We start from the raw sequence: 72,089 nt of genomic DNA on the forward strand, positions 1-72,089 counted from the left end.
AATACTATTCTCTGACGTTCAGACTTGATTCAAATTTGCTAATTGTCCCACTAATGTCTTTTGTAGAAAATATAAATGCAGGGTCCAATCCAGTATCACTCATTGCACTGCATTTAGTTATTGTGTCTCATTAGTCTTCTTTAATCTGAAATAGTTACTCAGTCTTTGTTTGCCTTTCATGATCTTGATATTTCAAAGCATATAGTCCAATTGTTTTATAGAATGTCCCTGAATTTGAATTTGCCTGATGTTTCTTTTTTTATTTATTTTATTGATTAAGGTATTACAAATGTGTGGTTATCCCCCCATTGCTCCCCACCCGCCCAATCCTACCCTCACTCTCACCCTCTGTTGTCTATGTCCATTGGTTATGCTATATGCATGCATACAAGTCTCTTGGTTGACCTCTCCCCCACCCTCCCCTACTTTTCCTCTGAGATTTGAGCATCTGATCGATGTTTCTCTGTCTTTGGATCTGTTTTTGTTCATCGGTTTATGTTGTTCATTATAATCCACAAATGAGTGAGAACATGTGATATTTATCTTTCTCTGACTGACTTATTTCACTTACCATAATGCTCTCCAGCTCCATCCATGCTGTTGCAAATGGTAGGAGTTCCTTCCTTTTTACAGCAGCATAGTATTCCATTGTGTAGATGTACCACAGTTTTTTAATCCACTCATCTGATGGGCATTTAGGCTGTTTCCAAATCTTAGCTATGGTAAATTGTGCTGCTATGAACACAGAGGTGCATATATCCTTTCTGATTGGTGTTTCTAGTTTCTTGGGATATATTCCTAGGAGTGGAATTGATGGGTCAAATGGGAGTTCCATTTTTAGTTTTTTGAGGAAACTCCATACTGCTCTCCACAGTGGCTGCACCAGTCTGCATTCCCACCAGCAGTGCACGAAGGTTCCTTTTTCTCTGAATTCTCGCAAGCACTTGTCATTTGTTGATTTGTTGATAATAGCTATTCTGACAGGTGTGAGATGGTACCTCATTGTCGTTTTGATTTGCATTTCTCGGATGATTAGTGATTTTGAGCATGTTTTCATATGTCCCTTCGCATTCCTTATGGCCTCTTTCGAAAAGTGTCTATTTAGGTCCATTGCTCATTTTTTGATTGGATTGTTTATCTTCCTTTTGTTGAGTTGTATGACTTCCCTGTAAATGTTGGAGATTAAACCCTTATCGGTGATAACATTGGCAAATATGTTCTCCCATTCAGTGGGCTTTCTTGTTGTTTTGTTGATGGTTTCTTTTGTTGTACAAAAGCTTTTTATTTTGATGTAGTCTAATTTGTTTATTTTCTCTTTAGTTTCCATTGCCCTAGGAGCTGTATCAGTGAAGAAATTGCTTCGGCATATGTCTGAGATTTTGTTGCCTGTGGATTCCTTTAGTATTTTTATGGTTTTCCATCTTATGTTCAATTCCTTTATCCATTTTAGTTTATTTTTGTGTATGGTGAAAGTTGGTGATCTAGTTTCATTTTTTTGCATGTATCTGTGCAATTTTCCCAACACTATTTGTTGAAGAGACTGTCTTGACTCCATTGTATGTTCATGCCTCCTTTGTCAAATATTAATTGAGCATAGTGGTTTGGGTTGATTTCTCGGTTCTGTATTCTATTCCATTGGTCTATATGTCTGTTCTTGTGTCACAGTACCAGGCTGTTTTGAGAACAGTGGCTTCGTAATACAGCTTGATATCTGGTACTGAGATCCCACCTACTTTGTTCTTCTTTTTTAGGATTGCTGCAGCTATTTGGGATCTTTTTTTTTTTTCCAGATGAATTTTTGGAGAGTTCGTTCTAGGTCTGTGAAATATGCTGTTGGTATTTTAATGGGGAGTGCATTAAATTTATAGATTTCTTTGGGTAGTATGGACATTTTAATGATGTTGATTCTACCAATCCATGAACACGGTATGTTCTTCCATCTGCTTATGTCTTTCTCTATCTCTTTTTTCAACATCCTGTAGTTTTCTGAGTAGAGGTCTTTTACCACCTTAGTTAAGTTTATTCCTAGGTATCTTAATTATTTTGTGCAATGGTAAATGGGATTGTTTTTTTAATCTGTCTTTCTGTAAGTTCACTGTTGGTATATAAAAATGCCATAGATTTCTTGGCATTAATTTTGTATCCTGCTACATTGTCGAATTCATTTATGAAGTCTAATAATTTTTTGATGGAGTCTTTAGGGTTTTCTATGTATAGTATCATGTCATCCGTGAATAATGACAATTTTACTTCTTTTCCAATTTGGATGCCTGTTATTTCTTCTTCTTGTTTGATTGCATTGGCTAGCACTTCCAATACCATGTTGAACAGGAGTGGTGAAAGCGGGCATCCCTGTCTTGTTTCTGTTCTTAAGGGAAATGGTTTTAGTTTTTTCCCATTGAGTATGATCTTGGCTGTAGGTTTGTCATATAAGGCTTTTATTATGTTGAGGTATGATCCTTCTATTCCCACTTTGCTGAGCGTTTTTATCAGAAAAGGGTGTTGGACTTTGTCAAATTCCTCTTCTGCATCAATTGATATGATTCTGTGATTTTTGTCTCTCAATTTGTTTATGTGATGTATCACATTTATTGATTTGCAGATATTGTACCAGCCTTGCATCCCTGGAATAAATCTCACTTGGTCATGGTGTATGATCTTTCTAATGTAATGGTGGATCTGGTTTGCTAGAATTTTGTTGAGGATTTTACTATCTATGTTCATCAGGGCTGTTGGCCTGTAATTCTCTTTCTTTGTGGTGTCTTTATCTGGTTTTGGGATTAGGGTAGTGCTGGCTTCATAGAAAGAGCTTGGAAGTGTGCCTTCCTCTTGAATTTTTTGGAATAGTCTGAGAAGGATTGGTTTTAGTTCTTCTTTGAATGTTCGGTAAAACTTCCCTGTGAAGCCATCCTTACCAGGGTTTTTGTTTGCTGGAAGCATTTTGATTACTGTTTCAATTTCATCAGTAGTTATTGGCCTATTCAGGTTTTCTGATTCTTCTTGATTGAGTTTTAGAAGCTTGTATTTTTCGAGGAATGTGTCCATTTCATCAAGGTTGTCCATTTTGTTGGAGTAGAGGTGTTCATAGTATTTTTTTTACAATCCTTTGTATTTCAGTGGGGTCAGTTGTTACTTCACCTCTTTCATTTTTGATTTTATTTATTTGGGTCCTCTCTCTTTGTTTCGTGGTGAGCCTGGCTAGAGGTTCATCCATCTTGTTTATCCTGTCAAAGAACCAACTCTTGGTTTTGTTGATCTTTTGTATTGTATTTTTGGTCTCTGTGTCATTTATTTCTACTCTTATCTTTATTATCTCCTTCCTTCTGGATATTGTGGGCTTTTCTTGTTGCTCTGTCTAATTCTTTAAGTTTTAGGGCTAGATAATTTATTACGATTTTTCTTGTTTTTTGAGGTAGGCCTGTAGAGCTATGAACTTCCCTCTCAGGACTGCTTTCATTGTGTCCCATAGATTTTGGATTGTTGTATTTTCATTGTCATTTGTTTCCAGGGTGCTTTTTCTTTTTTCTTTTATCTCTTTGCTAACCCAATCATTGTTTAATAGCTTGTTATTTAGCCTGCAATGTTTGATTTTTTGATTGTTTTTATTGTAGTTGATTTCTAGTTTTATGCCATTGTGATCTGAGAAGATGCTTGTTATGATTTATATCCTCTTGAATTTGCCTGTGTCCTAATATGTGGTTTATCTTTGAAAATGTCCCATGTGCACTAGAGTAGAATGTATATTCTGTGGCTTTGGGGTGAAATATTCTGAAGATGTCAATTAAGTTCATCTGATCTAGTGAGTCATTTAGGATTGCTGTTTCTTTGCTGATTTTTTGTTTAGAGGATTTATCCAGTGGTGTCAATGGTTATTAAAGTCCCCTACTATGACTGTATTACTATCGATCTCTCCCTTGATATTTTCCAGAAGTTGTTTTATGTATTATCATGCTTCTGTATTGGGTGCATATATGTTTACCAGAGTTATATCTTCTTGTTGAATTGCTCCCTTTAGTATTATGTACTGGCCTTCCTTATCTCTTGTTATGGCCTTTACTTTGAGGTCTATTTTGTCAGATATAAGTATTGCAACCTGATATTTTTTCTCATTACCATTTGCCTGAAAAACCCTTTCCATCCCTTCACCATCAGTCTGTGTGAATCCTTTGTTCTGAGGTGTGTCTCTTGCAGACAGCTAACATATAGGTCGTGTTTTCTTACCCATTCAGCTACCCTATGTCTTTTGATTGGGGCATTTAATCCATTTATGTTTAATGTTGTTATTGATAAGTACTTGTTTCTTGTCATTTTTATTCTTAATATTTGTGTTTCTCCTTGCCTTTCTGTTTCTTCTTTTTATAGCAGTCCCTTTAGCATTTCTTGCATTGCTGGCTTGGTGGTAATAAACTCTATTAGCCCTTTTTTGTCTTTGAAGTTCCTGATTCCACCTTCAATTTTGAATGATAGCCTTGCTGGGTATAGTATTCTTGGATTCAGTCCCTTGGTTTGTATCACTTTGTATATTTCATTCCATTCCCTTCTGGCATGGAGTGTTTCTGTTGAGAAATCAGTCGATATTCTAATGGGAGATCCCTTGTATGTAACTTTCTGTCTCTCTCTGGCAGCTTTTAAGATTTTTACTTTGCCATTGATGTTTGCCAACTTAATTATGATGTGTCTTGGTGTTAGTCTTTTTGGGTTCATCTTGTTTGAGACTCTGTGCTTCTTGGACTTGCATAGTTTTTTTCTTGCCAATATCGGGGAAGTTTTCTGTTATTATTTCTTCAAACAGGTTTTCTATTCCTTGCTTCTCTTCCTCTTCTTCTAGTACCCCTATTATGTGGATGTTGTTTCATTTTGTGTTTTCCCAAAGCTTCCTTATGCTCTCCTCTTGTTTTTTAAATTTTCTTTTTGAGTTGTGTGTATTTGTCATTGAGTTGCATGTATTTGTCATCCAGCCATTTGAGCATCCTTATAACCATTACTCTGAATTCTTTCTTTGAGATGTTACTTGCCTCCTTTTCATTTAACACCCTTTCTGGTGATTCCTCTTTTTCTTTCCTTTAGGGATTGCTTTTTTGTCCCCCCATGTTTTGCTGTAACATTTGAATTGTTTCTGTGTCCTAGATCTGACTGTTTTGCTACCCAGGTTCTTTTGGGGTGGTGCTGCTGTTGTGTTCTCTCGGGTGTCCTGGGCTTGGTAATCTAGCGTAGCTCTCTACTTGAGCTATTTGGGTTTTCTTGATGTAGGCCTGTGAGCTAGAAAGGTGAAACTGCAGTGTCCAGATGTCAGCAGCCAGGGAGGGGGATGTCCAAATTTTTGCTGTCTTGTGTCCTTGGTTGAAATTGCACATGCCCAGCAGGGGCTCACAGAGGTACCCAGGAGCCGTCTGTCAGGGTGGTGGGGCTCAGATGGCCTGTGCTCTGGAAAGGCAAGACTGTGGTGTCCAGAGTTCTGTAGCTATAGGGTGGGAAGACTCAGTTTTTGCTGCTGCCTCCTTGGTTGGATACACGTGCACCCAGTGGCGGCTCACAGGGGCACCCGCAGTTTGTTTGCCAGCATGGCACACTGACGCACTCTGAAGGGCCCTGGCTGAAGCCAAGCGATCAAGGTGTCCTTGGGCAGGTATCCAGGACAAGGGTATTCAGAATTTCTATTGCTGTGGCAGTGCACCTTTGTTTGGATAAGAGTGTTTCCAGCGGGGGCTCACAGTGGCACCCAAGAGCTGCCTGTGAAGCTGTGGGCTCAGGAGACCCGTGTGCTGGAAAAGCGCAACTGTAGTGTCCAGAGTTCTGCAGCTGTGGGGTGGGAAGACTCAGTTTTTGCTGTTGTTCCCCACAGGGGTACCTGTGGTGTGTTTGTGGCGCTGAGCTCTGATGCACCCTGAGGGGCCCTGGTGCTATAGTTGTGCGACAGTGTCTGTGGGCAGTTATTCAGGAAGAGTGAATTCAGAATTTCTACTACAGGGAAGTGTGCCCACGTTTGCACAATATCACACCCAGCGGGGGCTCGCAGTGGCTCCCAAGAGCTGCCTGTGGGGTGGTGGGCCCCAGAGGCCTGTGCTCTGGAAACATGTGGCAGTGTTGTCCCGAGGTCTGCCACTGGGGAGGGGGAAAGTTGCACTTACTGCTGTGGGAGTGGTGCACCCTTGGAGATGGAGGTACTAGGGTCTGTGGGTCTGCGGGTGGGGCAGCAGGATTTTGGCTGGAGTGGCTGCTGGGTCGTGGGCAGTGTCCAAGGGCTGTCTGGGTGGTGGTGTTGATGAGTTCCTAGATGAGGCTGCTCTCCCCTTCAAGATGGCGTGGGCTCTGTGCCTGAGTCCTGCACCGGGGGAGTGTCTGTGGTGATGGTAGGTGCTCCCTGTCCAAGAGAGTCTGGTCTGCCAGCCCCTGCTACTCCTGTTGGATTTAACTGTCCCTCACTCACTCACACACACACCACACACATCCACACACTCTCCTTTCACCCTCTTACTCACTCACATCCTCTCCCCCACCTCCATCCTGTGAGCCGCCATCTTTCTCTCATCTGATGTTTCTTTATGATGAAGTCCAGGTTATGCATTTAGGGTGTGCATATCATAGAAGTGATGTTATGTTCTTCTCAATGTACATGATGTCCTTTTGTTTTGACACACAGATATCAGAATAATTAATGTCGAAAACCACATATGCAAATAAGGTCAGGTTTCTTGTAGGCTCATGGGAATTTTATTTGTGGACAAAAGCAAGGAACCTTGAAAAACCTTTCCCTTTCATTTGCTCAATTAAGAATGCCTTATGGAAGTGGTGGAATTTCAGGAACATTAGGCTGAGATAAACTGGCATTTTTCCAGGGAATATTTTTTAAAAATACATTTTTATAGATTTCAGAGAGAAGGGAGAGGGAGAGAGAGCTAGAAACATCAATAATGAGAGAGAATCATTGATTGGCTGCCTTCTGCACATCTCCTGGGGATCCAGCCTACACTCTGGGTATGTGCCCTGACCAGGAATCAAATCATGCATGGCCTCCTGGTGTATAGGTTGACACTCAACCACTGAGCCACACCAGCCGGGTTCGGGTAATATTTTGATATGTGAGACTCTTGATTATTGAGTGCCCAGGGCTTCCCACCCCCCAAAATCTTCTCTTGAGAATCAGAAGGCAGGGCAACTGGGTTTTAGTCTTAGCAGGAGTTCAGACTGGGGAACAACCCTTTCCTGGTTGCCGAATCTTTGAAATGATGATCACTCACATGGGAAGACAGTGCTTTGAAAACTTTGGCTAAGAAAGGTCTGGAGAACATGAGTCAATGAAGCAGATTCCTGTGGCAACTAATGGAACTCCTTGTTGTTTTTTTAGGGCCTTTTTGTCTACTACAGTCAGACTTAACACTTTTCCATATAGTTCTTGACTTTGGACCAGGGACTTAAAAGTACTGAAGAGCACAAAGTCATTTATAATAAAAATGTAGATTTAAAACCAATCACTGAATATCAGCCATTGATAACTGAGCTTTAATCTTTAATTGGGTAATTATAGAAGGACTATATTACTAGATATTTATAGTTAGAATTGCAAAGAGATTGTTTTTAAAATAAAATTATTTTCTAGACTCTGGCAGGTGGCTGAATGTGACACTTTTTTCCCTTTCTTGTTGAATTTTGTTGGCTGTTTGGGATCCTGTAAGTTTGAACTCCATTAGAATTACTTCTATAGTATTTTATGAGCTGTGACTGGTTCTATAGAGCTGCATTCACTATTACCTAAAGATGTCTAGTGTTTTTGGCCACTGATCTTTCAAATGGTATAACAACCTGATTGAGTATTTGATTTCTTATAAATGTGCTCCATGGCACTATATTTATAATCTTGAACTTGTAGTTTTCTGATATTGTGCAATGTTTAATCAGGTGTGACCATCATAATGAGGCAATGTAATTTTCTAGTCTTTGCACAAATGTTTTCATGGTTTAAATAGATAATCTTATGATACCAACCTAGAAAGGAAAATTTTGCATCAAAGACCAGAATAAAATCACAGCATACTAGAAGATATTTCTATGGAATGGGCAATGAATAATCCTATATAATAAAAGCCTAATATGCAAATTGTCCCCTCGACTGGGAATTCAACCAGGAGTTCAGTCGCTCACTATGATGTGCACTGACCACCAGGGGGTGGTGCAGAATATGGCAGGTGTTGGCGACGTGGCACTGGCAGCAGGTGGCAATGGAGGTGCTGCTGGCCCTGATGGGCCCTGACAAGAGCGGGACCATGGCAGGATGTTGGACCAGGTGAGTGGGTGGTGCCAGGCCAAGGCAGGTGTGAGTGGGGGCCCAATTGCCCCACCGATAATCCTGCAGATGGCAACTGGCAGCTGCTCTGACACTTCCATTACAGAGAAAGGGCAAGTAGCAATATTAAAATATTTCTTCTAATTATTTTCCTTTCAATGTGCACAAATCCGTGCACTGGGCCACTAATATCTTGACAAAGAACTTGGTTTATATGTTTAGAAAGTGTATTTCATAATAATAAATATTATTAATATTTAGCACATTTATTTTTTAATATATTTATTGAGTATCTGTTTTGTCCCAAGCATTGTGCCATGCCATGGGTTCTGATATCATGTGATAAGATACAGATAAGACAGACAAGTGAATGAATATTTATAATACAGTGTGTGTAGCAATAAGGTAAACATGGGGTATAGTGATACTTAATTTAATATTAAGGGGGTCCAGGGAATACTTTGTGGAGGAAGTGATGTCCAATCTATCCTATCCATCACCAGATTCTATCTATTCCACTTCCTTCCAAAATACATCCCAAATCCAATCACTTCTCTATATATCCACTGTCTCACTTCCAGTGTAAGTCTTCATCATCTGCAACAGCTACATAACGGATCCCCACTAGACTGCAAGCTCCAAGAGGACAAAAATTTTTGTTTGTTTTGCTAGCGGAGAGATTGAAAAAGGTACCAATGAAGCCCTAGCTGGTTTGGCTCAAAGGATAGAGCGTTGGCCTGCAGACTGAAGGGTCCCAGGTTTGATTCCAGCCAAGGACACATGCCTGGGTTGTGGACTCGATTCCCAGTAGGGGGCGTGCAGGAGGTAGCTAATCAATGATTCTCTCTCATCATTGATGTTTCTATCTCTCTCTACCTCTTTCTTCCTCTCTAAAATCAATAAAATATATTTTAAAAAAAGAAAAAGAAAAAGGTACTAGTGAGTGATCAATACATATTCTTGAACAAATAAGTGGTCTCTCATCTTACACTGTTGGCCCATGGCCCACTACAATTCTATAAATAAGTGATATATTTTTAAAATGCAATATTTTTGTCACTCCCTGTTACCCTCCTTCTATTTTTTCCAGCAGTTCTGAAGTAACTAGAGGCCTGGTGCATTACATTTGTGCACAGGGGGGTGGGGAGGGGTCCCTCAGCCTGGCCTGCATCCTCTCGCAGTCCAGGACCCCTTGTGAGATATCCCACTGCTGGCTTAGGCCCTTGGGGAGTGGCGAGCGGGCCTAAGCCGGCAGTGGGACATCCCCGAGGGATCCTTAGCACGGTTGCAGAGGTGGGAGAGGCTCCCGCCACTGCTGCTGTGCTCGCCAGCCATGAGCCTGGCTTCTGACTGAGTAGTTCTCCCCCTGTGGGAGTGCACTGACCACCAGGGGGAAGCTCCCGTTTTGAGCATCTGCCCCCTACTGGTCAGTGTGTGTCATAGCGACCAGTTGTTCCACCGTTTGGTCGATTTGCATATTAGCCTTTTATTATATAGGATTGTTTTATCAGTTCTTGGCACATTCCCCTTTCTCATGTGTACATTAAACAAGCTCCTTTTAATCCTAAAGTACAGTTCAAATACTCTTGCCTAGTGATGTCAGAGGAATGGCAGCATAAGGGCATGTCTATCATCTCCCCCTAACATCTCAACAAAATAACCAACAAACAAGTCCCTGCTAAACATGGATGCACACCTGAGACACCTGCACACTGGAACAATTAAGGTGGGCTCCTTGGAATAAGCAGGGAAACAAGAAGGGAGGGAAGCCAAACAGAGCTACAGTGCAGCTGTGTGTCTGCAGCACAGCTGGGAACTGGCAGCAGCAGTTACAGGCACTTCCCTCAGCTGGTCAGGACAAACAGAGAGCTAACCTAGCAAGTGGATAGCTGTCAGAGTTGCCACTGGAGTAGCAGCATTGTGTGGCTGCACACACAAGGAGTGAGAGTGTGTCTGAATTGTGGGGGCGCATTGTGAATGGTGTCTGAGTTGCATGCCTGAGCTGCGAGTCAGCAGACACCCTCCCTACAGAGCTACTCCACACAGCTGGGCCTGGTTGCAGGTTTTCAGGCAAAGAAAGGAAACTGCAGAGCTCTGTCACTGATTAGACTCCCAAATCTTGCTTGCCGTTGCTCTTGGAGTTGGCTCCAGGAGTGTATTATCTGTAGGCCAAGAGCTGTTGCAGTAGAAACACAGTTTCCCTCTGTGACTGAACTCCAGAAGGAGTGCTTCAGCTGGACCTGTGAAGGTCAGGGGTCGCCATTACTGTGAGGGAAAAACAAACCTCACCCCCAAGCAACAGAGGTGGTACAGCCCTATGGAAGCTGCAGAGGCTCAAAACAACTATGAAGCCAGAGAATAAAAATCTTGCAATTGAGTGCCATCTACTGGAACAGAATAGAAAGACCTCCTCAGAGATAAATGGGAAAACAAAGAACAGTGAATGCCATGAACAACCACCACAACAACAATGATAACTAGAAAGAAAATGAAAAATCCCCAGAAAATAGGCTGGAACACTTGGAATTATGTGCATTGAATGACAGAGATTTCAAGATTGCAGTTCTGAAAATACTAAATGAGGTGCGAGAAAATGCAGGCAATTCAGTGCACTCAGAAAATAAATCAATGAACAAAATGAGTATTTCTCCAAAGAAATTGAAATTTTAAAAAATACTCAAGCAGAAATCCTGGAAATGAAGCAGGCAATTTGAAAAATTAAGAGTGAGCTGATAAGCATAGAAAATAGAACCAATCAGTTAGAGGAAAGAACTAATGATATTGAAGATAGGAATCAAGAAATGATGTAGACAGAAGAAGAGAGAGACCCAAGAATAAAGAAATATGAAATCGCCGTACGAGACCTCTCTAGATCCATAAAAAACAACAATATCAGAATCATAGGCATAGCAGAGGAGGAAGAGAGAGTATGGAATGGAGAGTCTTTAAAACAAATTAGTGGATGAGAAATTCCCAAATCTGTGGAAAGAACTAAAACCTCAAATCCAAGAAGCAAACACAACATCTATTTTCCTGAATCCAAAGAAGCCCTCTCCAAGGCACTTGGTAATGAAGCTGTCAAAAATTAGTGACAAAGAAAAAATCCTCAAAGCATCCAGGGAAAAGAAGGAAGGAAGTAAAGTACAAAGGAAAAACCATCAGAATTTTACCCAACTTCTCAGGAGAAACTCTACAAGCCAGAAGAGAGTGGAACCAAATATTCAAATGTCTGAAAGAGAGAAATTACCAGCCACCCATATTATATACACCAAAATTATCCTTTAATTATGAAGGAAAATTAAGAACATTCCCAAACATACAGAAGCTGAGGGATTTTACCACTAGAAAACCTCCATTGCAGTAAATACTCAAGGGAGTTATTCTACCTGAAACAAAGAACATAAGGTCATAACACTACCAGTAGGATTGCCAAAAAAATTGTAGCATAAATGGAGACAATTTGTGACAATAAAAACATACAAGGGGAAGAGGGACATGTATGAATAGGTAAAGGAAGATGAAGATCAGATGGACTCAAAAGGGAAAAAATTATGGTATATATGCAACTTCACTTTTTATAAAACTAATGGCAACCACACACACAAAATTCCCCAAACAAGACATATAGCTTAAAAAAAGAAGAAACAGAGGAAAGATGTATGGAATATCACATTAAAAACAAACAAACAAAAAAACAACAGAAAGAAGCATAAAGGAAAAGAAGCAAGGGAGGCACAGAGTTACCAGAAAACAAAAGATAAAATGGCTAAAGGAAATCCTTATACATCAATAATTACTCTAAATGTAAATAGTCTAAATTCACCAATAAAGAGGCACAGAGTAGCAGAGTGGCTCAAAAAACAAAAGCCAACCATATTCTGCCTACAAGAGACACATCTAAACAGCAGAGACAATGGTAGATTCAAAGTAAAATGTTGGAAAATGATAAGCAAATAACATCCACAAAAAAGCAGGTGTAGCCATACTTAACTGACAAAATAGATCTCAAGATAACAAAGATAACAAGAGACAAAGATGGATACTTTGTAATGATAATAGGGACACTACATCAAGAAAACATAACACTTCTTAATATATATGTGTCCAACCAGGGAGCACTGAAATATATTAAACAGCTACTCACAGAATTAAAGGGAGAAACAGATCAAAACACAATTATAGGGGGGAGTCAATATGGTGACTGGCAGGATGGCAGTGAGGGAGAGAGTGTGAGTGAGGGAGCCAAAGGGGAGTGTGTGGATGTGTATGACGTGTGTGTGTGTGTGTGTGTGTGTGTGTGTGTGTGTGTGTGTGTACGTGAGGGATGGTTAGATCCTGCAGGACTTTTGGGGCTAGCAGACCGGGCTCTCTTAGACAGGGAGTCCCCACTACTGCTGCAAGCACTCTTGGGTGGCCAATGCTGGCACAGAAACCATACCATCTTGAAGGGGAAAGCTGCTGTGACTAGGATCCCAGCCTCACCACCACCCAGACTGGCTGCAGATACCACCTGGAAACCTACAGCCACTGCGGCCAAAGTTCTGCTACCGCAGCTGCAGACACATGGATACAAGGATTCCAGGCTTCCTGGCTGCAGGCTCCTTTGAGTCCTGGAGTGAACAACCACCCCGATGACCTGCCACCACAGCCAGAGGCCCTGTGTGTCTTGGCAACTGCACTCTCTGGTGACTCTCAGGGTGCGTGACCTACCTGCCGACCCGCTGAGGTTACCATGGGCCCCATGCATCCCAGTGCCTGGGCCCTCTGGTGACTCTTGTGGTGTGCGACCCGCCCACTATGCCCTCCACTTCAGCCACAGGCCCTGTGCATCTTGGTGCCTGGACCCTTTGGTGATAGCAAAAATAGGGAGACAAAGAACCCCAAAAGGAAAGAAAAGGAGGAAGCGCCAGAAAAGGAATTAAATGAAACAGAGGCATGCAATATGTCAGAAAAAGAATTCAGAGCAATGGTCATACAGTTCATAAACCAGATGGATGAGAAAATCAACAACTTATGTAAGAATCAAGAGGAAATAAAAACGATATAGATACAATAAAAAACACAATGGAAGGTTTCAATAGTAGACTAGAAGAAGCAGAGGATGGAATTAGTGAGTTAGAGGACCAGGCAGCAGAACACACCCAATCTGAACAACAATTGGAGAAAAAAAAATTAGAAAGCAGGAGGAAAGCCTAAGGGAGCTTTGGGACAACATGAAATGAGGTAACATATGTATAATAGTGGCGCCAGAAGGACAAGAAGAGGAACAAGGATTAGAAAATCAATTTGAAAAAATAGTGACAGAAAACTTCCCTTATTTGGGGAAGAAAGAAGTCACACAAGCACAGAGAGTCCCAAACAAGAAGAACCCAAAGGGACCCACACCAAGACACGTCATAATTACGATGGCAAACATTAAAGACAAAGAGAGAATCTTAAAGGCTGCAAGAGACAGAGAGATACCTACAAAGGATCTCCCTTTAGATTATCAAATGATTTCTCAACAGAAACACATCAGGCCAGAAGGGAATGGAATGAAGTATGCAAAGTGATGCAAAGTAAAGGACTGAATCCAAGAATACTCTATCCAGCAAAGCTATATGTTTAAGAAGATATAACTCTGGTAAATATATATGCACCCAATGTAGAAGCACCCAAATACTGTCCTCATCCGTAGGTGTACGATTTTTGTCCAGTCTCTTCCTGCATCCCCCACACCCCCTCCCCCCCAAAAAAAACTGAAGGAGAAATCAAGAGATTCATAGACAAAAAAAGGCTAAGGGAGTTTATCACTACCAAGCCAGCATTGCAAGAAATGCTAAAGAGACTGGTGTAAAGAGAATAGAAAGGGAAGAAGGAACACAGTAATTAATAATAAAAATGGCTACAAACAAGAACCTATCAATAATAACCTTAAACATAAATGGATTAAAGGCTCCAATAAGAAGACATAGCATGGCTGAATGGATAAGAAAACATGACCCATATATATGCCATCTATAAGAGACCCACCTCAGAACAAATGATTCACACAGACTGAAAGTGAAGAGATGGAAAAATCTTTTTCAGGCAAATGGAAATGAAAAAAAAAAAAACACAAAAAAATCTGGGGTAGCAATACTTATATCTGACTATTTGACCTAAAGTGAAGGTCATAACAAGATATAAGGAAGGCCACTTCATAATACAAAAGGAATCGATACAACAAGAAGATATAACTCTGGTAAACATACGTGCACCCAATGTAGGAGCACCCAAATACATTAAAAAAACTTCTGGAAGATACCAAGGGAGAGATCAACAGCAGTCATAGTAGGGGACTTTCATACCCCATTGACACCACTGGACAAATCCACTAGATAAAAAAATCTTCAAAGAAACAGCAATCCTAAATGACTCACTAGATCAGATGGACTTAATTGACATCTTCAGATAATTTCACCCCAAAGCTACAGAATATATATTCTTCTATAGTGCACATGGGACATTTTCAAAGATAGACCACATATTGGGGCATAGGCAAAGTCTCTTCAAATTCAAGATGATTGAAATTATATCAAGCATATTCTCAGATCACAATGGCATAATCCTATACTAGAGGCCTGGTGCACAAAATTCGTGCACTGGGGATGGTGTCCCTCAGCTCACTCTGCCCCCTCTCACAGTCCGGGAACCCTCAGGGGATGTCCTACTGATGTCTTAGGCCTGCTCCCCATGGGCCTAAGCTGTCAGTAGGCCTCCCTCTGCAGGAGGCAACCTGGCTGGTCAGGGGAAGGCACTGCCCCCATCACCCCGCTGATGCTGCAACTGCTGGCCACTGCAGCCGCCAAGGTGTTTTCATCAACATGGACTGCAGTCCCTTCACCACGAAAAAAAAAGACAACTTTCTCTAGGCATTTTGAAGATGTCTCTTTAATAGGATATGACATTTATTTCTTTCTTTTTTTAAAATAAATCTTTATTGTTCAGATTATTACAGTTGTTCCTCTTTTTTACCCCCATAGCTCCCCTCCACCCGGTTCCCACCCCACCCTCTGCCCTTACCCCCCCACTGTCCTCATCCATAGGTGTACGATTTTTGTCCAGTCTCTTCCTGCACCTCACACCCCCTTCCCCCCAAAAATTGTCAGTCCACTCCCTTTCTATGCCCCTGATTCTATTATATTCACCAGTTTATTCTGTTCATCAGATTTTTTATTCACTTGATTTTTAGATTCACTTGTTGATAGATATGTATGTTGTCACTTTGTTCATAATTTTTATCTTTACCTTTTTCTTCTTCTTCCTCTTCTTAAAGAATACCCTTCAACATTTCATATAATACTGGTTTGGCAGTGATGAATTCCTTTAGCTTTTTGTCTGTGAAGCTCTTTATCTGCCCTTCAATTCTGAATGATAGCTTTGCTGGGTAGAGTAATCTTGGTTGTAGGTTCTTGCTATTCATCACATTGAAAATTTCTTGCCACTCCCATCTGGCCTGCATAGTTTCTGTTGAGAAATCAGCTGACAATCGTATGGGTGCTCCCTTGTAGGTAACTAACTGTTTTTCTCTTGCTGCTTTTAAGATTCTCTCTTTGTCTTTTGCCCTTGGCATTTTAATTATGATGTGTCTTGGTGTGGTCCTCTTTGGATTCCTTTGTTTGGGGTTCTGTGCGCTTCCTGGACTTGTAAGTCTATTTCTTTCACCATGTGGGGGAAGTTTTCAGTCATTATTTCTTCAAATAGGGTTTCAATATCTTGCTCTCTGTGCCACGCTGGCACGGCCAAGGATGAACCTGAGTGGGGGTGGCTGAAAGGCTTAGAAAAGACAGACAAGAGAATGAAAGCTGGGTCTTGGTGGGATGCTGCTTCCTGAGAGACAGTGCTGCACCCCACAAGCCATGTCTTTATTTTATAGCAGATACCACGAGGCAAAGTAAGGGTGTGATCAAGATGTTTACAACATTCTCATGGGTTTCAATCCTACTCAACTACATGCACCTGAACTCTATCAAGCCCACATCACTCAGGCACGTGGGGCCATGTGTTCGGACCATAGGTTCAAGCTTACAACTACAGCTGTTGGCTATAATTTTGCTGGGAGGGCCCTGCCCTCCAAGCTGGGACTTGCACGTGGCCACAAGAGGACTGTGCCCTCTCATTAATCCGAGGCATGAACCTGTACAAAACACTGTAGTCACGCCCCACAGCTCTCTCTCTTCTTCTGGCACCCCCATAATTCGGATGTTGGTATGCTTGAAGTTGTCCCAGAGGCTCCTTACACTATCCTCATATTTTTGGATTCTTTTATCTTTTTGCTTTTCCAGTTGGGTGTTTTTTGCTTCTTCGTATTTCAAATTTTTGACTTGATTCTTGGGATCCTCTAGTCTGCCGTTGGATCTCTGTATATTATTCTTTATTTCCATTAGTGTATGCTTAATTTCTAGTTGGTCCTTTTTCATATCCTTGAGGGTCTCACTAAATTTCTCAGAGGTTTCTAGAAGATTCTTGAGTAACCTTATAACCGTGTTTTTTTTAAAAAAATATATTTTATTGATTTTTTACAGAGAGGAAGGGAGAGGGATAGAGAGTTAGAAACATCGATGAGAGAGAAACATCGATTAGCTGCCTCCTGCACACCCCCTACTGGGGATGTGCCCGCAACCAAGGTACATGCCCTTGACCAGAATCGAACCCGGGACCCTTCAGTCTGCAGGCCGACGCTCTATCCACTGAGCCAAACTGGTTTCGGCATAACCGTGGTTTTGAACTCTATATCCAGTACTTATATTTCCTCCATTTCTTTCATTTGTGATCTGTTTCTTTGTGTCCGCATTTTGGCTGCTTCCATGTGTTGATAGAGTTGGCTTTGTGTGCTAGGTGTCCTATAGGGCCCAGTGGCTCAGCCTCCCTAATTACCTGAGGTGGACACTCTTGGTGCACTCCTTTGTGGGTTGTGTGCACAGTCTTGTTGTAGTTAAGCCTTGATTGTTGTTGGTATCACTGGGAGGAATTGATCTCCAGGCCAATTGGCTGTGAGGATCAGTTGTGTCTACAATGGGAGAACTTCTGTGCTGGAGACACCCTTATGGGGCAAGACTTGCTTCAGTGGGGCTTTGGTGCTCACTGAGTCTGCCCCCTGAATGTGTCTCTTATGGATGTGAAGAGTTGTAATCTGGATGGTCTCACTCTGACCACTGGGTACACTGGCTCTTGGATCTCCAAGGAGGTGCAAAGTCAGCCACTGCCTGAGGCCACCCAGCAGGGGCTACAGAGAGATCTGCAGATTCCTCCTCTTTGTTTGGGGTTTGGAGGTGCCCAGATGAGGACCAGCTGTGAAGCAATGCAAGCTGCTGTCCAGCCTTGGGCCTTCTTTTGGAGGCTCTGGGGCACTCTGACCCAGCTGCAGTTTGTTAGGTTTTAGATTGCAAAAGGCCTGGCCATTCATATGCATAAGCCTCCGCACACAGCTTGGGTGAGGTTATAAATTGGGTGGGGCGAGGTCTCAGGGAATCACCAGGGTGGAGCAAACAGCAATGGTTGACCCCAAGAGGTCCCTGGGTCTCTGTGTCCCTCGGCACCATGCAGGAACAATGATCGGTGCAAGCACCTCTGAGAGGAAGCCACCCTCATGTTCCTGCCCGATGCCAGACAGACCAGTTTCTCCCCGTATGAGTCTGGGTCCCCAGAGTCTTGCCCAGAACTGAAGTTCAGAGCAGTCGGGAGCTTGTATCTCCCTCCTGATCGAAAAAGACAGCAATGTACCCAGTTGCCAGCACATTTCCGTGTGCGCATCTGTACCTCTGCACTTCACTTCCACACCTCTGCACCTCCTACGAGTCTCAGTGCACTTTTCTCTTTCCTTCTAGTTGTATAATTTCCACTCATCCAGCCTTCCCGTGGTTCTGGATGATATCCGTTTTGTCTTTTAGTTGTAGTTTTGATGTGGTTGTGCGAGGCAGCAAGTTCAGGTGTTTACCTATGCCACCATCTTGGTTCCTCCCCTCGCCATTTCTTTTCCTTCCTTCCTTCCTTCCTTCCTTCCTTCCTCCCTCCCTCCCTCCCTCCCTCCCTCCCTCTCTCTCTCTCTCTCTCTCTCTCTCTCTCTCTCTCTTCTTTCTTTCTTTCTTTCTTTCTTTCTTTCTTTCTTTCTTTCTTTCCTCACCTGAGGATATTTTTCCATTGATTTTTAGAGAGCATGGAAGAGAGAGGGAAAGACAGAGAGAAACATCATTGTGAGAGGGACACTGCGATTGGTTGCCTCCTGCATGAGCCCTGACCTGGGCCCCAGCCATGGAGGAGCCTGCAACCTAGGTACATGCCCTTGATCAGAATCGAACCCGGACCTTGTGGTCGGCAGGCCGAGGCTCTATCCACTGAGCCAAAACAGCTAGGGCAGGATATGACATTTCTTAGCCTCTCCAGCAGCGGACCTTCATTTTTTCCTTCAGGAGTGAGGTGGAAAAACCCTAGATCACCTTCTTGGATTTTTTTTTTTATTGCTTAAAGTATTACAAAGAGTAGTACATATGTCTCATTTTTTCCCCCATTGACCTTCTCTCAGTTTGTTTATGTATCACATTTATTGATTTGCAGATATTGTTCCCCGGTCTCCCCTACTCACCAGTATCTTGCATCCATTGGTTATGCTTATATGCATGCATACAAGTCCTTTGGTTGATCTCTTACTTCCCCCCCCAACCCTCCCCAGCCTTCCTGCTGTATTTTGACAGTCTGTTTGATGTTGCTCTGCCTCTGTTTCTATTTTTGTTCATCAGTTTATAATGTTCTTTATTATCCATAAATGAGTGAGATCATGTATTTTTCTTTCACTGACTGGCTTATTTCACTTAGCCTAATACTCTCCAGTTCCATCCATGCTGTTGAAAATGGTAAGAATTCCTTCTTTTTTACAGGAGCATAGTATTCCATTCTGTAGGTGTACCACTGTTTTCTAATCCATTCATCTGCTGATGGGCATTTAGGCTGTTTCCAAATCTTAGATATGTTAAATTGTGCTGCTATGAACATATAGGTGCATATATCCTTTCTGATTGGTGTTTCTGGTTTCTTGGGATATAGTCCTAGAAGTGGGATTACTGGGTCAAATGGGAGTTACATTTTTAACTTTTTGAGGAAATTCCATACTGTCTTCCACAGTGGCTGTACCAGTCTGCATTCCCACCAGCAGTGCACGAGGTTTCCTTTTTCTCCACATCCTCGCCAGTACTTGTCATTTGTTGATTTGTTGATGATAGCCATTCTGACAGGTGTGAGATGGTACCTCATTGTTGTTTTAATTTGCATCTCTCAGATTATTAGTGACTTTGAGCATGTTTTCATATGTCTCTTGGCTTTCTGAATGTCCTCTTTCGAAAAATTTCTATGTAGGTCCTCTGCCCATTTTTTTTATGGGATTGTTTATCTTCCTTTTGTTATATTGTATGAGTTCCTTGTAAATGTTGGAGATTAAACTCTTATCAGAGATAACATTGGCAAATATGTTCTCCCATGCAGTGGGCTTTCTTGTTGTTTTGTTGATGGTTTCTTTTGCTGTGCAGAAGCTTTATATTTTTATGTAGTCCCATTAGTTTATTTTCTCTGTAGTTTCCATTGCCTTAGGAGCTGTATCGGTAAAGATATTGCTATGACAAATGTCTGCTATTTTGCTCCCTATGGCTTCTTCTAAGGTTTTTATGATTTCCCATCTTACATTTAAGTCCTTTATCCATTTTGAGTTTATTTTTGTGTATGGTGTAAGTTGGTGGTCTAGTTTCATTTTTTTGCAAGTATCTGTCCAGTTTTCCTAACACCATTTATTGAAGAGACTGTCTTGTCTCCATTGTATGCTCTTGCCTCCTTCGTTAAACATTAATTGAGCATACTGGCTTGTGTCAATTTCTGGGTTCTCTGTTCTGTTCCACTGGTCTGTATGTATATTCTTCTGCCAGTACCAGGTAGTTTTGATAACAGTGGCTTTGTAGTACAGCTTGATATCTGGTATTGTGATCTCTCTAACATTGTTCTTCATTCTCAAGATTGCTGCAGCTATTCGGGGTCTTTTTATTCCAGATGAAATTTTGGAGAGTTTGTTCTAGATCTTTGAAATATGCTGTTGGTATTTTAATTGGGATTACACTGAATCTGTAGATTGCTTTGGGTAGTATGGACATTTTAATGATGTTGATTCTACCAACCCATGAACATGGTATATTCTTATATTTGTTCATGTCTTTTTCTATCTCTTTTTTCAATGTCCTGTATTTTTCTGAGTACAGGTCTTTTACGTCCTTATTTAAGTTTATTCCTAGGTATCTTAATTTTTTTGGTTCAATGGTAAATGGCATTGTTTTCTTTTTTTCATTTCTCTTTCTGTGAGTTCATTATTGGTATATAAAAAGGCCATATATTTCTGGGTGTTAACTTTGTATCCTGCTACATTGCCAAATTCACTTATTAGGTCCAGTAGTTTCTTGATGGAGTCTTTGGGGTTTTCTATATATAGTCACATGTCATCTGCGAATAAGGACAGTTTTACTTCTTCTTTTCCAAATTGGATGCCTTTTATTTCTTCTTCTTGTTTGATCACTATCACTAGTACTTCCAGTACTATGTCAAACAAGAATGGAGAGAGTGGGCCTCCCTGCTTTGTTCCTGTTTTTAGGGGAAATGGTTTTAGTTTTTGCCCATTGAGTGTGATGCTGGCTTGTGGATTTGTCATATATGGCTTTTATTATGTTGATGTATGATCCCTTGATTCCCACTTTGCTGAGCGTTTTTATCAAGAAAGGGTGTTGGATTTTGTCAAATGCTTTCTCTGCATCAATTGATATGATTATGTGATTTTTGTCTCTCAGTTTGTTTATGTATCACATTTATTGATTTGCAGATATTGTTCCATCCTTGCATCCTCAGAATAAATCCCACTTGGTCATAGTGTATGATCTTTCTAATGTAATGCTGGATTTGATTTGCTAGAATTTTGTTGAGGATTTTAGCATCTGTGTTCATCAGGGATATTGGCCTTCTCTTTTTTTGTGGTGTCCTTATTCGGTTTTGGAATTAGGGTGATGCTGGCTTCTTAGAAAGAGCTTGGTAGTGTGCCTTCCTCTTGAATTTTTTAGAATAGTCTGAGGAGAATAGGTTTTAGTTCTTCTTTGAATGCTTGGTAGAACTCCTCTGTAAAGCCATCCTTACCAGGGCTTTTGTTTGCTGGAAGATTTTTGATCATTGCTTAAATTTCTTCTGTAGTTATTGGCCTATTCAGGTTTTTTGATTATTCTTGATTGAGTTTTGGGAGCTTGTATTTTTCTAAGAATATGTCCATTTCATCTAGGTTGTCCATTTTGTTGGATAGAGTTCTTCATAGTATTTTTTCATAATCATTTGTATTTCTGTGGGATAGGTTGTTACTTCGCCTTTTTCATTTCTGATTTTGTTTATTTGGGTCCTCCCTCTTTGCTTCTTGGTGAGCCTGGCTAGAGGTTCATCAATCTTGTTTATCCTTTCAAAGAACCAGCCCTTGGTTTTGTTGATCTTTTGTATTGTTTTTTTTTGGTCTCTATGTTATTTATTTCCGCTCTGATCTTTATTATTTCCTTCCTTCTGCATATGTTGGGATTTTCTTGTTGCTCTCTTTCTATTTTTTGAGTTGTAGGGTTAGATAATTCATTACCATCTTTTCTTGTGCGTGTGTGTGTGTGTGTGTGTGTGTGTTTAGATGGCCTGCAGAGCTATGAACTTCCCTCTCAGGAATGCTTTCTCTGTGTTCCATAGATTTTGGATTGTTGTGTTTTCATTGTCATTTGTTGCCAGGATGGTTTTTATTTCTTCTTTGATCTCTTTGGTAACCCAATCGTTGTTTAAAAGCAGGCTATTTAGCCTCCAGGTGTTTGATTTTTTTATTGTAGTTGATTTCTAGTTTTATGCCATTGTGATCTGAGAAGATGCGTGATATGATTTCTATCTTCTTGAATTGGAAGAGACTTGGCCTGTGCCCTATTATGTGGTCTATCTTTGAAAATGACCCATGTGCACTTGAGAAGAATGTATATTCTGTGGCTTTGGGGTGAAATGTTCTGAAGATGTCAATTAATTCCATCTGATCTAGTGAGTCATTTAGGATTGCTGTTTCTTTGTTGATTTTTTGTTTAGAGGACTTGTCCAGTGGTGTTAGTGGGGTATTAAAGTCCCCTACTATGACTGTATTGTTGTCAATCTCTACCTTGATATCCTCCAGAAGTTTTTTTTTTTTTTTTTTAATGTATTTGTGTGCTCCTGTATTGGGTGCATATATGTTTACCAGAATTATATCTTCTTGTTGAATTGCTCCCTTTAGTATTTTGAAGTGGCCTTCCTTATCTCTTCTTATGGCCTTCACTTGGAGGTCTAATTTGTCGGATATAACCCCAGCTTTTTTTTTTTTTTTTAATTTCCATTCGCCTGAAAAACCTTTTTCCATCCCTTCGCCATCAGTCTGTGTGAGTCCTTTGTTCTAAGGTGGGTTTCCTGTAGACAGCAGATATATGGGTCATGTTTTCCTATGCACTCAGCTACCCTATGTCTTTTGATTGGGGCATTTAATCCACTTATATTTAAAGTTATTATTCATAGGTACTTGTTTGTTACCATTTTTCTTCTTTATGTCTGTGTTCCTTCTTCCCTTCCTATTTCTTCTTTTTATAGCATACCCTTTAGCATTTCTTGCATTGCTGGTTTGGTGGTAATAAACTCCCTTAGTCCTTTTTTGTCTGTGAAGCTCCTGATTTCACCCTCAATTTTGATTGATAGCCTTTCTTTGTACAGTATTCTTGGATTCAGATGCTTGCTTTGCATGACTTTGTGTATTTCATTCCATTCCCTTCTGGCCTGATGTGTTTCTGTTGAGAAATCACTCGACAGTCTGATGGGAGATCCTTTGTAGGTAACTTTTTGTCTCTCTCTGGCAGCCTTTAAGATTCTTACTTTGTTGTTGATATTTGCCAATTTAATTATAATGTTCTTGGTGTCGATCTTTTGGGTTTCATCTTGTTTGGGACTCTGTGAGCCTCTTGGACTTGTGTGAGTTTTTTCTTCCTGATATCAGGGAAGTTTTCTGTCATTATTTCTTCAAACAGGTTTTCTATTCCTTGCTCAGTTTCCTCTCCTTCTGGTATCCCTAATATGCTGATGTTGTTTCGTTTCGTGTTGTCCCAAAGTTCCCTTAGGTTCTCCTCCCGTTTTTTTAATTTTTTTTTCTAAATGCTGCTCTGCTTGGGTATTTTTTCCTACCTTGTCTTCTAGCTCACTGATGCGGAACTCTGCTTCTTCTAGTCTACTGTTGATGCTTTCTATTGAGTTCTTCATTGCAGCGATGTCATTTTTCATTTCTTCTTGGTTCTTCATTTCCTCTTAGTTCTTACACATATTGTTGAATTTGTCTTCCATCCTTTTCAGCGACCTTATGACCATTGCTCTGAATTTTTTCTCTGTCATATTGCTTGCCTCCATATCTTTTACTTCCTTTTCTGGTGAATCCTCCTTTTCTTTTGAATGTGGGCTGTTACTTTGTCTCCCCATGATTGCTCCTCTCAGGATTTCTGGTTATGTAGCTTTCTCTCTCCTGCATTGACTTTCTTTAGGCAATTCCAGCTGTGTTTAATTCTCCAGTTCTGGGTTGGTGCTCTTTGATTCAGCTGTTCTTTCTGCTCTGTGAGAAGGCGCAGGGCCTGTCTGCGAATTTGTGTGTTTGTCTCCCCTTGAGAAGACCTCCCAGGCACCCGTGGTCAGGGAGGTTGGAGTTCCAGTGTTTGTGGATTCGCAGCTGAGGTAACTGGTCCCTGGGCATTGTGGTTGTAATGTCCTGGGAGGCAGCTGAGATCTCCCCGGTTGAAGGTAAGGCTGGGGTTCTGATCACAGTCAGTCTTCATTCACAGTTGTCTCCCCTTCAAGATGGTGTGGCCTCTGCGGCAGAGTTGGCCACTCCAGGGGAGATTTCAGCTTCAGTAGAGGCTGCCCAATCACAGGGGTCTTGTCTACCAGTCCCCAACAGTCCCTTGGAGTATAGCTGTCCCTCACTCACAAATACTGATACTCCCTGCAGATCCATGCACTCTCCTTTAGTTCTCTCACTCTCACACTATCTAGCAGCCTGCAGTCCCATCGGCAGCCATCTTCTGTGCCACCTTCTTGGATTCTTATTAGTCAAGTTACAAAGAACACTGCAAGTAGCGTATGGGGAGCTTAGCCAATGAGCTGTAAGAAATGGTGTTTCCTCTGCAGCTCACATTCAGAGGCGGGACTGCTGGTGAGGGCTTGCCCTCGGCTGGGAGCAGACCCTCTATCTCTCCTTCTCCCTCTCCCTCTCCCTTTCCCTCTCCCTCTCCCTCTCCCTCTCCCTCTCCCTCTCCCTCTCCCTCTCCCTCTTGTTCACTCTCTCTAAAAAGCATTGAAAAAAAATCCTCTGGTGAGTATTAAAAAACAAAACAAAACACAGAATAGCAGACCTCCTCCTTGGAGATGCTGAATATGTAGGCCTGAAAGAGAAAATTCTTGGCTCTGTGAAGATCCCTACATGAATTTTATTAACAATATTTGGAAAATTAGCCTAAGCCACACCAATGATTCAACTATGTGATTTTCTGTGTTCCAGGGAATAATCAAATTATCTTTTGTTTTATTGTGTCAAAACAAAATTTTGCATGTGTTAAATACATAATTCTTATTCAAATACATAATAGCAGATGCAAAAGTTCTCTTTAACTCAGTGAAGGGACTGGCAGGATGATAATACTGTTCAAAGGAGATTTCCAAAGATGAAAGCCTGAAGTTAAACTGTTAAAATAGATACAATCTGGCTAATGTCCTATAGGACAATAAAACCATCAGTTTTTGAATTGGTTTGTCTTCAAGACAGAAATTAGTTACGTCTTTAAAAGCCTAAAAATTCTTTTCATCTTCTCACTTTGCTGATCATTATATGTAACTTTCCAGGGCTGTAAAATGTCAAAATATATGGAACTTATTTAATTGTAAATAGTGTGTCGGAGTTATGTGTTTCATAGAAAAAGAAATGATCATTCTGTGGGCCTCTAATGCCCCAATTATACTGAAAGGACTTGCTGTCAACGTTTTACTCCAGGCCTGCATTCAGCCTCAGAGGCTGCGGGTGGGCCAACCCTCTCCTCTCAGGGCCTGAAATCAGCCATGGAGGCTGTGGGTGGGCTCTCCCTCTCCTCTCCTGGCCTGCGCTCAGCCATGGAGTCTGTGGGCTGGCCCCCCATCCCTGTTTGCATCTGCTTTGGCCCCCTGTCCCTGTCCATGTCTGCTCCAGCTCTGGGGGGCCAGCCCAAGCCTTGGTGTAGTTGCTCGGGCCAGCCCCCTCTCTCTGTCTCTGTCTCCGCTCCGGGCCTCACCTGCATGTGCAACCTCCTCCTGTCCTATCGTGACCCATTACGGCATCCCAGCTTAATTTGCATATTACCTCTCTCTCTCTCTGTGTGTGTGTGTGTGTATATATATATATATATATATATATATATATATATATATATATGGCCTAATATGCTAAGTATCCAGTCAACTGGATGTCTGTTCAACCAATCAAAGCATAATATGCTAATGATATGCTAAGGCCACTCAACCACTCACTATGATGTGCACTGACCACCAGGGGCAGACAGTCAACTGGTCGACCAGTTGCTATGATGTGCACTGACCACCAAGGGGCAGATGCTCCAACTGGTAGGTTAGCTTGCTGTTGGGGTCTGGCTCATTGGGACTGCATGAGACTGGCTGGACAAGCCCTGGAGCCCTCCCATGGTTCCTCCCCAGTTGGGCAATCTCCTGTATCCCTCCCCAGCCCCAGTCATGCACTGGTGGGGTCCCTCGGCCTGGCCTGCACCCTCTCGCAATCTGGGACCCCTCGGAGGATGTTGGAGAGCCAGTTTCAGCCTGATCCCACAGGCCAGGCCGAGGGACCACACCCATGCATGAATTCATGCATCAGGCCTCTAGTATTAGAAATAAACTACAATAAAAACAACCACAAAAATTCAAACACTTGGTGGCTAAATAGCATGTTATTAAACAATCAATGGGTTAACAAAGAGATCAAAGAAGAAATAAAAAACATCCTAGAAGCTAATAACAATGAAAACACGACAATCCAAAATCTATGGAACACAGTGAAAGCAGTCCTGAGAGGGAAGTTCATAGCTCTATAGGCCTACCTCTAAAAACAAGAAAAACGGATAATAAATTATTTAACACTGCAACTTAGAGAAATAGAAAGAGTGCAACAACAAAAGCCCAGAGTAAGCAGAAGAAAGGAAATAATAATGATCAGAGCGAAAATGAAGGACATAGACACACACACACAAAATATAAAAGATCAACAAAACCAATAGCTGATTCTTTGAAAGGATAAACAAGATTGATGAACCTCAAGCCAGGCTCTCCAAGAAACAGAGAGGGCCCAAATAAAGAAAATCAGAAATGAAAGAGGTGAATTAAAAACAGACGCCACAGAAATACAAAGAATTGTAAAAAAAAAATGCTATGAACAAACGCTCTAAAAATTCATATGGAATAAAAAAAAAAGATCCTGAATAGCTGCAACAATCTTGAGAAAGAACAACAAAGTTGGAGGGATCACAATACCAGATATCAAGCTATATTACAAAGCCACTGTTCTCAAAACTGCCTGGTACTGGCACAAAAACAGATATATAGACCAATGGAACAGAACAGAAAACTCAGAAATCAACCCAAGCCAGTATGCTCAATTTGGAGAGTTTGTTCTACATTTGTTGGAATAGAGTTGTTCATAGTATTTTTTTTTTTATAATTCTTTGTATTTCTGTGGGGTCTGTTGTTACTTCACCTCTTTCATTTCTGATTTTCTTTATTTGGGCCCTCTCTCTTTGTTTCTTGGAGAGCCTGGCTTGAGGTTCATCAATCTTGTTTATCCTTTCAAAAAAGGCAAGAGCATATAATGTAGTCAAGACAGTCTCTTCAAGAAATTGTGTTGGGAAACGTGGTCAGAAACATGCAAAAAAATGAAACTAGACCACCAACTTACATCATACACAAAGATAAACTAAAAATGGCTAAAGGACTTAAATATAAGATGGGACACTATAAAAATCTTAGAAGAAGCAATAGACAGCAACATATCAGACACATGTTATAGAAATATCTTTACTAATACAGCTCCTAGGGCAATGGAAATTAAGGAGAAAATAAACAAATGGGACTACACCAAAATAAAAAGTTTCTGCACAGCAAAAGAAACCTTTAAGAAAACAACAAGGAAGCCCACTGCATGGGAGAACATATTTGCCAGTGTTATATCGAGAAGTGTTTAATATCCAAAATTTATAGGGAACTCATACATCTTAACAAAAGTAAGATAAATGATCAAATAAAAAAATAGGCAAAAGACTTAGACACTTTTCAAAAGTGAACATACAGAAGGCCAGAGACATTTGAAAATATGCTCAAAGTCGCGAATCATCTGAGAGATGCAAATAAAAATGACAATGAGATACTATCTCACACCTGTAATAATGGCTATCATCAATAAATTGAGAAACAACAAGTGCTGGTGAGGAAGTGGACAAAAAGGAACCCTCGTGCACTGGTGGTGGGAATGCAGACTGGTGCAGCCACTATGGAAAACAGTATGGATTTTCCTCAAAAAATTAAAAATGGAACTCTCATTTGACCCAGTAAACCCACTTCTAGTAATATATCCCAAGAAATTAGAAACACCAATCAAAAAGGACATATGGACCCCTATATTCATAGAAGCATAATTTACAATCTCTAAGATTTGAAACAGCCTTAATGCCCATCAGCAGATGAGTGGGTTAAAAAACAGTGGTACTCCTGGGCGCAGGCTCCTGTGTGTTCCGAAGTGCACTCCCCTCTGGATTGCCCAAAGCTTTGGCCAGGGCACTGGGGCCATGCAAGCATCAGCCACATGAGCAGCCTGCCCCAGTCTGAGGAGTGGCAGCCCCATGTGGCCTGACCCTGTCCGAGGAGCAGCAGTCCAGTGAGCAGCCCGCCACTTCCAAGGAGCGGCAACCTCACACAGCTTGCTCCTGTCTGAGGAGCAGCAGCCCCATGAGCGGCGTGCCCATGTCTGAGGAATGGCAGCCCCACACAGCCCACCCCTCTCTGAGGAGCATGAGCTGTGCAAGCAGCCCACCCCCCTCCAAGGAGCAGCAGCCACACACAGCCTGCCCCCATCTGAGGAGCAGCAACCTCCTGAGTTGTTTGCCGCTGTCCTTAGAGCACCAACTGCGTGAGCAGCCTGCCCCCACCAGCCAAAGGAGCCACCACTACTGTGAGTAGCACCCACCAGAGGAGCCACTGCCAACTGAGGAGCAGCTGCTGCCATGACTGCCCGAGGAGCAGCTGCTGCCTGAAGGAGCTGCTGCCACCCAAGGAGCAACCTCTGCACTACTTGACACCTAGATCCTTCAGTGAGAGCAAAAATGGGAGACAAAGAAATCCCCAAAGGAAAGAAAAGGAGGCATCACCAGAAAAACAGCTAAGTGAAATGGAGGCATGCAATATGTCAGAAAAATAATTCAGACTATAGGTCATAAAGTTCATAAACCATATGGATGAATAAATCAATAACTTATGTAAGAATAAAGAAGAAATAAAGAGATATATAGCTGCAATAAAAAACACCATGGAAAGTTTCAACAGTAGACTAGGAGAAGTGGAGGACCGAATGAGCGAATTAAAAGATAGAGAATCAAAACACACTCAAACTGAACTGAATTTTGAGAAAAAAATTAAAAGACAGGAGGAGAACCTAAGGGAGCTTTAGAACAACATGAAACAAAGCAACATACGAATAATAGGGGTGCCAGAATGACAGGAAGAGCAACAAGGGTTAGAAAACCTATTTGAAGAAATAATGTCAGAAAACTTCCCTGATGTGGGAAAGAAAATATCACACAAGAACAGAGAGTCCCAAACAAGATGAACCCAAAAAGACCCACACCAAGACACGTTGTAATTACAATGGCAAACTTTCAGGACAAAGAGAGAATCTTAAAGGCTGCAAGAGAGAGACAGAAAGTTACGTACAAGGGATCTCCCATTAGATTATCAAATGATTTCTCAACAGAAACACATCAGGCCAGAAAGGAATGGAAGGAAATTTACAAAGTGTTGCAAAACAAGGGACTGAATCCAAGAATACTCTATATCCAGCAAGGCTATCATTCAAAATTGAAGGGGAAATAAGGAGCTTCTCAGACAAAAAAAGAGGCTAAGGGAGTTTATCACTACCAAGCCAGAAATGCAAGAAATGCTAAAGGGACTGGTGTAAAAAGAAGAAATAAAAAGGGAAGAGGAACACAGGCATAAAAATAAAAATGGCTACAATCAAGTACCTATCAATAATAACTTTAAATTTAACAGGCTAAATGCTCCAATCAAAAGACATTGAGTGGCTGAATGGATAAAAGAACATGACCCATATATATGCTGTCTACAAGAGACCCACCTCAGAACAAGGGACTCACACAGATTGAAAGTGAAGGGTTGGAAAAATATCTTTCAGGCAAATGGAAATGAAAAAAAAAAGCTGGAGTAGCAATACTTATATCTGACAAAATAGACCTCAAAGTGAAGGCCATAATAAGAGATAAGGAAGGCCACTTCAGAATACTAAAGGGATTGATAGAACAAGAGGATATAACCCTGGTAAACATATATGCACCCAATGCAGGAGTACCCAAATACATAAAAAATCTCCTGGAAGATATAAAAGGAGAGATTGACAACAATACAATCATAGCAGGGGACTTTAATACCCCACTGACATCACTGGATAAATCCTCTAGAAAAAAATTAGCTAATAAACAAAAATCCTAGATGACGCACTAGATCAGGTGGACTTAATTGACACCTTGAGAACATTTCACCCCAACGCCATGGAATATAATTCTTCTCAAGTGCACATGGGTCATTTTCAAAGATAGACCACATATTGTGTCACAAGCAAAGTCTCCTCAAATTCAAGAAGATTGAAACCAATCAAGCAACTTCTCAGACCGCAATGACATAATTTAGAAATAAACTACAATAAAAACAATCAAAAATTGAAACACTTGGAAGATGAATAGTATGCTATTAAACAATGACTGGGTTACCAAAGAGATCAAAGAAGAAATTAAAAACATCCTGGAAATGAATAACAACGAAGACACAACAATTCAAAATCTATGGGACACAGTGAAAGCAGTCCTGAGAGGATAAAAAAGTTTATAGCTCTATAGGCCTACCTCAAAAAACAAGAAAAAATGGTAATAAATCGTCTATCTCTACAAGTTAAAGAATTAGAGAGCAACAAGAAAAGCCCAGAGTGAGCAGAAGGAAGGAGATAATAAAGATCAGAGCAGAAATAAATGACATAGAGACTAAAAAAACAATACAAAGATCAACAAAACCAAGAGCTGGTTCTTTGAAAGGATAAACAAGATTGATGAACCTGTAGCCAGGGTCACCAAGAAGCAAAGAGAGAGGACCAAAATAAACAAAATCAGAAATGAAAGAGGTGAAATAACAACAGACCCCCAGAAATACAAAGGATTGTTAAAAAATACTATGAACAACTCTATTCCAACAAACTAGACAACCTAGAACAGTGGTTCTCAACCTTTCTAATGCCACGACCCTTTACTACAGTTCCTCATGTTGTGGTGACCCCAACCATAAAATTGTTTTCGTTGCTACTTCATAACTGTAATTTTGCTACTGTTATGAATCATAATGTAAATATCTGTGTTTTCCGATGGTCTTAGGCGACCCTGCTAAGAACATCAGGTTGAGAACCGCTGCTGTAGAGCCTAAGACCATTGGAAAACACAGATATTTACATTACGATTCATAACAGTAGCAAAATTACAGTTATGAAGTAGCAACGAAAACAATTTTATGGTTGGGGGTCACCACAACATGAGGAACTGTATTAAAGGGTCGCGGCATTTGAAAGGTTGAGAACCACTGACCTAGAGGAAATGGACATATTCCTAGAAAAATACATCCTTCCAAAACTCAATCAGGAAGAATCTAAAAATCTCAATAGGCTGATAACTTTGGCAGATATTGAAACAGTCATCAAAAAGCTTCCAGCAAACAAAAACCCGGGGCCAGACGGCTACACAGGGGAGTTTTACCAAACTTTCAAAGAAGTACTAAAACCTATCCTCCTCAGACTATTCCAAAAAATTAAAGAGGAAGGAACACTTCCAAGCTCATTCTATGAAGCCAGTAGTACCCTAATACCCAAACCAGATAAAGACAACACAATGAAACAGAATTACAGGCCAACATCCCTCATGAACATAGATGCCAAAATCCTCAACAAAATTCTAGCAAAGCAGATCCAGCATTACATCATAAAGATCATACACCATGACCAAGTAGGATTTATCCTGGGGATGCAAGGATGGTACAATATCAGAAAACCAATAAACATGATACATCACATAAACTAATTGAGAGATAAAAATCACATAGTCATATCAATTGATGCAGAAAAAGCATATGACAAAATCCAACGCCATTTATTGATAAAAACCCTAAGCAAAATAGGAATAGGGGGAACATACCTCAACATAATAATAGCCTTATATGACAAACCTACAGCCAACATTATACTCACGGGGCAAAACTACAACCATTCCACCTAAGAATGGGAACGAGACAGGGATGCCCACTTTCACCACTCCTGTTCGTCATAGTCCTGGAAGTGCTAGCCATAGCAATTAGACAATAAGAAGAAATAAAAGGTGCTGTGGCATAAATTAATAAAGAGACTAGAAATATAATATAAATCTGTAATCTATTGGGGAACCAGAGGAGGGCTTAGCTTCAGTAACCAAGTTCTCTGAGTCTCTGGACCCCTCGCTCTTTATTAACACAAATTTCCCTAAAGCAAAGTAGATATACATATCAAAAGGTAAGGTTTAGTATACAGTAGGCATTGTTACATTGGGGGAACTGCCTTTGGCTGTTCAGGTGTTTGGCCAGCAGGAGGCAATAACATGTAGATTAAAATGCCCTCAGCTGTTTGGCATCAAGCAATCATTTATGCATCTTTTTCAGGTTTGGGCAAATGCCTTTGGCCATTCCAGTAGGTAATAACATATGATTCAGCCCTCCTGAAGCTTCAAGGTCCATCAACGTTTTGATGAAACTTCTTGCATTTATGACATGATGGAATTAGCTTCTGGCAGAAAACCCTAAAGACTTCATCAAAAAATTATTAGACTTAGTAAATGAGTTCAGCAATTTAGCAGGATACAAAATTAACACCAAGAAATCTATCACATTTTCATACATCAATAGTGAACTTAGAGAAAGAGTGATTAAAAAAGCAATCCCATTTACCATCACACCAAAAAAAGTTAAGATACCTTGGAATAAACTTAACTAAGGAAATAAAAGACCTCTACTCAGAAAACTATAGGACATTGAAAAAAGAGATAGAGGAAGACATAAACAGATGGAAGAACATACCGTGTTCATGGATTGGTAGAATCAACATCATTAAAATGTCCATACTACCAAAAGCAATCTATAGATTTAATGCAATCCCCATAAAATACCAATGGCATATTTCACAGACCTAGGACAAACTCTCCAAAAATTCATCTGGAATAAAAAAAGACCTCGAATAGCTGCAGCAATCCTGAGAAAGAAGAACAAAGTGGGAGGGATCACAATACCAGATATCTAGCTGTATCACAAAGCCACTGTTCTCAGAACTGCCTGGTACTGGCACAAGAACAGACATATAGACAAATGAAATAGAATAGAGAACACAGAAATCGACCCAAACCACTATGCTCAATTAATATTTGACAAAGGAGGCAAGAACATACAATGGAGTCAAGACAGTCTCTTCAATAAATGGTGTTGGGAAAATTGGACAGATACATGCAAAAAAAGTGAAACTAGACCACCAACTGACACCATACACAAAAATAAACTCAAAATGGATAAAAGACTTAAACATAAGATGGGAAACCATAAAAATATTAGAGGAATCTTGCCAAAACCGGTTTGGCTCAGTGGATAGAGCGTCGGCCTGCAGACTGAAAGGTCCCAGGTTCGATTCCAGTCAAGGGCAGGTAACTTGGTTGCGGGCACATCCCCAGTGGGAGGTGTGCAGGAGGCAGCTGATCGATGTTTCTCTCTCATCGATGTTTCTAACTCTCTATCCCTCTTCCTTCCTCTTTGTAAAAAATCAATAAAATATATTAAAAAAATATTAGAGGAATCCACAGGCAGCAAAATCTCAGACATATACTGAAGCAATATCTTCACTGATACAGCTCCTAGGGCAATGGAAACTAAAGAGAAAATAAACACATGGGACTACATCAAAATAAAAATTTTCTGTACAGCAAAAGAAACCATCAACAAAACAGCATCAAAGCCCACTGCATGGGAGAACATATTTGCCAATGTTATCACTGATAAGGGTTTAATCTCCAACATTTACAGGGAACTCATACAGTTTAATGAAAGTAAGTTAAACCACCCAATCAAAAAATGGGCAACGGACCTAAATAGATACTTTTTGAAAGAGGACATAAGGAAGGCCAAGGGACATATGAAAACATGCTCAAAGTCACTAATCATCTGAGAGATGCAAATGAAAACGACAATGACACACCATCTCACACCTGTCAGAATGGCTATCATCAACAAATCAACAAACAACAAGTGCTGGCTAGAATGCGGAGAAAAAGGAACCCTCCTGCTGGTGGGAATGCAGACTGGTGCAGCCACTCTGGAGAACAGTATGGAGTTTCCTCAAAAACCTAAACATGGAACTCCCATTTGACCCAGTGATCCCACTTCTTGGAATATATCCCAAGAAACTAGAAACACCAGTCAGAAAGGATACATGCACCCCTATGTTCATAGCAGCACAATTTACCATAGATAAGATTTGGAAACAGCCTAGGTGCCCATCAGCAGATGAGTGGATTAAAAAACTGTGGTACATCTACACAATGTAATACTATGCTGTTGTAAAACGGAAGGAACTCATACCATTTGCAACAGCATGGATGGAACTGTAGAGCATTATGCTTAGCGAAATAAGCCAGTCAGAGAAAGATAAATACCACATGATCTCACTCATTTATGGAATATAATGAACAATATACTAAACTGATGAACAAAATCAGATCCAGAGACAGAGAAGCATCAATCAGACTGTCACACCTCAGAGGGAAGGTAGGGGAGGGCGAGGGTAAGGGGGAGAGATCAACCAAAGGATTTGTATGCAATGCATATAAGCCTTACCGATGGACAGAGACACCAGGAGGGTGAGGACATGAGTGTGGGAGGGTGGGGGCAATGAGGGGATAGGGACACTTATGTAATACCTTAATTAATAAAGAAAAAAAAAGAATTAAAAGCAATGTGAAAATGCAAAAAAAAAAAAAAAAAAAGAACCCAGTGGTACATCTACACAATGGAATACTACGCTGCTGTGTAAAAGAAGGTACTCTTACCATTACAAGCATGGATGGAACTGGAGAGCATTTTGCTAAGCGAAGTAAGCTAGCCAGAGAAAGATAAATATCACATCATGTCACTCAATTGTGGAATATAATGAACAACAGAAACTGATGAACAAATGTAGATCCAGAATCATAGAAGTGTGGAACAGACCATCAAACTTCAGAGGGAAGGCAAGGGAGGGTGTGTGTGTGGGGGGTAAGGGATTAACTAAAGGACTTGCATGCATGCATATAAGCATAACTAATGGACACAGACACTAGGGGTGTGAGGGCATGTCCTGGGGGGTTGGGGTGGCCGGGGAGAGCTCAATGGGGGAAAAAGGAGACATATGTAACACTATATGTAATACTTTAAACAATTAAGAATTTAAAATTAAAAATACCAAAATCCCACAATTATAGTTGGAGACCTTAATACTCCATTGACAGCTCTAGACAGATCAACCAAACAAAAAAATCAATAAAGAAATATTGGCCTTAAGTGAAACACTAGACCAAATGTATATAATTGACATTTACAGAACATTTCTTTCTAGAACATCAGACTATACATTCTTCTCCAGTGCACATGGAACATTCTCAAGGATAGTCCATATTTTGGGTCACAGAACAAGCATTAAGAAATTCAAAAAGATTGAAATTATTTCAAACATATTTTCTGACCACGATGCCTTGAAATTAGCAATCAAGGTGGTAAAAAATAATTATCAAAAAGGTGGTAAAAAAAACCCTACAAATACATGGAGATTAAACAATGTACTACTAAAAATGACTGGGTAAAGGAAGAAATAAAAGTTGGGATCAAAGGATATATAGAGACAAACGAGAATGATAACACAACATATGAAAATCTCTGGGATTCAGTGAAGCTGTAATAATAGGGAAGTTTATATCATTACAGGCCTATCTCAAAAAAAGAGAAATTCCAAGTAAACAACCTAACATTACACCTTAAATGACTAGATAAAGAAAAACAAAAGCAACCGAAAATTAGCGCAAGAAAGGGAATAATAAAAATTATGAAATAGAGAACAAAAAAAATCAATAAAACAGCCCTAACTGGTTTGGCTCAGTGGATAGAGCGTCAGCCTGCTGACTGAAGGGTCCAAGGTTTGATTCCGGTCAAGGGAATATACCTTGGTTGCAGGCACATCCCCAGTAGGGGGTGTGCAGTAGGCAGCTGATTGATGTTTCTCTCTCATCGATGTTTCTAACTCTCTATCCCTCTCCCTTCCTCTCTGTAAAAAAATCAATAAAATATATTTTAAAAAATCAATAAAACAAAGAGCTGGTTCTTTGAAAAGATTAATAACATTGACAAACCCCTGTATAGACTAAGGAAAAAAGGGAAAAGTCCCATATAAACAAAATCAGAATGAGAGAGGAGAAATCACCACAGATATCACAGATATAGAAAGGATCATACTAGAATATTATGAAAGCCTTTATGCTACCAAATTCAATAAACTAGAAGAAATGGGTAAGTTCCTAGAAATATATAACCTTCATAGACTAAATCCTGAAGAACTGGAAAATCTAAATAGACCGCTCAGCAGTGAGGAAATTGAAACAACCATCAACATCCTCCAAAAGAACAAGTCCAGGACCAGATGGCATCACCAGTGAATTCTACCAAACGTTCAAGGAAGAATTAAAACCTATTCTTTATGAACTCTTCCAAAAAATTGAATAAGAGGCAATACTTCCTAACACATTCTATGAAGCCAATATAACCCTGATCCCCAAACCTGGCAAAGATAACACACACAAAAAGAAAACTACAGACCAATATCTCTGATGAATACAGATGCAAAAATCCTAAACAAAATACTAGCTAATCGAATACAACAGTACATCCAAAAATAATACATCATGATCAAGTGGGATTCATTCCAGCGGCACAAGGATGGTTCAACATTCACAAATTAATCAACACAATACACCACATTAACAAAAGAAAGAATAAAAATCATATGATCTTGTCAATAGATGTATCAAAAGCATTTGATAAGATACAACATCCATTTATGATTAAAATGCTCAATAAAATAGGAATAGAAGGAAAGTACCTCAACATAATTAAGGCCATATATGAAAAACCCTCAGCCAATATCATATTCAATGGTGAAAAATGAAAGCTTTTCCCCTAAGATCAGGAACAAGACAAAGATGTCCACTCTCACCACTCTTATTCAACATGGTACTGGAAGTTCTAGCCAGAGCAATAAGGCAAGATAAATAAATAAAAGGCAGATGACACTTTTTGCAGATGACATGATGCTATCTATAGAAAACCCTAAAGACTCTACCAAAAAAACTACTGGAAACAATAAACAAATGCAGTCAAGTTGAAGGATACAAAATCAATGAGCAAAAATCCATTGCTTTCCTGTATACCAACAGCAAAACTTCAGAAAAAGAAATGGAGAAAGCAATTCCTTTTGTAATAGTAACCAAAAGAATAAAATACCTAGGAATAAACTTAACAAAGAATGTGAAAGACCTATATACTGAAAATTACAAAACATTATTAAAAGAGATTAAAAAAGACACAACGAAATGGAAAAATATCCCATGTTCATGGATTGGAAGAATCAATATAGTTAAAATGGCTATTTTATCCAAAGCAATATACAGATTTAATGCAATTCCCATCAAAATCCCAATGTCATTTTTTAAATAGAACAAGAAACCACTGGATTTGTATGGAACCACAAAAGACCCAGAATAGCCAAAGCAATCCTGAAAAAAAAAAAAAAAAAAAAGAATGATGGTGGAGGTATCATGCTTCCAGACTGCAAAATATACTACAGAGCTATGATAATCAAAACAGCATGGTATCGGCAGAGAAACAGACATACAGATCAATGGAACAGAATAGAGAACCCTGCTATAAAACCACATGTACAGATAATTTTCTACAAAAGAGCCAGAAACACACATTGGAGTAAGGATAGTCTCTTCAATAAATGGTGCTGGGAAAACTGGAAAGCCACATGCAAACGAATGAAACTGGATTGCAGTTTGTCCCCATGTAAAAAAAAATAATTCAAAAGGGATCAAAGACTTAAACATAAGACTAAAACTATAAGTCACATAGAAAAAAATACAGGTACCAAACTTATGGACCTGGGTGGTAGAGAACATTTTATGGACTTGACCCCAAAGGCAAGGGAGGAAAGGCAAAAAGAAATGAATGGGACTATATCAAACTGAAGAGCTTCTGCACAGCAAAAGAAACGGACAACAAAACAAACAGGCAGCCAACCAGATGGGAGATGATATTTGCAAACAGTAGCTCTGACAAAGGTTTAATTTCCAAAATATATAAAGAACTCATAAAACTCAACACCAAACAAATAATCCAATCAAAAAGTGTGCAGAAGACCTGAAAATACACCTCTCCCAAGAAGACATACAAACAGCCAATAGATATATGAAAAGACTAGAGGCCTGGTGCACAAAATTCATGCATGGGGGGGGGGGGAATCTCCTCAGCCCAGCCTGCACCTTTTCCTATCTGGGACCCCTCGGGGGATGTCCGACTGCCGGTTTAGGCCTGATCAGGCCTAAACCAGCAATCGGACATCCCTCTCACAATCCGAGACCACTGGTTCCTAACTGCTCACCTGCCTGCCTGCCTGACCACCCCTAACTTCCCCCCCTTGCCGGCCTGGTCGCCCCCAACTGCCCCCCCACTGGCCTGGTTGCCCCTAACTGCCCCCCCCACTGGCCTGGTTGCCCCTTACTGCCCCTCCTGCCAGGCTGGTCGGCCCCAACTGCCCTCCACCGGGCTGGCCTGGTTGCCCCTTACTGTCCCCCATGCCAGCCTGGTTGCCCCCAACTACCCCCTCGGCCTGGTCACTCCTCACTACCCCCCCCCCCCCGCTAGCCTGGTCGCACCACGCAGCCTGCTATTCGGTTGTTTGGTTGCCCCTCACTAACCCCCCTGCCAGCCTGGTCGCCTCATGTGTCCTGCTGCTCGGTCATTTGGTAGCCCCTCACTGACCCGCCTGCCAGCCTAGTCGCCCCACGCAGCCTGTTCGGTCATCCATTCAGTTGCAATGGTCGCTTAGGCTTTTATATATATAGATGTTCAACCTCACTGGCAATCAGGGAAATGCAAATTAAAACTACAATGAGATACCACTTTATACCAGAGTGGCCATTATCAACAAGACAAGCAACAACACTTGTTGCAGAGGTTATGGAAAAAGGGGAACCCTCATTCACTGATGGTGGGAATGTAGACTGATACAACCACTATGGAAAGCAGTCTGGCAACTCCTCAAAAAATGAAAAATAGAGCTACCATATGACTCAACAATCCCACTCCTGTGTATATACCTGAAAAACTTGAAATCATTTATACGCAAAGATATATGCACCCCTATGTTCATTGCAGCATTATTCATGGTGGCCAAGACTTGGAAACAGCCAAAGTGCCCTGCGATAGAAGACTGGATAAAGAAGATGTGGTATATATACACAATGGAGTACTACACAGCCATAAGAAAGGCTGAAATAGCATCATTTACAACAACATGGGTGGACCTTGTGAACATTATGCGAAGTTAAATAAGTCAGAGAAAGCTAAGAACTATATGGTTTCACTCATATGTGGAATATAAAACGGAAACTTATGAACACATACAGCAGTGTGGTGGTTGCCAGAGGGAGGAGTTTGAGGGGAAAAAGAGGTCCTAATATGAGGTGACAGGAGAAGATTTGACTTTGGGTGGTGGGCACATGGACCTATATACAGATTTTGTAACTTAGTAATCCACACATGAAACCTAAATGTTCATGTTGACTAATGTCATCCCAATAAAATTTAATTAAAAGATACTCTTGCCTTCATGAAGCATACAATTACGTGAGGAAGGTAGACCTCAAACAACTAGAGAGATTAATAAAATAATTTCAAACGTGTTGAACAACATGAAAAATATAAAACAGGATTAATTGAAAGAATAATTGGCTGTGCACTAGAACAGACTTCTCTAAGAGGTGACATGTGAGCTGACACCTAAATGATTTGAAGGAGCCAGGCAAGCCAAGATCTGGGGGAAGAACATTTTAAGACAGAGGAAACAGAAAATGCAAAGACTTTTAGGGAAGAAATAACTTTGCTTATTGAAAATAGCAAGCGAGGGGAAATGAAGATGGAAAGAGACTGCTTGGGGCAGTGGGCCCATGATGCAGTGTGCAGATCATGTTTTATTGAATTGTACACTTGAAACCTGTATGTTTTTGTGAACCAATGTCGTCCCCAAATAAATTCAATTAAAAAAGTTATGTGTATGTAGGTGACTATATGAGTTTGTATAAAGAGCTAGAATATACACCATAAGTAAGAGTAACTGTCTTTAGATGGTGAATAAAGTGATTTTCATTTTCAAAAATAAAAAAATAAAATAAAATAACAAGTGAGGGATAATAGTAGGCATAGAACAAAGCCAAAATTCTTTACTATGGCCTGCCAACTTGCACTATCTTCTCCTCATTAAGTTTTGTTCCCGTGCTCAATGCCTAGCCATACTGGACTTATTTATATTCCTTGAACATTTCAAGCTTGTCCTTGCCTCAGGACCTTTGCACTTACTGTTCCTCTGTCTAAAGCGCACTTCCCCTCAATCTTCCTGTGACTTACTACTCCTCATTGCTTTAAATTAAGCTAAAAATTATTTCAGGTTGACCTTCTCTGACTGTATTAATTTCCCAGGGCTTCCATAAGAAATTACCATAATTGTTTTAAGCCAATTGGCTTCTTGCATCTGAAGTTTAATTTCTCCAGTTCTAGAAGGACTTTTCTGCTCTTATAAAAACATCTCTCCTAAAAAGATGAACCACCTGGAATCCACAGATGTGTTGAAACTGGTCAGTGTCATAGAGTTACATATGCAGAGGCAAGATTTGAACTTAGCTCTCAAGGATTGTTACTGATGCATCACAGCCATTCAGGTTTTAGAGACTTCCTTCTATAGAAAGCACAAGACACAACCTCAGACTTCCACGAGGTTACAGCATAATTGAAGAGGTGGGATATGATACATGAAAAGATAGCTACTGGTCCCGGCTGGTGATGCTCAGTGGTTAGAGTATCAGCCTGCACACCCAAGGGTCTTGGGTTCTATTCCAGGTCAAGAGCATGTGCCTGGGTTGCAGATTCGTTCCCTGTCCCCTGGTCAGGGTGCGTGTGTTTCTTTTACATCAATGTCTCTCTCTCTCTCTCTCTCTCTCCCTCACTCCCTCCCCCCCTCCTGTCTTCCTTTCTAGTCTGTCTGAAAAGCAATAGAAAAAATATCCTCTGTGAGGATTTAAAAGAAAAAAAAAAGATAGCTGCCAGTACAAGGTTGTTTATATGTGGTCCAGGTAATTAGTAATATTGGGCTGAGAAAACTGTTTTCATTGTCATCATAAATTGTTTGTTTGGGAAAGCAGCCCCAATTTTCAGAAATCACTGTGAGATGAAGGAAAAATATGACCAATACATTGTTGGGTGAAATATTTTGAGTTGGCCAAGCAGTCCTTCATATTAGGCAGTTAGTTTTAAACGGCCCACAAGCTTAAATGGTCCTCAAGCTTAAGGCAGTACTGGTCACTGCTATTTCAGATTGCGTTTCTCACCCTTCCCTCTCCTCCCAGGGCCAGGGCCTGCCTCAGTATTTTATGGTTTCTTGATAGATTCATTGTGATCAAGAAAGACACAAGGTTAAAGGAAGCAAGTGCTCAACAACTATATCTTTTTTTAAAAAAATATATTTTATTGATATTTTACAGAGAGGAAGGGAGAGGGATAGAGAGTTAGAAACATCGATGAGAGAGAAACATCGATCAGCTGCCTCCTGCACACCTCCTACTGGGGATGTGCCCGCAACCACAGTACGTGCCCTTGACCGGAATCGAACCTGGGACCTTTCAGTCTGCAGGCCGACACTCTATCCACTGAGCCAAACCGGTTTTGGCAACAACTATATCTTGGTAGCCAACAAGAGAAGCTACTGAGTGAGGGGTAAAATGCATTTACCTTGGTGCCTTTCTTGTTGTGCCAAGCCTGCTTACCACCCAGGTGGGGTATATGAGGGCCTCGCAGAACTCTGCAGAGAGGTCGAGTACGCATCCTAGGCTCAACATTAGGAGGAGTTAAGTGGGCATTTAGGCTTGTCACAACCATGGTGTTGTTTGCTAAGTCACTGTGTCCCCTTTTGGCACAACTGGGATGCTTGAGAAGTTATTTAACTTTGGCTGGAAAGGGCTTGCTATTTTTGGATTTGAATAGATTTAAATAGAATCTAACAGGGGCAGTTGCATTTCTAGAGCTATATTTTTTCTCACACGGATTTAAAAAATTCACATAAAAAAGCCCCAAATTCATTATGCTTTGGTCACAGCAGGGAATTTATAGCAAGAGTCCAGCTGTTTGCAGTACATGCCAGAGTTTTTTTTTATCCAAATGCAATTGAGCTCACATTTTTTAATCAGGCCATAATATTCAGAGGAGTCCACTTTGGAGTTTTCAGGTTTCCAGGCCAAGCAATGAGTTCCTGAATTTATTTTGGGCTGTTTCCCCCTGTACCTTTTCTTCACCTTCAGAGCTATTTGCTCCTTTCCTGGAACTAATCCTATAGCTGTGCAAATCTCTTTCTGTGCACACATTGTTCTATCTTTCTTTTTGATGAAAAAAAAAATCTCCATGATTTTGCACCTTTACGCTTGCCTTCACTATTTCAAACTCCTTCCTATTAATTGTGCTCCCATGTATTCAATCCATACCAAATGTAACTCTCAGTTCTTGGGCGAGGAGCCAGACACTGTGCTAAGGGCTTTATGTGTATTATCTCGTTTGATCCCCCAACCATCATTCAAAGAAAGCACTATTGTTGTTCCCATTTCCCAGATGAGGTATCTGAGGCTTAAAGAGGTGAACTAACTTCTCAAGATTATGCAGTGGTGTAGTTAGGCTTCAAGTTCAGGTCTTTTGGTTCCAGAGCCAGTATTTTATACCCTCCTCTTGTATTGAACTGACCACCTGAAATTGCCTGCCCCATGCTGGGTTCTATGGGAGATGATAAAGGCAAAAAAAAGACATAGTTTTTGCCCTCACAGGGTCTGAGTTAGAGCTGGAGAAAGCACTAAGCATAGTAACGTGAAGAGCCAGCATCTCACTTTTGTCATCCTTCTGGGGTTACTGTGAGGGTCAGATGAAATGACACTTAATGGCATTTGTTTCAAGGTAGAGTGGTAGATGGATGCTGGTTATTGGTGTTACACCAGCAATAGCCCAGTCCAGAGCCAGAGACCTGCATGTCTTGAAGGGCAGGTATAGGAGGGTTGGGCACAGTGCAAATTGTTAACTTCACAGACTTATAGAATTTCTTACTGAATGTAGAACTTCTCCCACATCCTGGCATTTCACACTTCAGGTTTGGCTGGGAGGATAATAATCTCACAATCACCTATATAGCTCTTATTATGTAGGAGGCACTGTTCAAAGTGCTTTACAAACACTAGCTCATTTAATTTTATTTGGAGGATTTTGTGTTTGTATCAAAATCCTGGAATCCTCATTTAGTGACATCTTCTCCATTTGTAACTAAGTCCTGTGAATTATACTCCCTAAATATCTTTTATATTCATCACCTCTTCTTCATCTGCACTGCCTTTGCCACTGCTTTAGTTTAGGTTTACATTATCTCTCCCCAGAGGATTGTGAGAGCTCCTTTTTCTTACTGCTATTCTTGCTGTTTTGGTTCCTAGTCTTTCTGTTATTCTACTTGGCTGGAAAGGGCTTGCTATTTAATAGAGCCATTTCTCTTATTTTAAACCTCTAATCCAGTTTAATTTTTCAGATTTGGCTTTCTGCTGTTACTGATCAGATGGAAGGGGCATATATAAGAAGGAAGAATGTACGTTGGAATTCTCAGTGTGCTGTGAATTATTTCCTTTGTGGTAGCCCAGCAATGATTCCTGGGTTCCCCATGCCTCTTCAAAGACCTTTCTACTCAATAAGGCTCAGGACTGTATTCAGTCCCCAAAAGTGGGATCCGGGGCAGTGGCAGTTTCTGTCTACATGTTAGCCTATCCCTTCTGCTCTGCAAAGGAGAGATGGGGTGTGAAGAAATTATGCCTGCTTTAGCTGAGATGCAGCTTTTTCTCAAGAAGAGCTCAGTGGGTAATGAATCAGGCCCTGAACACCCTGGAACATTAAACTCAGTGCCACTGTCAGCTCCCCCTCAAATCAGTCATTTCCAGGTAATGGCACAGTCTAGGCCTGGTTTCCCAAACCATCCAAATAGAAGGGGGAGAAAATCGTCCCTAACACCCAGAGTATAATATTGCTGAAGAGATTTATTTTCACGCTGATTTGGAACATAAATACTGTAAATATCATCCACCCTCTCAGCCCTTCCCCCCCTCCCTGACCCCGCCAGAGCTATAGTTAATGGGCTAACTTTCTGGCTTGCCACTTTATCAAGTTGATAGAACTGTTTAATGAAACCCATGGAGATTGGACAATTTAGTCTGACCGTCAGTTGCAATCCTTGGTGTAAGTAATTTCCAGCAATAGTGTATGCGTCAAATGTCCAACCTGCCAGTGGTTATCAATATCCATTATGCTTTTGGTTGGCTTGAGCCATTAGTAACTTGTCAGATTAAGTAATTAGGCTGTCTCTACTTGCCAGAGGAAATTGTTTTCTCCTAACTGATGATACTGGTTCTGTGGTTGTGCAGCTAAATACTTGGTCAAAATGTTTGGTGCATTCCTAGCCAGGGAGTGAGTCTTTTTGATAGCTAAGGAATAAGAACTGAAATTCAAGGGGCTGAGAGGAACCTGCAGACAATCTCTGAGAAAATGCCATTCCAGTGCACTTTATAAAAGTAGCTGAATTATCACTAGTACTCTCTAGTAAGGGATTTAATTTGATGTGTCACCCAGATGGGACCACATATCTCCATGAAGCTCCAGCTAAGCCTAAGCATTCAAATTTGGTTAGAAATGTGAACTATTTTGGATTCTTTAGAAATCACATCAGAGGTACTCTTGTGGCTTTGCCATTTTGTACGCTTTCAAAAACAATATGAAGAAGAGAAAAGAGAGGGGAAAAGTTCAATGGAAACCATTACCTTTATGTCTTTGCACATCCTAGTCACTTCACCTGCTGTGCGTATATATATATATGTATGTTTGCATACAACTATCAATTTGAAGACCTGACTGGAAAAGCATTTCCAGGGAGACTTTCCAGAGTAACTCCACCCATTCTGAAGATTTATTTACTCAAAGTCTTCTTACTCCTATGTAATAATTTCACATGTATTGATGTATTGCTTTTATGATATTTTAAAAATTTGCATTTTCTATTTTTAGTTTTCTGTATTATAAAAGCAATTTGAGTGCAACTTGGAAAACAGAAAATACATTTAAGCACAAAGGAAAAAACAAAAAAACACACCTAAAATCTTACTATTCAAAGATAACTATTTGTAATATCTCATTGACTCATTCATTTGTTCATTCAGCAATGATTTACTGAGCATTGATTTTTGCCTCTCTTGTAAGCTTAGGAGATATAATAGTAAACAAAATGGCTAGTGTCCTTGTCTCCATAGAGCTCAGAGTCTAATGAGGATTTTTTCATCATCACAAATGAAATATGCAGTTACACATTGTGTTAAAGGCTATGAAGAAAAGGCACATTGTGCAGCAAGAGGGTATGGGTGGGAAACTGATATTGGTCTAGATTTCAAGGAAGGCTATCCCAAGGAAGTGGCATTTGAGTTGAAATCTGAAAGATGATTAGGAAGGACTAAGGCCAAGGAAGTTTGAGTGATAGGTAGTGAGGAGGGGAGGGAAGGCTGAGATGGGAAGATCCTTTCAAGCTGAGGTGATAGAATGTGAAAGTCCAGTGACTATAGGAAATACAAGATATCATAGGACAGGGGTGGGCAAACTAGACTTGCTGGAGCATTTCCTGCTTTTGTAAATAAAGTTTTATGTGAAGACAGAATGCTCATTCATATACATATTATCCATGATTGCTTTTTTGCTCCAACTGTAGAGTTAAGTAGTTCCAACAGACACCATATACCCCCCTTGTGAAACTTAAACTATTTATGAACTGCCCCTTTACAAAAAAAGTTTGCTGACTCCTATTGTGAGAGTCAAGAGAAGGCTAACATAACAGGAAAGGAGAACTATATCTGTATGTGTGTGTGTGTGGGGGGGGGGTTGGGGTTGGTGGTGGTGGTGGTGATGAGGCTGAATCTAAGGCAAGGAACAGACTATGCAGGTTAAGGTTTTAAACTTTATTCTAAGAACAATGGAAAAGCACTGAATGGTTTTAAGCAAGAGCTTGAAAAGGCCTGTCCTTCCAGTACATACTGGTTTATAATAGTTTTGCTTTAAATTTGGAAATTCATTTTATATATGTTCTCATTCTTCAGTCATATAATCTTTAATGGTTTCTCTATTCTTCCATCATATGGCTGTTGAAATTATACTCAGAACTGAACATCCTGTGCTTATTGTTGCTAATTTTTTTACAATAATTTATTAGAAATTGAATTGGTAGGTCAGTGAGTATGTGTATTTAAAGGCTTTTGCTTGTCCTGTATTTCTTTTCCTCCAGAAGTGACGGTTACTATCACTAGCAAGGTATGAAAGTATGTGACTCCCTCATTCTCGTGAGACATGTAATATATTTGCCAGTTTACATAAGCAAAACATTATTTTGTTATTGCTTTAATGTGCATTTCTGTGATTATTGGAGAGGTTAACATTTACTTCCCATATGCATTGCTCCTTTTGTGAAATGCTTATTCATATAATTTGCTTATTTCTTTATTAGAATATATTTTTTTAATTATTGATTTTTTGTGATCTCATTATACATATATTGAATATATTAATTCTTTGACATTCACATTGTAAATATTTTCCAATCTTTTCTTTTGCCTTTACATTTTATTTATGAAATTTTTGACAGAATTTATAAATATTTGTTTAGTTAATAAATCAGTTTTTCCTTTGGATTTTCTGCCCTTGGGGCTAGGTTTAGAGGTTATATGACATGTACATATATTTTCTATTAGTTTTAAACTAGATTTTAAAATCTTTTACTGTTCAATCTATCTGGTATTTATTTTGGTAGTGGCATGAGATCGAAATTTAACAGATTTTTAAAAGACAGGAAATCTCTTTTGGGGGGAGAAGAAATAGCTCTTTGAAAAATTGGGAACTCTTTGGTAAAAGACTTGTACTCAGAAAACTATAAGACTTTGAAAAAATATATAGAGGAAGATATAAACAAGTGAAAGAATATACCGTGTTCATGAATTGGTAGAATTAACATAATTAAAATGTCCATACTACTCAAAGCAATTTATAGATTCAATGCAATCCCTATTAAAATACCAACGACATATTTCACAGATCTAGAACAAATACTCCAAAAATTTATATGGAACAAAAAAGTACTCTGAATAGCCACAGCAATCATGAGAAAGAAGAATAAAGTTGGAAAGATCACAATACCAGATATCAAGTTATACTACAAAGCCGCTGTAATCAAATCAGCCTGGTACTGGCACAAGAATGAGCATACAGATTAATGGAACAGAACAGAGAGCCCAGAAATTGACCCAAACCATTATGCTCAGTTAATTTTGACAAGAGGCAAGAACATAAGATGGAGTCAAAACAGTCTCTTCAATAAATGGTGCTGGGAAAATTGGACAGATACATGCAAAAAAATGAAACTAGACCACCAACTTACACCACACACAAGGATAAACTCAAAATGGATACAAGACTTAAATGTAAGTTGTGTAACCATAAAAATCCTAGAAGAAACCATAGGCAGCAAAATCTCAGATGTTTCTCTTAGCAATATGTTTACGGACATATCTCCTAGGGCAAAGGAAACTAAGGAGAAAACAATCAAATGGGACTACATAAAAATAAAAAAAGGCTTCTGAACAGCAAAAGAAACCATCAACAAAAATGAAAAAGGAGTCCACTGTATGGCAGAACATACTTGGTAATGATACATCTGATAAAAGTTTTATATTCAAAATATATAAGGAACTCATACAACTTAACAAAAGGAAGACAAACAATCCAGTTAAAATGGGCAAAGGACCTAAATAAGTACTTTTCCAAAGTGGACATACAGATGGCCAAGAGACATATGAAAAAATGCTCAAAGTCACTGATCATCAGAGAAATGCAAATTGAAACGACAATGAGATATCGCCTCATACCTGTCAGAATGGCTACCATCAACAAATAAACAATTGACAAGTGCAGGCAAAGATGTGGAGAAAAGGGAACCCTAATACACTGCTGGTGGAAATGCAGACTGTTGCAGCCTCTGTGGAAAACAATATGGAATTTTCTCAAAAAATTAAATGCTGAACTGCTATTTAACCCAGTGATCCCACTTCTAGAAATATATCCTAAAAGACCCAAAACACCAATAAGAAAGAATGTATGCACCCTATGTTCATAGCAGTGCAATTTACAATTGCTAAGATCTGGAAAAAGCCCAAATTCCCATGAGTAGATGAGTGGATAAAAAAGCTGTGGTGCATTTACACCATGGAATACTATGCAGCAGTAAAAAGAAGGTTCTCTTACCCTTTGAGACAACATGGAGGGACCTGGAGAGTATTATGCTAAGTGAAATAAGCCAGTAAGAGAAAGACAAGTATTATATGATCTCACTCATATGTGGAATCTAATGAAAAAAATAAACTGATGAACAAAATGGATCCAGAGACATAGAAGCATGGAACAGACTGTTTAATCTCAGAGGAAGGTGGGGGAAGGTGGTTGGGTGGGAAGAGCTCAACCAAAGAACTTGTATGTATATATGCATAACCCATGGACACAGATAGTAGGGTGGTGAAGGATGGGGGTGGGGGATTGGAGTGGGCTAGAAGAGGTCAATGGGGGAAATAGGGGGTCATATGTAATACTTTCAACAATAAAGATTAAAAAAATGCTTGTTAAAAAACACACAAAAACGTTGGGAACTCTTTGATTAGAAATCTGGAAGAAGAATGGTTTTGGAATGGGGTAAAGGTATTTGAGATCTTCCAAAACTAAATAACTTATTTTAGAACAGAATTATATATGTTTTTAAAAGAATCACTCCCTCACCCCAAAGTTGTTCTCTCCAAACCACTAAACAAACACCTACTACCCACAAACCTCAAGCCTCATTATTACATCAAGAGGGAAAGTATTTGTGTCATCTTTTGCTCTTTTATCTTTTGTCCATATGATGTATATCTCCAAATAGAACCATACTTATAGCTTTAAATGTGTTTCCCTTGCTTCTTCGTATTCTTTGTCATATATATATATATATATATATATATATATATATATATATGATTCACTATTTTATTTATTCCCAAAACACTTACATAATATTTATTATGTACTAGGCACTGTTTTAAGTGCCTTAAAATATTAACTGACTTACTTCTCATAACAGTCCTATATTATAGGCAAAGTTATTATCCTCATTATACATATGAGGGAACTGAGGAACACTAAGGTTCAGCGACTTGTTCAAGATCACACAGGTAGCAAGTCATCACCATATTCTGTTGCATTAAATGACAGAGTAGGGAAGGATTATTTTAGGGGCTTTAAAATGTCCTCTGTGGGGACAGAAACAAAGGCCACTATAGGAAGGAACTGAAGTCTGAAATCACAGCCATCATTATTCTATCTCAAAACATGAATCATATGGTTTAGAGTCTGTTGCCTTCACATAAGCCTTTTTAGTTATATCTCTACTTTATTAGTCCTATCAGTGTCCATGCACATATTGCCATGTATTGTACATGTGCTTTTAAAAAATATTTTTATTTTTTATTAAATTTATTGGGGTGACATTGGTTAATAAGATAATATAGGTCTCAAGTGTACAATTCTATGATACATAATCTGTATATTGTATTGTGTGTTCACAACACCAAGTCAAGTCTCCTCCCATTGCCATCTATCCCCCTTTTACCCTATTCTACCTTCTCCCAACTCCTGCTTTCCTCTGTCAACCACCATACAGTTGCCTATGTCCAATTCAATGTAAGTAATTCTGCCTGCCACTTCTTAAAAAATTTTTTTTCTACTGGGGTGATATTGGTTAATAAGATTACATAGGTTTCAAGTGTACAATCCTATGATACATGATCTGTATATTGCATCTGTGTGACCACCAACCAAAGTCAAATAATCTTTTGTCACCATATATTGGCTCCCTTTACTCTTTAGTACCCCCCACCCTCTTCCCTTTGGTAACCACCATACTGTTGTCTGTCTGTGAGTTTTTATTTTATATCCCACATATGGTTGAAATCATATGTTTCTTAGCTTTTTCTGACTGACTTATTTCTCTTAGCATAATATTCTCAAGGTCTATCCATGTTGTCATAAATGGGAGTATTTCATTTTTTTCTTATCTCTTGTACATATGTACCACATCTTTTTTACCCAAATCATCTATGGAAGGACATTCGGTTGTTTCCATGTCTTTTGTATATGTGCTTTTATTGGGAGCCTTCTAGAATCTCTTTAGATGTAGGCAGAGTATCAATAGATTAAGAGTATGAAATGTGCTCAAAGTATTTCACCTGAAATAATCTTAAGACAAAAGTAATTAATTTATAACCTTAAAACAAAGGAAAATAATTTGTACAAATGTTAATGAGAGTTCTACTATAACCAATGAAAGCTGGGAACAACTAAATAGTCAGCAAGAGGTGAGTGTATACCAATGAGATGGAATGTCCTGTGTCTATTAAAAATGACAAATGTGGGGAATATATTGATATATAGACATTTGTATCTAAAGTAATATTAATTGAAAAAGGCAGAATAAAAATAATAGATACACACTTAATGACTACTCATGACACTAGTTATGACACTCCATGAGAATGGAGGTGCCCTGATTGTTCAATAGAAGTAGGTAGAAAAGGGCCAGAGAAAATATTGTCCTCTCTTCCAGAGATGTTTGGTGGCTATGGTGGTTGTAATAATATCTGCTCCACTTCTTTGATATTCCTCCCTTCAAGAGATGGAGACTGCCCTAACCGGTTTGGCTCAGTGGATAGAGCGTCAGCTTGCGGACTGAAAGGTCCCGGGTTCGATTCCGGTCAAGGGCATGTGCCTTGGTTGCGGGCATGTCCCCAGTAGGGGATGTGCAGGAGGCAGCTGATCGATGTTTCTCTCTCATTGATGTTTCTGGCTCTCTATCCCTCTCCCTTCCTCTCTGTAAAAAATCAATAAAAAATATATTTTAAAAAAAAAGAGAGATGGAGACTAATTTCCTTCCCCTTGAGTGTGGGCTGGTCTTAGTGCCTTGCTTCAAATGAATAGAAATGATGAAATATCACTTCCAAGATTAAGTTATGAAAGGATTGTCTTCCATTATGGGGACTTTTAGACCACTTGCTGTGGGGGAATCCAACTGTCATGTCATGTGAGTAGTCCTCTAGAGAGTCTCCTGCGGGGAGAAACTGAAGCCTCCTCCCAAAGGTCACAAATGTGAGCTTCTCCAGAACCCTCAGATGATTGTAGAGTTGACCTATAGCTCCATTCTCCAGAGAGACCCTGAGCCAGAACCATGCAGCTAAACTGCTTCAGGATTCCTGACTCTCATAAACTGTGATATTTTTGTTGTTTAAGCTGACAAGGATTTGGATTATTTGTTATGAATCAGTAGATAGTTATTAATACAGTGGTTGTAAATATATATGATAACTTTGGCTTAGTGTTGGGGAATAGCCAAGATGGGATAGGGAAGTATATAGGTAGTTTAATGCTTATTCCAAGCATCTGGGATGGGGCTGAGATGTGGAAGCCACTGACAACCCTGGATGGTAAGTGCTCAATGAAATATTGTTCTGTGTGTACTGATGAAAGGTGTCTATTTCCCTTCTCTGTGTGGGAAATGGTGCAGGAAACAACTCAGCTGGTTGGTCCCACAGTACTAGGGCTAGTAACTCCAAAGTGTGGTGTCTGATGCTCAGAGCCAAGTGAAGAACTGTGGTTGGGCTGGAGAGAACAGAGGGAGAGTGCCATTGAGCCAAAAAGGGAAGTCTAGAACATATTGCTAAATGAAGGGGCCTAAGTAAGTTGAATCTGGAGCAAAGCTGACCTAAAGGACCAGGAATGCTAGTGTGAGGGACAGAGTTGCCCATAAAGATTGGCCTGGATTCCCTCCAAAGACGTGTTTGTTAATGGAAAACACAGTGGAACACACAATAAGCAAGGCTCTTACATTTCAGACTCAAGCTTATGTGGAGGAGCTAGACCCACTTAGGCCAAGACCAGTTGAGAAATGGAAGTTGGCTCTTCTTTCAATGACTTGAAGAGTTGTGAGTAGTTACTAATTCTGGGTTGACAATTCATTTCTGTTTTTCCCTTCCTCTTCAAACATTGTTCATTCACTAGACTTAGGAGGAATGAGGATCATATCTAATAAAGAGGGAATATGCAAATTGACCATCACATCATAACAAGATGGCTGCACCCACAGCGGAGGCCGAGTTCCTGTAATGAGCCTTAATGAGCAATCAGCAGGGACCTGATGCTGCGTGGCACTGGGCTGGGGCAGGGGAACTGAGGCTGTGCCCCCCGCCTGGTGGGGCTTGACAGGGGACCTCAAGCTGTGCCCCCCACCCGACAGGGCTTGACAGGGGTTGGGCCTGCCGGGTCTGGATATAGCCCGATGGGAGTGAGGCCAGCTGGGTCTGGGTCTCATGCAATTTTGAGGTGCATGTGGGTGGGCGGGGACTTGACTCTGGTTCCAGTGGTGTGCCCCAGACTCTGACAGGAGGAAGATTTTCCTATACATTTTACTAATTTCTTTCATCTCTGACTTTTATTATAGAGAAATGGCAAATAGCAATTTTAAAATATTTCCTCTAATTAATTCCCTTTTAATGTGCACGAATTTCGTGCACTAGGCCACTAGTCTATAATAAGGTCTCAATTGGTTGCTTCATTTCCTGCAACATTAGAAATATGCCATATGTAGCTCAGCTAACCTTGGCTCTGGATGCTGTTTAGATGGTTCTTTCTGAGAAGCTTGCATCTGGATATGTTGAATATCTCTAGAGGACCTAGCAGCTGATGCTAAAATACGTGTTCAAGTATCTGCTAATTCTATGGATTGAATGCTCTATGGCCCTCTCAGCAGAATGACATTTCACGCTTTCAGCTGCCATAAATCATTGACCTCAAGAGCTTCAGGGTTCGGTACCTAATCCATCAGGCCTGCTAGGCACTTGAGGCACTTTAAGATTTTGAATAGAAATAGACCCAAAGACATGTTGTCCCCAAAAGTTACTCTATTCCAGGATGATTAAATGGCTGTGCCCCAGAGGTTTTCTATGATAGTTTAGAAGATTGGCATAAATATACTCAAACAATTTTTATTTTGGCGTGTGTGTTCAGGCAGCAAAATCTTGATGGAGATGAATTTGTGCCAATTTAACTTTTTAGGGGTATCTTTCAGATGCAAACTCTTTGTCTTAGCTGAGCTGTCATTTGGGCATTAGATCCCCTCAGGACAGATTTGGAACTCTGAGGTCAAAAGCCTATATTTGAAAATAACTGTACTTTGTGTTTTAATAGAGTTTGCCAGCAAGGAGATGCAGAGCAAACTAGGAGAGGTGAGCCAACTGGCACCTATAGCTCACCTGGCTTTTGGTTCTATTCCCAGAAAAGCTTCTTAGGGACATTTGCTGCTCTAAAACAACCCCATATTCATTCTTGTACTGTTGAAAATGAAAATTATTTTGTAGATTGTCTCTAAGGTTAAAGTTCAATTAAGTTTACTGGCTATGTAGATTTGCAAAGTCAGCTTACCAGCTTATATGGCATGGTAAAGATGACTAATCACCAAGAAATTAATATTTCCCATATCTATGGAGTTGTCACTGGGATTATATTTCTGAGCTCTCTTTCTTCTAGGTGGTGCCACGTGACTAATATTTGCTGATGGAATGTGAGCAGAAGTGACTCGTGTGGCTTTTAGAAGCAGGTGTTCATTCTACAGCCTCTCTTTCTATTTCTTGATACAGACAACCATAGTGATCTTGGAATTGTATTGGAGATGGAAGAGCCACAAATGTAAGGGAGCCTGGATCCCTATAGTTCCATCTGAAAAGTCATCTGCTGACCAGGAGCATCCACATTGGACTGTTAGGTGAGCAAGACATATATTTCAGTTGTGTTAAGCCATTAGGTTAATTTGTTATAGCAGCTAGCATTACCCTGACCAACATAAATGGGATTTTGAGATTCTTGGGTAAAATGTGCTTTGTAGAGTTACGGTTAGATAAGCTGTATCCTTGGCTAAACTGAATTTTTGAACTGAATGGCAATAAGATGTATGCCATTGAGCATATTTCTTCAGCTCTCTGAGCCTTAGTTTTGTCTTCTACAGGTTGGAGGTAACAAGATTGCTATGAAAATTAAATAAAATAGCATATACATAGTCCATAATATAGTACCTAGCATATAATAAGAGTTCAGAAAAAGTTGGTTCCCTTCTCCCAGTACCTAATAGTGTTCTTTTACCTAAATCATTCATTGGAGCTCAAAGCTGACCCCAATAAGAAAGCCAAGGGCAAACACTTGGGGTTAGATATAAACACTGGTTGGTATAGGCACTAGAAAGGTGTAGTTAAGAGTGGGAAACAGCCAGCTCACCCAGATTATGATTCAGGCAAACAGATGGTGGCAAGAATGAATGTATACTGAACATATATCTTCAGTTCAGACCTTTATTTTCTGAGTTAGATCCCTGTATATCCACCGATATAGAGTTTCACAGTGACCTTAAACTTAGCATAGTCCAAATTGTACTATACATCTGCCCCAACCTGTTTCTCTTTTAGTGTCTTTTATATCAGTGAAAGATCTCATGATCTATCTAGGTGCTCCAACCAGAAAACCAATGCTGCTGGTGGGGTCATTCTTGCTCTCTCTCCCTCCCCCCTACATGAAACCCCTCATCAAGTCCTGTTGATTTTACCTTCTAGTGGTTCTCAACCTTTCTAATGCCGCGACCCTTTAATACAGTCCCTCATGTTGTGGTGACCCCCAACCATAAAATTATTTTCGTTGCTACTTCATAACTGTAATTTTGCTACTGTTATGAATTGTAATGTAAATATCTGTGTTTTCCGATGGTCTTAGGCTCTACAGCAACGGTTCTCAACCTGTGGGTCGCGACATTAGACAGGTTGAGAACCACTTTTAGATTTATTAATGAATGTATTATTTACATGTAGGGAAATATGAGACTTTGAGAACCGCTGCTGTAGAGCCTAAGACCATCAGAAAACACAGATATTTACATTATGATTCATAACAGTAGCAAAATTACAGTTATGAAGTAGCAACGAAAGTAATTTTTTTAATTGATTTTTTACAGAGAGAAAGGGAGAGGGATAGAGAGTTAGAAACATCAATGAGAGAGAGACATCGATCAGCTGCCTCCTGCACACCTCCTACTGGGGATGTGCCCGCAACCAAGGTACATGCCCTTGACCGGAATCGAACCCGGGACCCTTCAGTCCGCAGGCCGATGCTCTATCCACTGAGCCAAACCGGTTAGGGCACAACAAAAATAATTTTATGGTTGGGGGTCACCACAACATGAGGAACTGTATTAAAGGGTCGCAGCATCAGAAAGGTTGAGAACCACTGTTCTAGATGATCTCTCAAATTTGTCCATCCTCAGTGATGTCACTCTAGACCAAAACATCAACACCTGTTACGTGGACAATTGCAGTAGGCCACCAACTGGTCCCTTGATCTCTACTCTTGCCTCCCTTAAATCCATTTTCCTTATAGCGTTCAGAGTAAAGCAAGTCATGTTTTACTCTATCCCCTGGTTGTCAATGCCCCCTCTCTCCTTCAGATTAAGACCCTGCACTAGCTTCCATTGACCTTTGTATAAAGACAATTATTGCTATGGTCTGCAAGGGCCTAAATGGTCTGCTTAGCCCCCTGCCTGCATCTTTAGCCACATTTCATAGCATGCTTTCCCCTACTCAGAGTTGGAACAAAGTTTCCTGCTCAGTTTTCAGTAAATGGGATTGGAGCTCTAGCTTAATTAGGTTTTTAATTAAGAAGTCTATGAAAGGCAACATAAAATGAGTTGCAAGTCAGCACAGAAACCTGTCATCTTAAGATGATTTATGGAGATAACAGGGGGAATGGTACTGACCAATACTGGGTTGACTGTTTTATTAAATTATTTTTCATCAGAATAATGATTACCAGAGGTCAAGTAACAACATTCCTTACTACCTGACATTCAGATTGGGCTCTTCTCTTTTTATTCTAAGCATATGCATGGTTTGTTTTGTTCTTACCACATACTGGGGAGGTGGGTAGAGCAGATATTTGTATTTCTTCATAGAGATAAAGCAACTAAAACCCAGAGTAAGATGACTATCACATAGCAAGTCAGGGGCCAATTCCAGTCCCAAAACACTGAGAATCCCTGGCTGGTTTGGCTCAGTGGATAGAGTGTCGGCCTACAGACTAAAGGGTCCTGGGTTTGATTCCAGTCAAGGGCACATGCATGGGTTGTGGGCTCGATCCCCAATAGGGGCATGCAAGAGGCAGCCAATCAATGATTCTCTCTCATCATTGATGTTTCTATCTCTCTCTCTCCCTTCCACTCTGAAATCAATAAAAATATATTAAAAAAAAAACACTGAGAAAATAATAATCCTATATAATAAAAGCCTAATATGCTAAGTGTCTGGTCGACTGGTCAGCCATTTAACCAATCAAAGCATAATATGCTAATGATATGTTAAGGCCACTCAACCGCTCACTATGACATGCACTGACTACCAGGGGGCAGATGCTCCGACCAGTAGGTTAGCTTGCTGCTGGGGTCCGGCTGATTGGGACTGAGCAAGATGGGCTGGATGTGCCCTGGAGCCCTCCCGCGGTCCCTCCCCGGCTGGCCAACCTCCCACGGCTCTCCCCAGCCTCGATCGTGCACTGGTGGGGTCCCTTGGCCTGGCCTGAACCCTCTCGCAATCTGGGATCCCTCAGGGGATGTCAGAGAGCCAGTTTCAGCTCAATCCCACAGGCTGGGCCGAGAGACTCCACTAGTGCACGAATTTGTGCACCAGGCCTCTAGTAATAATAATAATAATAATAATAATAATAATAATAGACACCACTTATAAAGCCCTTATTATACTGTACCATGCTGTGCTCAGCTAAATATTTTTATGCATTATTTTACTGAGCTGTGAATCAGAGATAGAAGTCCCAGTTCTTGGGTGGGGCTGGCATTAGCAAAGAAGGACTTCCTTTGTAGATGTTTGTGATATTAGATTACAAGGAACAGGAATTGAGATTAAGACAGAAACTGATTTAAAAGTGTAACTTGTTGTTAATGCCCAGAATATTGATGAAGGAAGCCCTTTAATTAAGTCCATCTTAATCATAGTCAGGATTTGTCTTTAAAATTGTAGCAGGACAGAACCTTCAGGTACAAAGTAGAGAGGTCATGAAGCAGGTAAGGCCCAATACATGATGTCAGGATAAACTCTTAGCTGGTGCCTTCTCACCCTTTCCATATCTTGTAACTGAAAGTTGTCAGTTATCTCATATCCTCATGGATAGGTTAGAGCTTTGCCTCCTACCTGGAATCCCCAGTGGTTCTCAAAGTGTGGCCCCAGGACCTTCAGCATTAGCATCACTTGGGAATTGATGAGAAATGGAAATTCTCAGATGGTACTCAAGATCTAGTGAATTGGAAAATCTGGGGTAACGGCCCAGCAACCTGTGCTGTGACACATCTTCCAGGGGATTATGAAGCCCACTCAAGTTTGAGAACTACTGCTGTATGGTCCTTTGGTGGTCCAGGCCATACCTTCACACTACCTTCAGTTAATCTGTCCCAGAATCCTTATGTGCTTCAAGCTCTGAGTTTTAGTAACTGTACAGCACTTCTTTCTACTTGTTCCCTGTCTAGTGATCCTGGCTCTGTGGCTGTCCCAAGTGGAAAATAATACTCAAACTCTCTTGCCTGATGCTATACAACCAGCTTAGTGTGAAAATACAAACTCAAACTGACTATGCCTACACAAATCCAAATAAAAAGCATAGCATAGTGCTTTAGGCTCTATAGCAGAATGGATAAAAATGTGGTCTCTAGAACCAGGTACCTTGAATTTGAATTCTTATTCTTCCACTTATTAGCTATGTGATCCTGCACAAGTTATTTACCATTCTGAGCCTCAGTTTTCCCATTTGTAAAATGGAGCTAATAGTAGTATTTTAGTCTAGGGAATTAATTAATATGTGTAAACTGTTTGGGACAGAGCCTGACACACTTTATTTTGAAATCATTGAAAAGCATTGCATGAACAGAATTTACAGAAGATGGGACTGTCATGTGAGTGGGGGACACTTGTATAAATGTGGCCTAAAACCCAGCCCCAGTATCTAAGAACCATCCTGAGTGAGTGCCTGATTGACTCACATGTCTATTTTGGCAAGGTGTACATCCAGTTTTCTGTGTAGCTTGGCCCAGGTGTACTTAACATATATATATATATATATATATATATATATATATATATATATATATATATATATCAGTGAAGAAATAATGAACATCTACCAAGAGACTCTCAGCTTAATGGAAATACAGATGAAGAAGGAGAAATGGTCTCTACCCTTGGGGAACCTACAGTATGGCTAGACAGATGAGATTAGCAGCATGGAATAACAGAAGAGTACAAGAGAGCATTAAGTGGTAAGTGGTATAGCAGAGATGACACGTACTGCTGCACGAATCCAGAGAAGAGGAGATGAGGAAGACTGGAAGGAGGAAGGGTTTCTTCGAGGTGATATTTTGAGCTTGGCTTTTAAGGATGGGGAAGGTCTGGCTGGATAGAGGGAAGGGTAAGTGAGAGGTGCTTATAACATTGGAAAAAGTCTCATTAAGGATTCTTTTAAGTAGTTGACACTCTTAGGATGTTTAATATCCAGCTCAATATACAAAGTTGTTTACATGTAAACATTTTGAAGCATACTGGACTAGGAGAGAAATATTTGGAGTCTTCATTTTATCACTAATTAGTTATATCCATTTATTCAATTTTCCTTCTATTTTCCAGGACTCTGTTTCCTCATCTATAAAGCAAGAGGGCTGAACTCAATGACCTCTAAGATCCTACTTTGAATATAGCCATACTAATTGCTAATGTTATTGAGTGCTTACTCTGGTATAGTTTGTATACTTATTAATTCATTTAACAATTCTTACAATATAGATAAATTCATGTAATCCCTTTTGTGGAAGAGAGAACCAAGATACAGGAAGGTTGAATAACATGTTCAAGGTTTGTCGTGTAATGGGGTCATGGACATATATCACTAGTACCATACAGTACGTATATAACTTAGGGTTTCTGTGTGGGAAGTATTTATAAACAAAGAAGCATCAGAATGTAAGCAGCCCTCTGATTTCTCATCATGCCATGGGACAGGCTGGACATAGATGTTTTGTATGCATTGTGGCCAAGATTCCAGCAGGAGTTGGGGGCTTGCCTGGGCCAGCACCCTAGACTTGGGACAGAGAGTACTACAACTGTGAGAATGAACTCTGTCCCCAACTAACATTACATATTCATAAGCTATCTTAAAAGGATCTAGGGAACACCTATTTTTTTAAGTGACAAGGAATATAATAAAGGATCTCCCAGCCTCAGGACCACACCAGGGAACAGGCATATGGAACACCAGAATCTGCATAGCAATAGCCTTACCTACCAGGCCAAAGGCCTTGCCTCTCTTCAGTAAGAATCAGTGCAGCTGAACCAGCTCTTGGTCAAACTACCAAAATGGGGGAGGAAATAAGCCTACAGGGTCATCTGCATATGTCTCCTGTCAAGGACATTCAGCAGAGTTGGAATCAAACTCAAGCAGTGCGGTGCCAGAGCCCACACTTTTAACCAATAAACTATGCAGTGTGAATTCTCACACTTATGCTAAATATAGTGATGGTTTTATAAGGAAAGCAAGTTAACTTTTGAGCCAGTAAAGCCTCAATTTGAATCCTGGCTCTTCCCATTTACCAAAGGTGAGGCTTTGGATAAGTTATTTAATCTCTCTGAGCCTCAGTTTTTCTGTCTGCATAATGAGAAAAACAAACCCCTACTTCCCAGGCTTACTCTGAGAATTAACTGAAATAGCCAAGGTGAAGTTCTAGTACCATGCCTGGCATATAGGAAGTGTTTAGAAAGGGTGGCTGCTGTTATCATCATGGGTGTTTTTCCTATTACTGGCTTGCCTTATAGAAATGCTCAGTTCTAAAATCATCCACAAGATGTCCCTCTCTCAATAGAAAGTTCTGTAGCACTGCTATGTGTATAAATATGTATATCTGAGGATCAGAGATTTTGAAAAATGATTTTCACATCCACGGCTGCCTGAACAAAAACATATATTGAACCATGTGCACAGGAGGAAATCACAGTTGGTTTGCAACCAAGGCACATATGGCTCTCAAGACAGTTCTAAGGCGAGCCTATCGCTTTCCAGGCTGCATGTGGGTGGTGACTACATCCCTACAGTCCAGTCCAAGCATGATGCAGTGGAAGGAGTTTGGGGGACTGTAATTATGTTCCTTTCTCAAGTCCTGAGGGAAGTATATGGCTCTCAAAAATGTGTGAATGAGTGAATGTGTGCATGAACGTGCGTGTGCCAATGTGCATAAGTGGGGGCAGAGAGAGGTTGGGGATGTAGCTTCCCCCCTGAAAATTTTGCACCAGACATGGAAATATCCTTTCACTTTCTGCTATTCTGTGGATATTATTTTTGGTAGGTCCTTGTGGTACAGGACAGAAGTTCAGAAAGATACTGTGCTGTTTGTGCAGAACAGATAATACCAGAACTAGAATAATTACATGTATTCAGGACAAGGAACAATAAATCTAAGTGTGGAGGCTGCCTTTGCAGCAGGAGCAATATAGCTATAGAGTCATGCATTTTTTTTAACCACTTGAGAAATCGTTTCCTCCTGGTCAGCGCAGGGAGAAATAAAACAGAATAGCTGTTTTGATCCTTTCTTTCCTTCCATTAAATTCATTTGCATACTCAGGGCCTACTCAGCTTCGCAAATATTTTGCTCATTAGTCTATTGTACGTGGGCTTGTGTCTTCTAAGTATAATTTCCTTTGTTTCTGAATGAAGGACAATAGCGCCTGGCTGCTATTGCTGGATCACATCGCTTTGTTCCAGAAAGAGAAAATGGCCTTTTTTTTTCTGGCAAATTCTTCAGTATTCTGGATATTTCAGAGAAAGCTGTTTGGGCAGAGCAGGATCTTTCTGCCACAGAGAAACTCAGACACTGGGCCTCACAAGAAAGGTCAGCACTCTCTAAACACAGCTCTCTTCCCAGGCACACAGTGTCCTTACACTGTCCCCAACCTGTCCCAGTTGTTTTATCTAGACTGGACCTTTCTGGACAACATTCCAAGATCCACATTTTTCTCAGATCTCCTTTCTTTGCCCAAGCTTCTGTTTCTTGGTATCTCTCCATCTCCCAAGGTTGTCCTTGGCTTCTTGCTTTGCAAACCAAGGAAAGTGCAAATTTTGGATATACATCGCAGTGTGGCAGGGGGTATGTATTGCTTTACTGTCATTTTTTATGGTGGCAACTAATTTGAATACATTTTGGAGTAGAATGCAATATTCCCTCAAATATTTAAGATAAAATAATGACTAATGCCTCTGTTCTAAGTGCTTGGTACATATTAATTAGGTTAATTTTTCTAACAATCTTTACAGGTAGGTTATATGTTTTATCCATTTTTAGAGATGGGAAACTGAGGCACAGGGAGGTTAATTACTTGTTCAAGGTCAAAGAGCTGGGTAAATGGCAGTCTGCCTGAGCTTCTATGCTCTTATCTAAAACTAGAGGCCCAATGCACGAAGATTCGTGCAAGAATGGGCCTTCCTTCCCCTGGCTGCCAGCACCACCTCCTCTCTGGCCGGAGCTGCCTTTTCTCTCTGGCCCGGAGTTGCCTTTCCGCCTTCCCACGCTGCCCAGAGGCCCGGAGTGGCTGGGGCGTTGCAGAATGCAAGCGTCCCCCCTTCCCCCGGCCTCTGGGTGCTTGTGTATGCAAATTAATCCACCATCTTTGTTGGGTTAATTTGTATACTCACTCCTGATTGGCTGGTGGGTGTTGCGAAGGTACGGTCAATTTGCATCTTACTCTTTTATTAGTGTAGAGATACTGTATTTTCTGTCAAGAACACATTGGATTATGCCCTCCAGACCTAGGGCATTTTTCTCTGCCATTAGGATCAAGTGCAACTCTTCTATTTAGTGGCTTTATAGTTTGACTTGGACCTTTGAGCCATGTAACATTCACTTGAAGTAATAATTCTGATATTGGGTATGGGGACGAGTGACAGATCAATAGAGGAGATAGCTTAAGATAAGGATGCCTCTTTTCATCTTCACATTAAATCAGACCAGAAGTTAGTCATCTCTATCTACTTATAAGATCAGGGATATAAATGGGTATACCAGGTATGAGTTTTAGTCCATATCATTAAGGGCAAATGTTAGGACTGAATCGTGCACCCCCCCCCCATTCACATATTGAAGCCCTAACAGCCTATAAGGAAGTAATTAAGGTTGAATGAGATCTTGATCAGTTAGGATGTAGTGCCCTTATAAGAAGAAACACTAGAGAGCGCTCTTGCACTCATATGCTTGCTGGAGTGTGCTCTTGGGATCTCCTTCTCCCACTCCCTATCCCTCCTTCTTTCCTTCTCTCTCCTTCTGTCACCCTCTTTCCCTTCCTTTTCCCACAAATATACATAAAGAAAAGGTCATATGAGTGCACAGTGAGATGGAGGTCCGTCTACAAGCCTAGATGGGAGGCATTAGAATGAAACCTATCCAGCACCTTAATTTTGGACTTCTCAGCCTCCAGCACTGTGAGAAATAAATTTCTGTTGTTGAAGCACCCGGTCTATGATATTTTATTATAGCAGCCCTAGTCAACTAATACAGGCAAGCTATGTCTTATAAATGAAAGATAATATTTTCGGAGCCCCCAACATGTTGTATGGGCAGGAAATTAAATGTTGGTTATTATCGGGGTTTCCTACATTCATTCATGAGGTCACTGAAGAGTCTTGGGCTTTTGTTGTGCCAGAAAATTAGGTGAGGACCGGGTTCTTAGTTCTTAGTGGTTTCACCTCCGCTGTTGTTGCTTGGTCTCCAAGAGGTTGCCATCGACAGGTACCTGTTGACTGTCTTTGTGTACTGCTTCTCTAAGTGGGCCCAGAGATACTGTCCTTTTGACTGCTGACCTGTCTGGGGCATTGTGCCCATACAGAGTGCACTGATTTTGTCATTCAGTTCTGACCTCTCCCAGTCTCAGTGGGAGGGAGTGTAAGTTCTTTCTCTGGCTCAGTGGCTTCCCTCTCCCCAACTCAAAGCCCTTCTCTCCATAGGCTGGTCTACAATAATGCTAATTAGACCAGACGTCCTTCCAGATGTCCTTCCAGACGACATTCCGGACGAAGCCAGGGCTGTGAGGGAAGCCTGGGTCCCATGTGCCAGAGGGAAGCCGGTGCCGGCAGCCGGGGAAGGAAGGCCTACTCTTACAGGAATTTTGTGCATCAGGCCTCTAGTACAGCATAATCACCTTCATTAATCCTTTAGACTAGGGGTCAAGGAACATTTTCTGTAAAGTTCCATATATTTTAGGTTTGTTGGTTATAAGGTCTCTGTTGCAAATACTCAACTCAGGTAGAAAGCAGCCATACACAAAATGTAAATGGATGGCCATATTGTGTTCAAAAAAACTTCATTTATGGATACTGAAATGTGAATTTAATATAATTTTCACAAGTCATGGAATATAGTCTTCTTTTGACCCCCCCACAACCATTTGAAAAAAATCTAAAAACCATTTGTATCTCACAGGCTTTACAAACACAGGCAGCAGATTTGGCCTGTGGGCTGTATGCTGCTGATCTCTGTTTCAGACGTTTGCTACTCAAAGTGTGCGTGCATTGGCCAGCAGTGCTAACATTATCTGCAAGCTTATTAGAAATGCAGAACTTCAGGCCTCACCACAGACCCACCCAATAGGAACTGGAATTTTAATAAGATCCCTAGATGATGCATATTAAAGTTAGAGAAGTACCAATTGAGAAACCCAGTGCTGGCTTCTCTTTTCTGGACATTAGAGAGGGAAGAACAGGTGCTAACATTAGTTATCACGTTTTACTCCTGAATACCATCGTAGATATCTCAGCATTGACCTTCCTACCTGATTTCCACTGTTGCTCTTGGAGCCACAATTAGTAATGTGAGTTACAGCCAGTTTTTTTGTTAGGCATGTTAATCCACAGATCATTAGCACTTGACCTCAGAATTAATCATTTGATATTTTTGGCAAATCTACTTACTTTTCAAGTTGTGGTTTATTTCTTTCAATGTTAAAATTCCCACTTGCTGAGCTGAGCACCAGCTGAGTATTTAGGGAAGAGAAACAAGGTCAAACAGCCTGGACTTAAAATTTTGTTGTGGCTAATTTCCACAGCATATACAAATCAAGTAATACAATGCATGGGCCACTACTATGAAAAACAAAACAAAAAACAACTGGCAGAATGTTTTTAGAAGGGCACATGGTTTTGCTACATATTGTTTTTGTTCTGTAGGCTTTTCATTGTATTTTTCTAGACTAATATTAAAATGAGTTTGTATTCTATGAGTACATCTGTGGGCATAGGTAGCTCAGAGGCATGGGCAGAAGTGTGGGGGAAAGTCTCCCTGAGATTAAAATTTTTTAAAGCTAATCCATGAGATGATGTGAGACAGTCTCGTGAGGTAAGAGTGTATTGAGAATTAAGACATATTAAGTCAATGTGGGAAAAAGGAGACATATGTAATATTTTACAATAAAGAATTTAAATGAAAAAAAAGACATGTTTTACCTGCCTTTGGCTCTTTACAATCACAATCTTTCTCAGGTTTCCTTGGTGAATTGTAGACCAACTGTCTCATCACTAATTATCAGTGATTCCTGTGCAGGATTTCAAGGAACCAAGTTTAGGGGAAGCAGGAGACAGACTCCTGCTTTTCTCTTCTTTCCAAATCTTGTGGTCATTAAAGTTCGATTTCCATCAATGTCAACACCCCAATGAAAATGCAACTCTTCTGCATATGTTTTGATTACCTTGTCAGAGGCCAGGCAAAGAGAGGTTGAACAGCAGTACTGCTCCTGCACTCTGTTATTTCTGCTTCCATTACTTGTCATATCTGTCAGTTTCAGGAACATTCATATTTATGGAGTCATTATTTTTAGTACTTTAATTATCTTGGATGTCTAAGGACACAATTAATGTATCATGGGTTGCAAAAATGGCAGGTAGCCCTTCGAGGTGTTTGTGCATAGGGAGTGGTTTTCCAAAGTGCTTGGGCATGTGGTAGATTAAGTTGGTAAATTCCCTTGACTCATAGTCTCTGGAGAGTCAGCCTCTGAAGCAAATCCTTAATATTTGCTTTTGCCTCAAAAAATACTTTAAGATTTTCCTACCATTTCCTGTTCCTCACTCTTTTTACACTACACACCACCCAACTTGATTCTTGATTTGATCTTCCTGACCAGTGTCCTGTGTGCTAATATCATCTTCCTGATAGATTGGAATAACAATGATAGGTAATATTTATTGAGTGTTTACACTGTGCGAGGCACCTTACAAACACTATCTCATTTAATCCTCTCACAACAACCCTAAAAGTTAGGTACTATTTTTACCTCCAATTTACAGATGAGGAAACTGAAGAATAGTGATCAAGGCCACATGAGTAGTATGTTCTGGAGCTGGGATTTTGGCCCTGACTCCAGTGCACATGCAATTAACTATTGTGCTGTACTGTACTCAACTCAAATAACAGCTAACAGTTACTGAGTGCTTACCTTTTGGCCAAGCATGGTGCTAAGCTCTTCATATGTATTAACTCAGTTATTAATCCTCCTAACAATTCTATAAAGTAGGCTTTATTATTATCCCTGATTTTCAGACAAAAGAAAGTGGGGCACAGAAATATGAAATAACTAATCAATTCACACTACTAAACAATCAATGATAGACAGAAGCAGCAATCTGACTGCAGAGTCTACATTCTTAACATTCTCCTATGCTTTTTTCCAGATGCCTGCAGGGGCAAGGCAGATGATGTCAAAGAGTGAAGTATGTCCATTTGGGGAGAAAGTGGGAGCCACTGTTCATTGTTACCATATAGGAGTGGTAAGTACAGGGGTGTCAGGTTTTAAAAGAAAAGTCCCAAACCTGGACCTTTATATGAAACTAGAGGCCTGGTGCATGAAATTTTGTGCACTGGGGGGCAGGGGAGGTCCCTCAGCCTGGCCTGCACCCTCTTGCACACAGTCCAGGACCCCTTGGGGGATGTCCAACTGCTGGCTTAGGCCCACTCCTCACAGTCGGACATCCCTCTCACAGTCCAGGACTCCTTGCTTCTTACCACCTGCCTACAGCAGAGGCGGGAGAGGCTCCTGCCACCACTGCTGCGCTTGCCAGTGGTGGGCCCGGCTTTTGTGGGAGCACACTGACCACCAGGGGGCAGCTCCTGCTTTGAGCGCCTGCCCCCTGGTGGTTAGTGTGCATCATAGCAATTGGTCGTTGCACAGTTCAGTCAATTTGCATATTAGGGTTTTATTATATAGGATTTCCTTATTTTAAATATTGGCAACACATTTCAATTCTTTAAAAAGCAAGCACTGTTCTAGATTACCAAAAAATCTGTGGATAGGGAGCATTAAATTACGTATAAATTTATTTAATTCACATACAGAATTTATGAAATATTAATTGAGTGCTTCTTATGAACACTGCTAATTCTAGATAATATTATTCAATGTAAGCCTATGGACTCCCCATTTTCTATGTTAGTTCTCAGTGTTAATAAGAAATTTGACTTCCTCCCTGATTTCATTGGTAGCAAAGCAGCTTAAATTATAGATTATGTATAATTTAGAGTTTAATTTTGCATTTTAGAGTTTAATTCCTCAATGAATTTATAAGGCTATTGGGAGAAAAATGTATACCTTCATAGTTTAGTATACCAAGGATGCATGTTGAATTATCTGTTTTCTAAATGAGAAGAAGTGGTATGAGAAATAAGTACTATTTTTTTGTAAACTTTGCAGTGAACAAAACACGCATATGTTACACACACACACACACACACACACACACACACACACACACACTCTACAAGTGAGACTGAAACAATGGGCCAACCCGGGGTTTTTCAATCCTAGCTGTACATTAGAATCACCTTGAGATCTTTATAAAATGCTGATTCTAGAACTCCAGCCTTAGAAATTCCTGCTTAAATGGTCTGTGGTGGGATTCTGGACATCAATACTTTTTAAAAGAAGCTCTCTGGGTATTCTAATCTGCAGCCAGGGTTGAAACGTGGTCCAACTGATGAATATGTCTTTGTCAGAAGGTCCCAAATGTTCACTTTGGGCCTTGATCAACTGCTTTCTCTTTCATTGAAATCAAAGACTTTTATAAATAGGCTAGAATAATCATATCTTTATGGACTGTTTTCTTGTGAACCAGACTGTTGTTTCTAATTCTTCTGTAGTGGCTGGGTAAATAGACAAGAACATGGGATAAAGGTGTGTATTTGTTGAAGAGGGTGTAACAGGTGACTTCTGAAATGGTTCTTCAAGGGGTGGTTCCATATCAGCAGCATCGGTATCACCTGGGGGAACTTGTTACATATGCTAATGTTGCAAAGGTCTATACTATAGCCTAGCTTGCAGACCTATCTGCCCAGAAGCCTTGGATATATCATCCCAGAGGTTGGGAAGTAACAAGCATAAGTAGAGGTATAGTGATTCCCTGCCCACTTATAAAGTAAATGTCATCACCTGTTGGTGAGGTGAGACTGGCTTATATGTAGCCGTGCTTTCCCCTGCTCTTAGTTGACACAGCATTCTGGCTTCCCATTGAACTGCAGGGACTTGGGACTTATCTATTTTCAGCCAACCCACAGAGCTTCCTCAAGCTGGTGCAACTCAAATGAACCACAGTGACAAAGGCCAACTACTCAGTAAGTGAAGCATGATGTTGGGCTTCCTTTACTATAAAAACCTTCCTATGGAAGTGAGGCTGGCAATCAAGTGGAATGAATTATTTTCTTACTAGAGGCCCGGTGCAGGAATTCATGCATGGGTAGGGTCCTTGGGGGGGGGGGGGGATGGGCAGGGCGCCATAGGCCCTCTGGGTGGGTGGTGGGACACCCTTGCTGGCCGGGATCCGGATCTGTCCTGCTGAGTTTGTGCTGGTTGTCGGGAGCCACCTGGTGGCTGCTTTTATATTATTTCTTCCTTGAAGAGCATTTAGGGAGAGGATGCGGCCACGGTGCCTGAGGCAGACTTCCAGGAGGCCGGAAGCACTGTCAGGATTGTGCCAGTGGTGCTTGTCCATTGGTGCCTGGCCTGTTCTCAGGAGATTGGACCTGCAGGACTATTGAGGGAGTGACTGCTGTGGGGCTGGTGGGTGGGTCGCCAGGACAGGTCAGTCAGCTGAGTGGCACTCCTGCTGTGGAAGCACACTGACCACCAGGGGCAGCTCCTGTGTTGAGCATCTGCCCCCTGGTGGTCAGTGTGCATCATAGCGATTAGTCAACCAGTTGTTCGGTCGTTTAGGCTTTTATATATATAGATTCTCCTACTGTACATATTTTCCACTTGGCCCTGTCCTTACAAAGCTGACTTGGTGAATAAGAGGGAGCTGAGGTTAAGAAAGGGTCCATTCTAGTATTCCTGTCAAGTGTGCTATGGACAGGCAAAATCTGGTTCAAGTCACACTATAAAAGAAAACAGGCATAAGCTACTGCTGCCAGATATTACAGCTGGTTAGGCCTGAAGAGCTGCTTTGCATAAGTAACCACTACCATTTACTGTGTCATCCACCAGGGAACTGCTGCCCCAGATGCTGTGGCCCTTCTATCACAAGAATTCTGATTGAATAGCCCTCACACCCATCACATATGGCCATCCCAGAAACAAAGATTACCATTGAATGAAATATTCTGGATCTCAACCTACAATGAATTGCTTACCCTCCTCTAAGAGACTGCCAGAACTAACCCCATTGTTCCTTCCCAAGCCTCCCTGTCCACCACTCATTCTACATACTTCCCTATTAGACATAAGCCACTTCTCCCCAAGCTCTTACTGTACCCTCTAGAAATGCTTATCTGTGATGGCCAAAATCCCATGTCCTTAGCTTCTTATCAGTACATGTCTTCTGCTTCTTACCATAATTGGAACCTTGGCTGCATCTTAACCATGTTTCCCAGGAGCAGAGGTTGGGGCTGTCATAGCTCTTCCAAATTCCTTTAAGATCATTGCTCTTCATCCCTCCTGCAGAAGCCCTACACTTCCACCCTCTTCATTGCTGTCACCTTCCAACCTCCTGATGACTTCCTATTTATCACAGATCTAGTTTATGGCTTACTCTCTTCCTTTTAATTCCTCTCATCATTCTTTAGAACTTCAGTATCTTTGTGTCAAGGATGTCAGAGCTTTACATGGCTCAGGAGGCCTTTGTTTCAAAAATAAATCTGTTATTAGAAATTCAGAGATGAGTTGTCTGAGAGTAGAAGACTTTGAGAGTGGGAGAAGAGGAGAGTGGACCACTTGTAGGGTGTATTGGATCTTCTGAACCTGGGCACAGGGGAGGGAGGGAGGCAGGGTCCCAGAGTGGCTGGGATCTGTGCCCTGATCCACCTACCTCCAAGCAGCCTGAGGGATGCAGTAGAAATTCTCTTGATGGGGTGGGATGGCTTTGTTGTCCTTTCTACCCCAACTCTGACCATCATTCTTGCTGACTTCACATTCATGTTAATAACTCATCCCTCATAGCTTTTCACCTCCTTGATCTCTTCACTTCAATTATCTTTTCCTCTACCCACCTCAACTACTCATTCGCTTGGTCATATAGTAGCCCTTTTTATCACCAGAAACTGCTTTATTTTGTAAATCATTACCTCCATTCCTGTGGTTCCTCAGCCTTATCAGGTTACAGCTCTAATTGAATGATCCTCCCTACATTTTCTCTCTCAATTAGCCCGCCATTGTTTATATTTACCCCCTTCCCCAGCTTAGAGTCCATCTATAGTATTGTTATTATCACTTTCCCTTTCCCTCTCAATCTTTTATATCCACTGAACTGTAATATCCTAACACTAAGTTATCCTAGCTTCCTTTCCGTCTCCTTTTTTAAATAGCCAAGACTTTCACAACTTGGCTGACTGTCATCATTCATCATGAACTTCAGATGGATACATGACACTGTTTATCATTTCCATTACCCTTCCTTAGTGAGGGTTTTTGGATTACAATTCTCTGTGTTGTCCTCTTCCTTCTCTCTCCTTGGACCTGCCTTTCCCACCCCTCCTTTCTTCTCATGCTCACTGATGACCTCAACCCACATGGTACTGAGTAACAGAATCCAGAGAATGGTAACATTTTTATCTTCTCACCACTAAATCTACCCTCCTAAATATACATGAAACTATTGTCCTTCTCCCTTTTACAGTGAAGGATGTGTCCATTTTCCTTATGGTAGAAGTTACTCCTATAAGAGGCCAATTTCTTTTAGATCCATTCAATCTTGCTTCCATAGGGGACTTGGGTTCTTCAGTTATCTCCTCTTTTTTTCTGCATTATCAATATCTCCATTTTGTTTGTTTGTTTTTTAACATAAACAACAAACCATGCTATATAACATTTATTCAAAACACAAACAAAACAATGACCTTTTCTCCCTTGACTCCACATTCTTCTCTAGCCACCATTTCATTTCTCTATTCCTCTTCAAAGCTAACTTTTTTGAAAGATGTTTGTACATTCTCTTCTTACACCTTGTTCCAACTCAAACCCTCTCCAATCTGGCTTCAATCCCCAACTGATTATATTTTGCCTATGTAGCGGCTTGAGAATCAACCCTATAGGCAACTGAGATGGTAATTTCAAAGTCTATTATGGTTAGAACACAAAGGAAACTGAGGCTCAGAGAGGTTAAGTGATTTGCCTAAAATCATACAGCTAGTAAGTAGCTAAATTGGGATTGGATCCAGATACATCTAATTGTAGGAACTTGTCATTAATAGCATCTCTTCTATGCTCTGCATATCTACTGTTGGGATTATCACATTGAATTGTAATTATTTGTTGACATGTCCCTTCCTCCATTGGATTATTATTTCAAGGACAAGAACAAAGTTTAGAACACATAGTAGGTGTTTGTTAAATGCTTGTTCAGTGAATGAAGGGATGCTGTTATCTGAGCACATTTGTTCTTTTTTAGTTTGGTCATCAGCAGTGATGGATCACCACTGGTCACTACTTTTCATTTAATATAATCATAGAATCATGACATTTTAGAGCTGCAAGGGACCTTAGAGATCAGGAAATTAAGATCCATAAAGGTTAAGTAACATACCCAAGGTCATACTGGCTAGTTAGTTGCAGTCTAGTGCTCTTCCCATACTATCTTCAATAGGTGTTACCGCTCCTTCCTTCCCTCCTTTGCCTCCCCCCCACACAACATTCTCTTTTTCAATCTAAATAATTCCAATGCCAGGCATCATTCAGACAGCAGAAAGTCAGTAGAAGGACATTGTGAATGTGATGGGCAGTCAATGCAGTGCTTTTTAGTGTTAATGAACACTTTCCTCCTTGATTCGAGTTGGTGCCTGCTAGCTACTTCAGTTCTAGTTTAAAATATCCTTTTTATGAGCTCCTGTCTTCTATTATATTTATCATAGTGCTTTGGATATTTTAATGAGTTTTTTCCTTATCGCCTATTTATAAAACCAGACCTACTTTATAGTGTTTTGTTGTTTTTTAATAACTCAAATTCCAAAGTCTTGTTCCTTTTCCATTGCTCTTTCTCCTTTATACTTTTTATGTTTGTGTGCTTGAAGATGAGCAGTGCATTTTTAAATGCAATCTTGTTAGTTGCTAATAAAATGTTAGAGCAATCAGTTTTTCTATAGGGAAGAATAAGCTACCTAACCAGAACCCTCAGCCTAAAGTTGTGAAAGTAGTAAGATCTCTGAAATCAGGCATAGTTGAGTTTAAATCCTGGATTTCTACTTACCTATCTATTTATTTTTTTACTG

The sequence above is a fragment of the Plecotus auritus genome (genome assembly GCF_963455305.1).
Source record: "Plecotus auritus genome assembly, chromosome: X".
NCBI lineage: Eukaryota > Metazoa > Chordata > Mammalia > Chiroptera > Vespertilionidae > Plecotus > Plecotus auritus.